A 72089-nucleotide genomic window follows, 5' to 3' on the forward strand; every position below is an offset into this window, starting at 1 on the left:
GTGGAAGAATGAGGCGAGTGAGTCGCAGAGGTCTTGCAAGGGTGTGATGTTGTTGTTTCCGGCACTGGGGTTGGAGAGCTCTTTGACGATGCTGAAGAGTTCCTTGCTGTTGTGGGTGTTGTTGTCCAGTCGTTCTTTGAATGTTGTTCTTTTGGTGGTGCGGATCAGCTGGTGGTGTATGCGGGTGGCGTTCTTGAGGGCTGTCATGTTTTCTGTAGTCTGGTCGTGGCGCCAGGCTTTTTCGAGGGTGCGGCAGTTTTTCTTGGATGTTTTGAGTTCGTTGGTGAACCACGAGGCTTTCTTGCTGCCGGGTCTGCTGGGTGGGTTCTTCAGAGGTGCGAGGTCGTCGGTGCAGTTGGTGAGCCACTGTGTAAAGTTGCGGGCTGCTTTGTTGGGGTCCGTTGCGCTAGCGGGAGGGTTCTGGCTTAGGGAGGTGGCGAGTTGGTCGGCGGTGATCTTGTTCCAGCTCCTGTGGGGAGCCTGTTGCGGTTGGTGGAGGGTCGTGGTTCTCCTGAAGGCATTTAGGAGTCCTAAAGTTAGGAGTCCTAACTATACTACTACTAAACTGAGAAAAATCCTAATTTTAAGACTTTCAGTATTCACAGAAGGCATTTAGGAGTCATAAAGTTAGGACTCCTAACTTCTGTGAATACTGAAATGAGTAAGTGCCTCGTGTGAATACCAAAATGAGTAAGTGCCTTCTGTGAATACCAAAATGGTAGTAAGTTTAGGATTTTGTCTTAAGTTATTTCTGTGAATTGGGCCCTGTGTATTTAAAGTGCAATAAATGATGGACACATTGTAATGATGCCCATTTGCTATTCAAATATCGGTTGCCTAATGAATTACCAAATTCATACCTAATATTTTTGATGCCAAGATTCTAAGAACATCATTCGGCCTATTGGGAAGATGTCAACATGAATTAATGAGATTGTTTTGGATATGTTCAATACAAACAATTTCAGAAACATAATTTGACCTATTGGGAAGACGTCAATATGAATGAAGAAGTTTATTTAGGATATTCTCAATGCGATGATTTCGGAAACATTATTCAGCCTATAGGGAGGATATCAAGAATTGCTGATTCAATTATCGTTTCTGTTCCTTGATATTGTATTTCAAAAATTGTTTTAGAAAGAAGCATTTCATATATTTGATCTTTGTATTATATGCAATGTTATTGAGGGTGTACTCATGCAATGACCCACACACTAACGCATGCACTGCTACAATCCCCTGAACACTACCCATTCAGTGCTCTAACCACCTATACACTACTCATTCGCTCCTTCAATTACCCAGGTAGTACTCATGCAGTCCAGCAATGCCCCTGTCACTCCCTGTGCACTCTTCCAATGACCCAGCCAATACCATGTCCTAATCCAATCACTCTACCAATACCCAAGCACTTAAAAAATCACCAAGCACTCTCCTTGCAGTACTCTAGTCATCCAGTCAGTACCCATGTACTCATGCAATGACCAAGGCACTAACACATGCACTGCTACCATCCCCTGAGCACTACCCATGCAGTCCTCTAACCACCTGCACCCTACTCATTTGCTCCTTCAATTACCCAGGTAGTACCCATGCAGTCCAGCAATCACCCTGTCACTACCCATGCACTCCTCCAATCATGCAGGCATTACCCTTGCACTCATACAAGAACCAATGCAGTACTGATGCAGTTATGCAACCACCCAGGCATTACCCATCCACTCAACCAATCAGACAAAATCTATCCATACACTCATACAAGCACATACGTGTTACGGATGCACTCATGCAATCATCCTGGCACTATCTATGCAGTCTTCCAATCACTCAAACACTACCTATGTACTCATGCAATAACCCAGGTACTACTAATAAAATCACCCAATCACTACTGATACAGTATTCCAATCACCCAAGCACCACTTATATACTTATGCAATAATCCAGGCATTACCCATCGACATGTCCTAATATACAGGCACTACTCATGCACTTATGTCCAGTCACGCAGGCACTACCCATGCACTCATCCAATCACTCAGGCAAAACCAAAGCACTCATGAAATCAGCCAGGCACTACCAATTCACTTATTCAATCATACAGGCACTTGTGATGCACTCATGCTTTCTCTTATGCACTACCCATGCACTCTTTAAATCACTCAAGCTCCACATATGTACTCATGCAATGATCCAGGCATTACCATGCACTTATTGCTCTTTTTTAACAGAGTAGGTGGTTCTAAACAGAACCGTTTTATTTCTTCTTTTTTCAATTTTATAATTCTTTTGCGTATTTTTTACTATTTTGCAATTTTTTTGGTGTTTAAAAAAAAAGGGAAAACAACAAAACAAACTGTCCAACTTTGCAACTAAACCATCATTGCAAGGAAAAATGCAGCAACAAAAAAAATTAACAAGAGTGGTTTCTTGCAGCAGAAACCACAGCATCAACTTACGGCTCGCCATAACAAACTACAGTCTTGCCTTGATTCAGCGCTGTTCTAAGTTTGCGAACTTGGGACGGATGTCGAGTCCACGGTTTGCTGCAGATGTGCTCGGTCCAGTAGTTTGGTCACTATGCTGCTCTGCTTCCTGGGTGCGACCAAGTTGCTTGTGGGCCCGATGATGAGGATGCAGTGTCTGCAGGTGCTTCCTCATACTGGAAGTGCCGCAGGAATACTTCTTTTCACTTCCACATAAAAGGACCCTCGGACATAGCATGAAGCTAACTTTCCTTGCATTAAACTTCTTTTCCCCCTCAGGAATGGTAAAGAAGGTCCATACCACAGACTCCTTCCTCTTCTTCACTGGTTCCTCCAACTCTTCTTCTGTTGCCAAATTGACAGTTTCAGATGAAGAATCAATTTTTTGAGTTGTTAAAAAAACAGCCAAAAAATGTACTACCTAGAAGAAAACACAACAGGTGTGTCTCCTAGGATGCAGTCAAAGGAATGAAAAAAAGGGAAGGGGTGCTTCACATTCTAGAAACAAAACCTTGTAAACCAATGAAATGCATTCTTATGAAATCACATGAGGTTCCTGCACCTGGTGCGCACCCGGCGCGACTTAAGAAAAATGTATTTAACAATAATATAACTTTATCCCAAATAGAAATATATCAATTTTATAATTACTTTAGAAAATCTCTTCCTTTAAAACACATACTTAAGTTATATACATATACTTTTAAAAAATAAACATTTGATGGGAGTCACGCACCTGACCACATACGTAGGTGACGTTACGCGGACCGGACACCGCACACCCATTGCGTACTTCACATGCATCCTTCGCGAAGTTCGGAAAGTATACTTAAAACTAATATACCTTTAATAAAATTATTAATATATGCTTCTTCAAATTTGTTTATATAATCTCTTGGTTTAAAACACATATTAAAGTGATATATATGTATTTTAAAATAAAAACATTTTATGGGAGTCGGGCATCCAGTACCACCTCGTACGTACGTGACGTTACGCAGGGCTGGACACAGCGCACCCGTTTTATATCAAACGCGCATCCTCCACAACTATACAATATGGCAGCTTGAATCCGCTCACACACCGAGGTAGGTACATGATCGGTTCGCGACTCCACTTTTTTGCAACAAAAAAAATGTATATATATTTTAGAAAAGAAAAACATTATATTATTTTTACAACAAATAAAAACTAATGTAACAATATTTTTAACATATAACAGTTACAAAACATAATTTAAAAAACCTTCAAAATTCACTGAAAAAAACCAAAGGTTTCAGAGACGTTCTAGTTAGAAATTTGTATTTTAAAAACCTTTGAAATTCACTCCAGGTTTCAGAGATGTTCTAGTTAGAAATTTGCATTTTAAAAACCTTTGAAATTCACTCAAAAGAACATATGTTTCAGGCACATTATAGTTAGAAATTAGCATTTAAAAAACCTTAGAAATTCACTGAAAAAACACAGGTTTCTGGGACGTTGTAGTTAGTTGGACATTTCATTTATACAAAACCAAAGAAATTCGGCAGTTATAGTTAGTTCGGCTAACTATAACTCACGCCCCCACAATGCTCTGCTGATGACGTCACATATTACATCATTCATGACATAATCTTCTGTACATGGCTGTGTTTTGATGGGCTGCTCTGTGCCCATTGCCTTGAGGCCTCCCTGTAGGGTCGGGGGCTCCTGTACTCGGAGGATGGAACTGGTATTTATATATATATATCTGTACACAGAGTAGAATAGACCTTTTCACACGAAAATTTAAATTAAGAAAATGGTATGCAACTAAAACTAAGGAGTCAGTCCCCAATACCATTGAACCACCTAGTGAAATACAGATAGGGGAAATAGACATGTTACATATGCTGTATGATTTGGCTGGTGACCCTGAAAAAAATCAAGACCCGATTCTTAATTTAATTAATGATAACATTAAATTGGATCTCAACCATGATAGCGGCCTTAGGCCAAAATCAATTTTTTACCACAAATATCTAATGAAGCCATTGACATCTTTGAAAAGGGAGTTGTTAATGAATTAGACAAACTATCCAAACAGAGGAAATTTGTAAAAAATAACCTATCAAAAGAACAAAAAGAGGCAATACAAATGCTTCAAAAAGATACTAACAGTGTGATTAAAAAGTCAGACAAGGGAGGCAATGTTGTCGCTTTGTCTAAAGAAGCATACTTGAAGGAAGGGTTGAATCAGCTACAGGATGTGACCAGATACGAAAAAGGTACAAAGAACAAATATGATGCAGCAAACAAAAGCCATGAAGATAAATTAAATGAGTGGAAAGAGAGGGGCTTATTCGAACAAGAAGAGTTTAATTTTCTCAAATGCAAATACCCCAAATTACTTGCCCTTTATCTCTTACCCAAATTGCATAAAGACAAAATCAACCCCCCTGGAAGACCAATCGTATCTTCTAGGGGGAGTTGTATGGAGAAGACCTCCAGGTATGTTGATTATTACCTGCAGCCATTGGTACAATCGCTTCCATCATACCTAAAAGACTCAGGGCATTTCTTACAAGTAATTGAAACGATTGACTGACACCAGGGTTGGCTACTCATGAGCTTAGATGTCAATAGCTTATATACCAGCATTCCCCATGAATTAGGTCTTAAATCATGCAGACACTTTCTAAGACACAGGTCTTTCTCGTTTTTGTTCCACACAGAAATGTTATTGGAGATGATCCTGACATGCCTAACACAGAATTTCTTTCTCTTTGATGGACAGATATATCGTCAAACACTAGGCACTGCGATGGGTACTTGCTTCGCCCCCAGCTTTGCAGGTTTGTACCTGGGCTGGTGGGAGGAGCAAATAGTCAGCTACCTAGATCAGTATAAAGCGAAGGACAAGGCCTGGGCAAGATATATAGATAACATATTTTGTGTCTGGGATGGCAGTGTGGAAGAAGCTGATGAATTTGTGAAAACATTAAATGTAAACAGATTGAATCTTACATTTACCAGCCATGTGAATGGTGAAAGTATTGAATTTTTGGATCTGACTGTCATGGTAAAAGACAATAAACTTACGACTGCACTCTTTAGAAAAAAGACTGCAGGAAATAGTCTTTTACATGCTGAAAGCTGCCATCCGGGAAGTCTTATCAAAATTATCCCGTTTGGTGAGCTTCTTAGAGCTAAGCGAAACTGTAACAATACAACTGGTTATGAGAAAGAGAAGCGAATCATGTGTGAGTGTTTCAGAGAAAGAGGCTATACTGCAAAATACATTAAAGATGCTTGCTTAGAAGTCGACAAAAGAGAAAGAAGCAAGCTGCTTAATGACAAGAAAACAGAACCTAAGACACAGACGACAGGTGAATCAGTAACTAATGTCAGGTTCATCACAGGTTTCAATACACGATCTAGTGAAGTCAGAACAGCACTTAAGAAATATTGGGAATATTGAAATTAGAGAAAGACTTAGCCAAATGTGTCGAAGATTATTCTCAAATAACCTAACGCAAAGCTAAGTCTCCAAGGACAGTGTCTGCAGAACCCTTACCACCGCCATTTCGAAATCAAATACAGTACAAGGGTTCTACACATGTGGCAAGTGTAAAGCCTGCAAGTACAGTACAAACTGTAAAGAGGACAGACTGTCACACCAAAGTGATGGATTTGGGCCCAGATCTCTGTACTGGGGTGAATGTATGACATTGTTCTGCATTCTGTCCATCAACTGTTGTTTTTGCATTTGTCATCCTGAGTGGGACGGGCATGCTCAGACGTGAGTCCCGTGCTCTCCATGCCACTGGAATCAAGCTATCCTGGCTGAAGAGGGGTGAAACCCCGAAACCGGTCCTAGGATGCTTGATTCCAGTCCAGGGAGGACCTGGATTGGCAGTTCGGGCTGGACTGTTCCAATGAGGAACAGGGTCAAGACTGATTTGCATATTGCTGGGTTCAAAATGGAATGGCATGGTGAGCAAAAAAACGATGGATTTAGGCGCAGATCTCTGAACTGGGGTGAATGTATGACATTGTTCTGCATTCTGTCCATCAACTGTTGTTTTTGCATTTGTCTCCCTGAGTGGGACGGGTATGCTCAGACATGAGGCCTGTGCTATCCATGCCACTGGAATCAAGCTATCCTGTCTGAAGAGGGGTGAAACCCCGAAACCGGTCCTAGGATGCTTGGTTCCCTTCCAGGGAGGACCTGGCTTGGCAGTTCGGGCTGGACTGTTCACATGAGGCACAGGGTCAAGACTGATTTGCATATGGCTGGGTTCAAACTGGAATGGCATTGTGAGCAAAAAAACTATGGATTTAGGCCCAGATCTCTGTACTGGGTTGAATGTATGACATTGTTCTGCACTCTGTCCATCAATTGTTGTTTTTGTATTTGTCACCCCGAGTGGGACGGGTATGCTCAGACGTGAGTCCCGTGCTCTCCATTTCACTGGGATCAAGCTATTGTGGCTGAAGAGGGGTGAAACCCCGAAACCGTTCCTAGGATGCTTGGTTCTAGTCCAGGGAGGACCTGGCTTGGCAGTTCGGGCTGGACTGTTCCCATGAGTCACAGGGTCAAGACTGATTTGCATATGGCTGGGTTCAAACGGGAATGGCATGGTGAGCAAAAAAACTATGGATTTAGGCCCAGATCTCTGTACTGGGGTGAATGTATGACATTGTTCTGCATTCTGTCCATCAACTGTTGTTTTTGCATTTGTCACCCCGAGTGGGACGGGTATGCTCAGACGTGAGTCCCTTGCTCTCCATGAAACTGGAATCAAGCTATCTTAGGTGAAGAGGGGAAAAAAAACTAAATCGGTCCTAATATGCTTGGTTCCAGTCCAGGGAGGACCTGGCTTGGCAGTTCAGACTGGACTGTTCCCATGAGGCACAGGGTCAAGACTGATTTGCATATGGCTGGATTCAAACTGGAATGGCATGGTGATCAAAAAAATGATGGATTTAGGCCCAGATCTCTGTACTGGGGTGAATGTATGACATTGTTCTGCATTCTGTCCATCAACTGTTGTTTTTGCATTTGTCACAACAAATGAAACCTTGTAAAATCCTAAAACACTACATGTGCAACACAGTATGGTTTATGCCGTCAGATGCCCCTGTAACAAATACTACATTCGTAGTACCATACACAAAGCCAAGAAATGTGTATTGGAACATCTGAGGGCCATAAAAAACAATGACAAACAATATCCCATTGCAAGGCACTTTGTGGCCTACCACAACCAGAATAATACTAAATTGTCCTTTTGTGTCCTAGACAATGTCCCCATTAGAGACAGGGGAGGTGATTGAATCCAGGAATTGAGGCGACTCGAATCCAGAATAATTACTAAATATCACACCATGCAACCAGAGGGACACAATGGCGATGAAGGGCTGTCAGTACACTTAGGTTAAGGGCTGTATTTTATGCCTTTAAATATTCTTGAGTAATCCTGACTGTCAAAATGTTGGACGAATGTTTTTATGATCGCTTTTAATCCTCACTTCTTTTATTTAATAATTGTAGCGAATGTAAACAACAAATGTCTATAAGACTAATAATTTCACCTATTTTTATATTTATTATGTTTCCGAGGTCTTTGGTGTGGTTCGAACGGAGAGTGGGATACGACATGATTGAAATTGATAGGGTGTGCAAAGTGGGGACACGAGTGTGGAAGTAAAGACACTGTTTAGTAGAGTGGACAATTGCTATCAACCCACTGGGGTTTGAGTAAGTGTGCTGCGGGCACTATGAAAAGAATGAACTTTGGCACATACAAATGAGGCTTTTACCTAATATAGAACTGACTGATATCTGTTAGGTTCAGTCATAATTCACTACTTGCCCACTGGGGCGTGAGAGACTTTTACGAACGTGATCATTTAAGATATTTGAGCCCGTACAATTCCACGTTAACATATGAAGGGAGATTAATATTGATTGCTTCCACTGAAAATGTTGGGCATAATGAATTGTCAATATGATATGTTTTGTAATTATTAATTTGCAAATTTGAGTCATGAACACTTGCTGTCAATATTTATTTACATTTGTAATAGATGTAATTACAAATACGTATTAAGTTGATCTATCACTGCATGAAAATATAATTGCAATGCTCTTCATTGATTCCCTTAACACCTTGTGAGCTTTTTTTGATTGCCTAGTCTTCCTAGCTCCGAGAACTCTCAAACACAAAGAATCTGTTTTCACTTTCTATGATTTTGGTGTGTCACATGACTTGGTTAAAAGAAGGTGTTGTACACTTCGCTCTTACTCGTGAACAAGTAGGTGTTTTCTCCGAAACGCGTAGGATGATAAGGCTGTAAAGAATAAAATGACGCTGAGAAGGATTTTGAGGCCATGGCATCGTTCTTGTGAAAACGTGTTGACGATTGGTGCTTGATATTGGGAGGCGCTACACCGCGTTGGCCCGCCTCTGAAAGCTGCTCGGGTTTCTAAAGCGAACATTTTGGAGGTGGAGATATATATATATATATATATATATTGCCCCTCCTCACTCGAGTAACTGCCGCCGCACGCCAGACCAGAGGGTGCGTCGTCTTAAGCGAACTACTCCAGCAAAGTCCGCATACTATCCACCAGTCCTCTGCCAGCCGCCAAAGGATGACGACGGAGTGTCTGGGCTCGATAAAGTTTTATTTAATCAGCCGATTTGTACGCGTTTCGCCTGCCCAGCACGCTTGATCACCAACAATTCAACTGAACTCGAGTTCCTTATTTACATAATTTCCTGTGCTCGTGACACGTCACATGATATGACTACAACTCCAGTGCATTAGAAAACAGACTCGTAGTCCAACGGTACGAAGACTCTTGGCTTGCTAGTGCCCAAGTAAACATACAGAACTTAATATTATACAATTAATGCAAAATGCAAAATAATGGCAATTTCATATCGTGCCACCTCAAGGGAATAGGGGCCGGCAGGTGCCCTAATCATTCCAAATTATTACAAGAATAATGGCAGTAATCATCGTAACGACAACATCACGGATACCGCGCATACCCCTGGGATTGTTATTAGCAACACCAGCCTGTCAGTCTTCAATAGTTCGTACATTTACCATTTGCATGTTTAACAAGCTTAACAATTATGCCCAAGTGGGCAGTCATTAATTACAGAATCACACGTTGGACATATCTTGCTATAAACTGAAAACTATAACAAGAATTTTCATAAAAAGAGAAATTGTGTATGTGCACACCATAAAAAACATAACCAAAAAGCAAAAAAAAACAATTTTTAACAAATTTTAAAAACACTGTCGAGGGGGATTGCTGCTGCCATTTCATATGACTATTAGACAAGTCCTATTACAGGTGTGTAATTAGGTCTTCCTCGATATTGAGACCTGTGGGGGTACGGGTATTGAGTGCCAAGATGTAGGTTGACTCAAGTCTCCTCAATTTCCTTTCCCTATTGCCCCCTCTCACATTTAGCGGTACACAATCGATGACAAAGTAAGAAAGTCCTTTCTCATTCTTCTCATGATGAGACTCAAAGTGGCGAGCCACGGGATATGACCTGTCCCCATTCTTGATGGCCCTCAGATGCTGTAAAATCCTCTTATGGGCAGGATGAATTGTGCTGCCCACGTACCGCAAGCCACAAGGGCATTGCAGGACGTAGACAGCATAATCCGTCTTACAGGAAAGACTCCCCTTTATTTTTTTGATTCTTTTAGAGAGGCCTAATGTGTAAGAAGTCGTGTTTTTGCCGTGGCTGCAGGCCTTACATTTGTTGCATTTTATGAAGCCTGCTCTTCTCGCCAGCCAGGCACTGCCCATAGGCATCTGCTTTTTGGATGTAATCATATTAGACACCAGCATCTGTTTGAAAGAGCGTGCCTTCCTAAAGGACAACAATGGTCTTTTCTGTACAAGTTTCCCTAATAAAGGGTCATTGCGGATTAGATGCCAATGTTTAGAGAGAATACCCCTGATCTGTTTATGGCTTTTGTTAAACGTGGTAATCATCCGTATTTCATTATTGTTGCCTCTTTTACGGTTGAGTGCCTGGCTGGCGAGAAGAGCAGGCTTCATAAAATGCAACAAATGTAAGGCCTGCAGCCACGGCAAAAACACGACTTCTTACACATTAGGCCTCTCTAAAAGAATCAAAAAAATAAAGGGGAGTCTTTCCTGTAAGACGGATTATGCTGTCTACGTCCTGCAATGCCCTTGTGGCTTGCGGTACGTGGGCAGCACAATTCATCCTGCCCATAAGAGGATTTTACAGCATCTGAGGGCCATCAAGAATGGGGACAGGTCATATCCCGTGGCTCGCCACTTTGAGTCTCATCATGAGAAGAATGAGAAAGGACTTTCTTACTTTGTCATCGATTGTGTACCGCTAAATGTGAGAGGGGGCAATAGGGAAAGGAAATTGAGGAGACTTGAGTCAACCTACATCTTGGCACTCAATACCCGTACCCCCACAGGTCTCAATATCGAGGAAGACCTAATTACACACCTGTAATAGGACTTGTCTAATAGTCATATGAAATGGCAGCAGCAATCCCCCTCGACAGTGTTTTTAAAATTTGTTAAAAATTGTTTTTTGTTGCTTTTTGGTTATGTTTTTTATGGTGTGCACATACACAATTTCTCTTTTTATGAAAATTCTTGTTATAGTTTTCAGTTTATAGCAAGATATGTCCAACGTGTGATTCTGTAATTAATGACTGCCCACTTGGGCATAATTGTTAAGCTTGTTAAACATGCAAATGATAAATGTACGAACTATTGAAGACTGACAGGCTGGTGTTGCTAATAACAATCCCAGGGGTATGCGCGGTATCCGTGATGTTGTCGTTACGATGATTACTGCCATTATTCTTGTAATAATTTGGAATGATTAGGGCACCTGCCGGCCCCTATTCCCTTGAGGTGGCACGATATGAAATTGCCATTATTTTGTATTTTGCATTAATTGTATAATATTAAGTTCTGTATGTTTACTTGGGCACTAGCAAGCCAAGAGTCTTCGTACCGTTGGACTACGAGTCTGTTTTCTAATGCACTGGAGTTGTAGTCATATCATGTGACGTGTCACGAGCACAGGAAATTATGTAAATAAGGAACTCGAGTTCAGTTGAATTGTTGGTGATCAAGCCTGCTGGGCAGGCGAAACGCGTACAAATCGGCTGATTAAATAAAACTTTATCGAGCCCAGACACGGCGTCGTCATCCTTTGGCTGCTGGCAGAGGACTGGTGGATATATATATATATATATATATATATATATATATATATATATAAAATATATATATATATATATATAATGCGCTGTCCCTGCACCTCCTCCGCGGCGAACAGAGACACCACAAATCCCAAAAATAAGGCACTCTATCCTATCCTCGGAGTTGCTTTTCAAAGGAGCGCACTCTGGAGCCAATATTAGTTTTAAATGAATTTAATCTCGTGTCGGACTGATAAACGCGTATCGGCGTTTCCGCCTTCCTCAGGGTCAGTTTCACATTTCTAATTGTGCATTTAAATAAAGTTTCACTCTTCCTCGGAAGTCAATGACATAGAAAGGGTACCACATCGTATCTATGGAATACATCGTTTTGGCAGACATGTTGGATTCACATTAGTCTGGCATGAATAGTTACACATTTCTCTTCTTAGGTCTCCAAGGCAGGAATAAGTGAATATTTCATTATCACACTATATTCTTAATACAAATCAAATAAACATTTCTATTGTTCAATTATAAGTTGTTTATAAGCTTATTCCTACTCTTTGCCTGACCCATTGAGTCAAAACCCATGTATATTGAGACAAGCCATTTTGAATTTAAATAATATTCTTTACACATGTAAATTAGTATATTGCATGTCTCACATCCTGCATGCCCGTTGTCATTGCCAAAATAACCAAAGTATATACATGTACATATCACCGCAGTCCTTCTTAATGTTATCTTAATCCTGCCCTGAATGGGCTTCATAACATCCTATGAACTTCATTTGCTTGGCTAAAGTGAACTAATCAATGCCTCATGACTATATACATGGACTCATAGAATCTATACCGTCCACATCATGAAAGGAACTAATACATTTTGAGAAAAAAATGTGGGAAAATATTTATAGTAAGGTCGCACCTACTTTTCCATGATAATATCTTTGCAGATCTACACTCTCAATTTTTAAACCTTTACTTACAGAAATCAGTACATCTATCCTATGTGAACCCACATTTCTTCTTCATTATTCAACCCCCTTGGCCTTACTTTGTAATTTGATTATATATTTAGACTCCAAAGTGTGCAGGTGTTTCACCCTGTCTCAACCTCTTTCCCCTCTCTCCGCTTGATCTAAACAGAAAAATCTCAGCAAATTACTGTCACTGTCATGACGGGTTTCAAAGTGGCGGGTGACAGGGTATGTCTGATCTTTATTTCTAATCACCTGAAGGTGTTCTAAAATCCTCTTTTTTGTGGGGTGAATGGTACTCCCTACGTACTGTTTATTGCAAGGGCATTCTAAACAGTACACAGTGTATTCTGAGTTGCAGTTCAGAAACTTCCCAATTTGAACCTTCACTTTTTTTCCTGGTACTGTGTACTCTTTCACCTTTTTACTCTTTCTACAGGCCTTACACTTCATGCAAGGAAAAACTCCCCTAATAGCATATTTTCTTCTTGCTTGTAATGGCTCCTAACTAAATGGTCTTTAAGTGAAGTTTCTCTTCTATAGGTTACTAATGGTGTTACTGGAATTGCTCTTCCTACTATATTATCTGCTCTTAATAACCACCAATTCCTTTTAAGGATCTGCATAATCTCTGGTGATTTCTCTGTGTAGTCAGTGATACATCTCAATTGGATATCTTCCCGAGTCCCTTTGGTACCTGTCTCAACTCTATCTCCTTTGTCTACTAAAAGGAGGTTGCGTTGTAAGTCATCACTTTTTGCTTCAGCTCTGTCCAACACTCCCTTGCCGTATCCTCGTTTAGAGAATCTCTGTCTTGCTTTCTTTTTGGCCATTTCATACTCTATTTGGTTTTAACAATTACTCTTCATCCTTAAAAATTCTCCGAAGGGAATTTTGTTAACTACACTTCTAGGATGATAACTGCCCGAATGCAATATGGAATTCCCAGCGGTAGGCTTATGATAAAGTGCAGTGTGCAGGGTATCCTCCTCTACATACACCCTCAGATCCAAATACATACTTCCTTCTTACTGATAGTACTTGTGAAGCGTAAATTAAAATCATTACAGTTCAGCGCTTCAATGTATCTCTCTGCCTCCCTTTGTGGTCCATGCCAGATGATGAATAAGTCATCAATATAGCACGTCCACAAAACCACGCTGTCAACTCATTTCTCATTGGCACCCACCCAGGCCACGTGCTTCTCCCACCAGCTCACAAAAAGATTTGCGTTACTGGGGGCGAAGCATGCGCTCATCGCGGTGCCCTGTTGTATATACAGCAAGCCTGCAAAGGTGAACACAATATTGGTTAGACAGAAGAACCAAATAAGTTCAGTTAAAAGTTGATTGCGGTCCCGAAATTGCAGTGGTCGTTTCTGTAAAAAGAATGTAATAGCCCCCAGTTACGCGAATGTGTGTGTGTGTGTCCACAATGGCAGTTCAATCAACATCAGCCACAAAACTAGACCACTCACGGAAATTGATGGCAAAGTGCATTTAATGTGCAAGCCTCCTCGCACTGACAGACGTGTTTCGGCACTACGCATCTATCTATGTCAGCTGACGAGTGCTCTTGTTTTATGGCTGATATTGATTGAACTGCCAGTGTGGACAGTGATTCGGTGTTTCTGAAATATATATTTTTTAGAAAATAAGCGAACAGATGGGAATACAAATAACGCGAACACTGTTTTCTCAGTAATATTAGTATGTAAAAAATTATAATCTTTATTGAGGTCTTCAACATATGAACGGAAATTTTTAATACACAATGTTTTAAGATTTTAGAACCTTCAACCATGATCTATAATTCCACCATCATTGAGTTTTTGGATTAGCTATGTACTTTACAGCTATTTCCTTATTGAATATTGAGATTATGAATGCACTAGTCACTTTATAATTATAAGGATTGTTTTAGAACCACATGATTACTTAATGATTGTTGGACTCTTAAAAAAGAGTTGAATAGTACTTCACTATTATAGATTCGATTTAATACAAGATTGTTATACCATCTTGCTCTCTGAGAACATGTGATCACTATTAGACCTCATTTGGTATACTGACAATTACATAGTATTATAAAGTTATAATTCAGTTGATTCTATTTAGAACTGCAATATATCTTTTCCAGAACTCACTCGCACTTTAAAAGTAAACTAACTTAATTTATAGATTGCCTCGAAACACAAATGATGGATGACTGATTTATCAAATATCTTTTTAAAACAGGATTGATTACTTGTCTAGTCTGTCTTCACTTTAGAATATGGGTAATTGCACTAGCACTTTAAAAAGACACTCTGGGCACAGGGACTCTATGGTCCAGTTGTAGGCTGAGTGCCGAAACGCGTAGACCGCCCTCTACCGTTATGTATGCACTTTGGTCTTAGTAAAGCACTAACCTTTGGAATACCGGTGTGGTGCTGTGATCCTTCGCTGAAATTCCAGGACTGGGAAGTAGGTCTTGGAGGAGTATTCAGCATATGTATGCAGCGGCTGCATTGCACATCACGAGCACCTGAGAAGTCAAGTGGAATGGCGAACGTTCGCAGCCAATGGGAACTGAAAGTAACGTGGAAATCAATGATACTTCTGTCTGCAATTACATGGAACAGCGTTTGAAACACACGAACGTAGCGACCAGCGGAGGATCGTGGGTGAGTAGGGAGGCAGGGAGAAGCGAACGACCTGTGACTCAGGATGTCGCGGAGGCAGTTTCTGGGTCACGGGCGCCGCCGTAACCCGGTTCTCGAAAAACTTTTGTGCTCTTGCTATGCCAGGTTTTAAGATCAGGGGAAACATAGGAGTGAATATTATTGTACGCTTGAGATCTGAAATACTGTCAGGAATCCCCACCACGCAAGTCATAGTTTGCCCTGTGTGATTTGTCAACATCCATATGGTGGATGCATTAATAATATTGCAGTATACTTATACAAGTGCTTCAATCAATGTTTATATTTATTTTGGTTGTTTGTTTTCTGTTGCATGTGCCAATGATTTTTGTTTTCATTTGAAGCCTTGCCAATGCTTGTTTGGGCTTCAAGAATCAGAGGACACATGTATTTAAATTAGAACTGCTCTTGGCAGTTGACACGTGAGCACACACCCAAGGTCTGGGCTATAAATAGCTCTGAGCTCTTCCACTCCTTGCTTGGCTTTTTGTTGGCCACTGAAAGGGGATTTCCCAGCTCTTCGTCATCTGAAAAGGATTTCCCCTAGAGAGCTTTGTCAGCTGATCACCTCTCCGTCTTCGAGCTGGTTCAGACTGACTTCAAATGACTTTCCAGGAAGTTGGGACTACGCCTGCAGTCAAGCTAAGTGATTCTACTCACCTTAATCCACTTAGCTCTTTCCGCTTGTTCTGAAAATCTTTTAACTTGCTTTTGAAGGCTTATGAAAAGCATTTGGACTCTAATTGTTTGAACATTGTACTACAACACTTTAACTTCATTTGGAGGCTTATGGAAAGCATTTGGATTCTAATTGTTTTTACATTGTACTAAAACACTTTAACTTGATTTTGGAGACTTATGGAAAGCATTTGGGCTCTAATTGTTTGTTGATTTTGACATTGTCTGATGGTGCTGCTACACTTTGGGCTTATGTTCACTGCTGGTAATTCTTGTTACAATAGGGCAAATAATTCTTTCTGTCATTAGAGAAGCTTGTCACATGCATTTTAGCAGCATGTATGCAATTATGTCTGCCATTGTGTGTATTGTTTAATGCTAGATTCATGTATATTTTTTGAGTGATCACGGACACATTTGCTCATTTAGAACAGGCGCTTGAGGCTATTTTAGAAGCACTTAATTTTGAGTTTGAAGGACAACACAAAAAGACTGGTTCATATTAAGGTGAGATTATTGCAAATTACAATATATTAATATTGCTACGTGAATTTTCATGATCTAGAAAAGAGAAGTCTTATGTAAATTCTGCTTTATGTTTATAGAAAAGAAACCCTATTTCATATTCGCATATTTTTAAGAGACAACTTGTTTGAAGCATCAGAATACCAAGAAAGGTAATTTTGAGCGTTAGAATTTTAATGTGCAGTATTGCAGTTACCTTACATGTTTTTGTGTATTTTAGGAACGCATGAGTGCTTGGCCGTGTTAACGTTACAGAACCTGGCAGGTTCAGACGGCATCCTTATTTCTTGGTGAACACGCAAGGCGTAGCAGTCTTGCTTTCTTCTTGTCTCTTCCCATATTCCCCTTCCCTCTTTAAACATCTGCCAGGGCTTCTGTTTTAGTCAGTAGCACTGAGAGGTGTTCAAGGGGTGTTGAGAAACAAGCATTGTTCCTGCAGACAGACCTGGATTTCAGGTGAGTGGCTGGACTCAAATCTTACAAATACACCTGTCTGCAACCATTTCACGTTAGCACATGCAAGGGATTGAGCCGAAAAACATACAGGCTAGAAAAGATTGCATTTTGCCTTAACAGACATATTCTTGGAATTGATTAAAGTGACTCTTTGATCAAGTAACACTGGTACAAATTACAATTAATAAAGTAAAGAAACAACCAAAGAAACATTAACGGACAGAAAATACAATATCAATCCACTAATAAAAACCCATCATGGCTGAGAGAGGCAAAAACAGAGCGGCAAGAGTGAGTGAATTGATAAATGATGACTCAACGTCACCAGCAAGCACTAAAACTCAGGAAACCATTGGAGAAAGAAAAAAGAGAACAATATCATGTGTCATTTGGGAACTGTAACAAAACCACGCATTGGAAGTTAATAAATGGTGGGAAAAGGCAACTCTAGAAAAATACATTGAGGTTAAAAGAATCCCTAGGGGACTACGTATTCTGATCATGCCCACTCTCAAAGACTTGGATGCAGACTTGATTAAACAGTGGCAAGCAGACACGAATGATTGTTTATTTAGGATAATGAATAATTTGATCTTGCATGCCGAAAGGAAATTAGAGAAATTAACTGTGACCATCAAAGAATTGGAGGATGAATTAAATCAATACACAATGAATGATGACAAAAATTACTTATTGAAACAATGTAAAAGAAAATCAATAAACATGAAGCTGACATTGAGAAACGTAAAGCCAGTAAATTCAATAGAGACAGATTGGACTGCACTAATGGGCGTATATACACTTTAGCTAGCAAGTATGATATGTATCGGAATCGTGTAGGAATGGACAAACATGCCGGATATGAAACAACTGGGACAATAGATAGCTCAGATCTAAGCTCGGCAGATGATGAGCCAAGTACATCGAACCTGGATTTTTCCTGGGAAATGCGTCTGATGTAAATGATAACTCGACAAAGAGGAATGGTACGAGGATCAACGTGGGGAAGGGGACAATCACATTTCCAATTCAAAGACAAAGAAAAGGGGGCAAAAAACAAAAAAGGAAGAGGAAGGACAAAGCCAAAGTAAAGAAAAACCTCCTCAAAAACCATCTAGTAATCAACATCTCAAATAAAATCTTGACCAAAGCACAAATATCATTGCTCAACAAAGGACTGCCATTTTGCCCTAATAAAGACATCAATACACCAAATGTACAAATTGGCCTCTAAAAGTTCTGTCGAAAAATAAAACTCAAGAAACATTTTGAAGAAAAATCGCTTGCAATAAGACAACAAATGAACTTGAATTAGGAGATCTCACATCTGAGCTTAAGAGAGAAACAATAACAGAACCACATCAACCCTCTCAAGAAACCAACCAGGAATTTTGCCAAGCAATGGGGTTTGAAACAAACAAAGGAGGCAAAAGCGGTTAAAAACACAATCGACCTTTTGCCCACAACTTCCACCAGGTAACATGATCGACCTATTTCATGAAATTATGGTGTAAGAAATTAACAAAATGTCAATCAATGATCCTGGCAATAATCAAAAGAAGAAAAATAAAACCAAAAAGAAATCATGGAATTTAACATCAGAAGAACAGAAAGCATTGAAAGACTTGAGAGATGATCATGATATAATAATAAAAGCCTCGGATAAAGGTGGAAACATCGTTATTCAAAATCGAGAGAGCTATATAAAAGAAGCCAATAGACAACTCGGCAATAAAGACCATTATGAAAAATTGAATACAAACCCAATGACAACTTGGATGGAAGAATACCACCAGAAACTCTGCATATGGAAAGATAAGAATCGGAGGATTTGGAAGAATTTCTATACTTAAAAACTGACCATCCTTTTCTTTCCACCATCTACTTTCTTCCGAAAGTACATAAATCTACAGATAATCCACCAGGAAGACCAATAGTGAATTCCATCGGGTCACTACTAGAATCAACATCGCGATTTATTGATATCTTTTCTATGGACTATGTAACAGCACTTCCATCCTACCTAAGGGATACGATGGATTTCCTGAACAAAATCAAAGAGATTTCACGGAAAGAAGGCTATATTATGGCCTCAATCGATGTCTCATCACTTTATACTTCGATCCTCCACTCTGATGGGATAGCATCAGTGAGACAATTTTTTTTATCAAGATCTATATGTCATCTCGAACACTCAGAAATGTTAATAGAAATGCTCACATATTGTTTGACACACATCTTTTTTTTCAGTGGTGACCTTTTTCTGCAAAAGCAGGGAACTGCTATGGGGACATCTTTTGTTCCAACTTACACTAAACTACCGATGGCTTTATGGGAGACAGAAGTATTGAGGAATGACAAATCTGGGAACATCAAATTTTGGTCAAGATTCATAGATGAACTTTTTATTATTTGGAAAGGCAATCATACCGATTTCCAGAAATTCTTAGACTCACACAATACAAATGGACACATCCACAGTAAGTTCAACCAATATCATCTTTATGGATGTGGAAATTTTCATCCAAAGTCACAAAATATGTACGAGAATGCACAGGAAACCCACCTCATGTAAAAGTATTTTACATGCGAACAGTGGGCATCCAAAAAACCTCAAATTGAGCATCCCCTACAGGGAAATGTTGTGAGCCAAAAGAAATTGCTCTGAGACTTCATACTTTACCTCACAATTAAAGGAAATGAGTGAGCGCTTTCAAGAACGAGGATACCCCATTGACGTAATCACCACCGCAAGAAATAGAGTCACCACAACAATGAGAGCAGACCTATTGTAAACAAACAAAGAAAATCCGGAGAGATGCAGACGAAAAAAAGATGAGACTACAACTAGACTCATCCTTGATTTCAATAACCAAAGTAATTAACTAAATAAGATCATCCAAAAGCACTGGAGCATTTTAATGTTAGATGAAACAGTTCAAAGAGTACTGTCACCCCACCCTAACATCACTTATAGAAAAACTGCTTCCTTGGGAGACACACTCACACAGAGTCATTTTGAATCAAAGAAAGAAGTTACATCATCATGGCCATGTAGAAAATTATATGTTGGGAGTACCATCAATAAATTAAAAAAATTTTTTTTACAGAATCTGAGAGCCATAAAAAATAAAGACTTTACATACCCAATGGCTAAGCACTTTCAGGAATTCCACTCTAGTGACTGTAAACAATTGAACTACTCAGGAATAAAGATCGTTAAACAAAAAGAAAGAGGAGGAGAAAGAACCCTCAACTTACGCAGAACTGAGTCCAGACTAATCTTAGCTACTGGCACTGAAAACCCGTCAGGACATAACTTGGATGCTGAACTACATGTTCATTTGTAATGCAGAATAAGTAAAGAAGAAAGTAAAAACTGATGAGGTTCTACATGGCAGAAATAATAGAATGTTGAAACAACATGGGAACTTTGGATATAACCTAAAATAATATCATTTGCTGCTAGAACTATTTTCTGGATAATAAGCGAACAGTTGGTAATCCAAATAATGGGAACACTGTTTTCTCAGTAATATTGGTATATAAAAAATGATAATCTTTATTGAGGTCTTCAAAATATGAACTGAAATTTTCAATGCACAATGTTTTAAGATTTTAGAACCTTCAACCATGATCTATAATTCCACCATCATTGAGTTTTTGGATTAGCTATGTACTTTACAGCTATTTCCTTATTGGATGTTGACATTATGAATGCACTAGTCACTTTATAATTATAAGGATTGTTTTAGAACCACATGATTACTTAATGATTGTTGGACTCTTAAAAATGAGTTGAATAGTACATTACTATTATAGGTTCAGTTTAATACAAGATTGTTATACCATCTTGCGCTATGAGAACATGTGATCACTAAATCAGAACAGCTTCTGCTTAAACCTCATTTGGTATACTGAGAATTACATTGTATTATAAACTTATAATTCAGTTGATTCCATTTAGAACTGCAATATATCTTTTCCAGAACTCACTTGCACTTTAAAAGTAAACTAAATGAATTTATAGATTGCCTCGAAACACAAATGATGGATAACTGTTTTTAAAACAGGAATGATTACTTGTCTAGTCTGTCTTCACTTTAGAATATGGGTAATTGCACTAGCACTTTAAAAAGACAATCTGGGCGCAGGGAATCTATGGTCCAGTAGAATGCTGAGCACCGAAACGAGTAGACCATCCTCTTCCGTTATGTTTGCACTTTGGTCTTAATAAAGCACTAATCTTTGGAAAACCGGTGTGGTGCTGTGATCCTTCGCTGAAATTCCGGGACTGGGAAGGAGGTCTTGGAGGAGTATTTGGTATATATATATATATATATATATATACCATATATTATCTACTGGCGGTCGCCAGTAGATAGTTATAGTTAGGACCGTGTTTCCATAGGAAATCTGCAACATTCTATTTGGAATAACTTTGGCACCGGTTGGCGAATCCTCGTGAACTTTTCAAAATAGGTGGGGCGCTCCGCTCCGCTCCTACACTGAAAGTCTCGGGGGGATTCGTCAAGCGGGGGCTGAGAAAAAAGGGGGGTCCCAAAACGCGTTTTCCCCATGCAATTTTCCATACGGACCTTTAGTCCAAGGTACAGCCCAAACGGCTGAACAGAATAACTTTAAATTTGGCAAAGAGGTAGTCCTCAGGTCAGGGATGTGCCTTTTGCAGGTCTGGTTTCAATCTGTTCAGTAGTTCCTGAGAAAATCAAAAGTAAATTCATATATATATGTGGGCGGAGTCTAACCACACATCTCATCCTGAGATCTGATTGGCTGTCAGCACTTCATCCAAGAAGTGTTGGCAGCCATCTTGGGACCAATATACATGATAGCACCTCATTAAAAAGCATTGCAGTTAATAGAAGGTTTTAAGACTTTAGTTACATTATAAATCATTTGTTGATGGTACCATACTCATTTTAGGAATTGTGGTATGTTCTAAGGTGATTTCACCATGTGAAAAAGCCTTCTGCTGGGATATCATGATTGAGAGAAAAATATTTTCTCATGCTTTTCCCACAGAGGTTTGGAAGGTGCTCTATAAGCTAAACTGAGAGCTTATTTTCTGTAAATTCACATTATCTTTCTCAGTCATGTGAGAATGAAGTCTGACATTCTCAGTAAAACATGTACATCCAACAAGGGCAGAGACTGTCAGTTGATTCCTTTGTGTTCTACTGCAGCTTCCCAGAGTGTTCCAAAGAACAACTAGAGCGCTAACAGTCCTACTTATGATAAACGTATGGCACACCTGAAGCCATCTTGCTTGGATTAAAGTGGTAACTCTTAAAACATTTAATTTAAAAAGGAACAAAATGAGGGGGTTCATTTTTCCATAAAAAGTATGATTAGTGCTGCAGAAAGAAAAATTAGAGCACATTTTGAGTGACTTCTCAAATCCTCTTCTATTTCATTAAAAAATTCTGACATGCAGACTGAAACATGCACTTTCAATACCAGCAGCAGTTTTCCCTGGTGAGCAGTAGCTTTACTACAGTGATCTAATGAGCAAAAAGAGTGCTAACATTCTGAATTTATGGCAAATGTGTGACACATCTGAATGCCTTCTTGATGGAATCAAAGTAAAAAACTGAAAGTATTTCCTACTGAGGAGACTGCAGTAAATGAGGAAATTAGGAAACTTCATAACAAATAAGTCTCTCAAGATGGCCACCGGAGACAAAAGAGCCCAAATGTAGCCCAAAATCACCCAGATGTAGCCCAAATATAGCCCAATAACAGAAGTGTGCAAAACACTTATTATTTTGTGTTTTTGCAGTGTTATATAGTGCAGACTTGTCAGGTATTGCAGTGCTTTACATGAGCATTGGTTACATCACACAAGAACAAATTCATTTTGGTTGTAGACATGGGGAGACTAAGTGATTTGACCAGAATAACAGAATGTCGAGCTGAAGCAGAAACTCCAACCTGGTTCCCCAGTTGCAATGACTGCAGTTCTGGAAGTAACACCACATCCTCTCCCCTAAGTGCAACATTTAATCAAGTGGTCAACTGGATAAAAAAACATAAAGATAACAAATAATTTAAAAGTGCTTTGTCGCTATTTGAAAACTCAGAAAATATGTCCTTATTTTAGTCTTTTAGAGCACTAACCATAATTTTGATGCCAATAAGACCCTCTCATATATGTAATTTCTAAAGGAAATGCTCTAGGTATTACAGTTTTGATTACATCAAGATGACGTCAGGCATTCCACACTTTTGTAATAAATATAGAATGTTAGCAATCTAGTTGTTCATTAGGATACTGTTGAGAGGCAGAGGCCAGGGGCACGGACTCTGAAAATTGAAGGCAAGTAGGAGGGTACAAAGGCAACAATTTTACCACACTGAGCAGGCAGGAAGGGCAGTGGCAGCACAACAGACTATGGAGTGCAGTGGAAAGGGGGGCAGGGGCAACAAACCAACAATACAGGACTTGCAAGAGAGGCTGTGGCAATGTAATAGACCATTGTGGGCAGAAGGAAGAGGCAATGGTAGTACTACCATACATGCCAACAGACCCGATTCAGCCAGGAAACGTCCAATGTTTTTAAGCTCAAATGGGCTTTATTTGAAGAGCAACAGTGAGACTGTGATGGCATACACACAGACCATGGAGGGAAGGTGGGAGGGGGTCAGGGGCAGCTAACTGACCACACAGGGAAGGTGGGAGGGGCCATGGCAGCACAGAAGACCATGCATGGCAAGTGGGAGGGTTAGTGGCAGCACAATGGCTATGATGGGCAAGAAGGAGGGTGCAGGGGCATGCACAAAGGACGATGGAGGATAGAAGGGAGGGTCAGGACTTGTGCACAGACAAGAAAGTTCAGGGGAAGGGGCCTCACAACAGACCGCACGGGGCAGGCAGGAGGAGCAGTTGCAGCACAACAGACCAGGGAGGGCAGAAGGGTGTGGCAGTACAATGGACCATGTAGGACAGGAGGAAGAGGATAGGGGCATGGCATGTGGACAGGCAGGGTGGAGGTGGCAGGGACAGGATACAGTCATCTGACAATGCTAGGCAGGTGGGAGGGGAGTGGCAGCTCAACAGAACACTCAGAGTAGATAGGAGTGGCAGGTCCATGGAACATGGTGGGCAAAAAGGATGGAGCAGGGGCATGCACAAAGACTTCGAAGGGCAGGGGGAAGGAGAATAGGGGCAGCAAGCTAAGCACAGAGTTTAAGCAGGAGGTCAATGATGGGGCATAGAATTGGGCAATGGAGGGCAGGAGGAGTGGACTGGTACATCATACTAAATTGAGGGCAGTGGCAGCACATCAGACCATGCATGGCAGGAGGGAGGAGGCTAGTCCATGGATTCACACAACAGAGGATAGGGAGGAGGGGGATGGGGCAGCAAGCTAACTGTTCAGAGAAGGCGGGTATTAGGAACTTTATTGTTTTTAAAACGTGTGTCTGTGCGAACTACTTAAAATATGAACAAGTATGCAGCAGAATCTCACTTTAATTCAGGAAGAAGAGGGCGTTTGTGACTGTGACTCCGGGCTCACTTGGCAGAAACACCCCCTGACCCTCCACCCCCTATCGCAAAATGTAATGCCCGTGAAAAGGGTAGGTGAACACAGTGTTATATAGAACATACTCCTGAGAGCACGATTGAAAATTAAAACTAGATATAGTGTATGGTATAAACTATGCACCAAAAAGTGTGATATAAGATGAACCGGGCGTGAAATATAATATGCAATACATTGTGCGCAATGACAGATTCATTGGAGAGCGCGAGATAGCACAGGCACTAGCGCGTGCTATGCGATATGCGCCTTGTAGTGTAATATGCACTGGGCAGTGTTGTGTAACCTAACTAGTCTCTAAAGTTGTACTATAAAATATGTGCTGGGGAGTGTAACGTTGCATATGCACTGTGACAAAGATATGGATCCCAGATTGTAATATGTATGGCATAGCACTGTGCGTTATAACATAGACATCGAGGAAGGCACGTTAGATGGGGCAATATAACCTGTGCGAAGAAAAGTGTGGCATGACATATTCACGTGGTGGTGTTACAGTGCACATGGGCTAGAGAGTGTTTTATAGCATATGCACTAGCTGGTGGAATACAACACAGAGGTGTGTGGCACTCAGCAGGCAATGGTGGGTGTAACACAGAATTGGGCTCTGCCAGGAGCGCGCTGTGACTCTCAAGTGATGTTCGTCCCCTTTCCAGAGAGTAAAATAAAAAGTATTACACATCCGGCAGTGGATGTGTGTTTTATTAACCGTGAGGGGGGTTTCTTGCATAGTTTTGGTCGAATTCTTGTCGAATCCCCTTTGAATGGCTTGGTGTGCATGTGTATTAAATGTGCCCGTCAATAGCTACCCATGTTTGTATAAATAAACGACAAGGGTGTCTACCGGGATTAGGCACGGTAGGGCATCAGACATGTCAGAGCTTCACTAGTGGTGTAAATACATTCCACGTGGATTCATTGTATGCATAGTCGCCTTTTAATGAATATCATGCAAATCGTCATGGTGATAGGTACATACGGTTTGTCCAGCATGTCCTAGGTGTGTCTATAAATATATATTTAGAGACAGGCCCTGGGGGATGGGGTCATCAGGGCCAATAAATTAGAATAAGAAGGGGAACCACACAGCCCCCCTTCTTAAAAAATTAAAATAAATAAAAGACTGGCATCGTGCCGGAGGCCACGCCCCCTCCTTGCAGCACTCTGCAAATGCGCCCCCTGGCGAGTTGTAAGTTGGGGAATTAATTCCTCTTCAATACTGAGGGTCCCTGAGGGCCAAATAGCCCAACAGGCGTCTCCAGTATGCGCCAGGGAGCTGCGCTGCAGAGAGGTGTTCTGAGGGCAAGCCCCTTTATACACCTCTCTGCAACGCAGCTCTGTGGCGCTTACTGGAGGTACCTAGTGGTCTAGTTTGACCCTAGGGACCCTTAGGATTCAAGGGGACTTAATCTCTCAACTTAGGACAGCCACAGGGCGCGTTTACACAGTGGTGAAGGGAGGGGACGGGGCCTGAGGTGACGTGTGCAAACACGCACTATGGCACGTTTTAAATTGGGGATATAATTTCCCTTCAATACTGAGGGCCCCTGGGGGCTAACTAGCCCACCAAGTGCTTCCATTAAGCACCACTGAGCTGCATTGCAGAGAGGTGGTCCAGGCCGTGCCACTTTTTACACCTCTCTGCAACGCAGCTCTGTGGCACTTACTGGAGGTACCTAGTGGGCTAGTTGGACCCTAGGGACCCTCAGGATTCAAATGAACTTAATCTCCCAACTAAAAACGGACACAGGGCGTGTTTACACAGTGGTGAAGGGAGGGGACGGGGCCTGAGTTAACGTGGGCAAAAACGCCCTGTGGCCTGTTTTAAGAGGTAGTTTTAACCCCCCTGCCCTATTATATACTAGGGGGTTACAGAGGAGGTCATGCTAATCACAGGGGGACCCCAACGCATAATGTTCCCTGGTGTATGTAGGTGTTTTCACTGTATTCTAAGTGTCTTTTAACATAGCACTGGCTCTAGGACTGGTTAGTCAGACTCAGTTACCACCAGTATCCGTCTGAAAAAGTTGAGGGTACAGGATGATTTTGCAACAAGGATTCTTTCTGCTCTTCTTTTTGTTCTTTCTGCACGTTATCCTTCTTCCTGCACTTTTCTTCATCTTTGAGGACTTCTGTTGCTTCTGTCTGCACTTCTTTTTTTTCTTTCTGTGCATTTTTTCTTCTTTCTTCACATGTCCTATCTCTGTAGGCATAGTTAGAAATTAGCATTTAAAAAACCTTTGAAATTCACAGAAAAAACCATAGGTTTCAGGCACATTATAGTTAGGAATTAGCAGGTATGGGGCGGGCCTGAGGTGATATGTGTGCAAACACGCCCTGTGGCGCGTTTTAAGTAGGGGAATTAATTCCTCTTCAATCCTGAGGGTCCCTGGGGACCAACTAGCCCACCAGGTACCTTCAGTAAGCACCACGGAGCTGTGTTGCAGAATGTTGTAAAAAGGGGCATGGCCTCTGAACACCTCTCTGCAATGCAGCTCCCTGGCGCATACTGGAGGTACCTGGTGGGCTAGTTGGCCCCCAGGGGACCTCAGGATTAAAGAGGAATTAATTCCCCAACTTAAAACACGCCACAGAGCATTTTTGCACACGTCACCTCAGGCCCCGCCCCATACCTTCACCACTGTGCAAACGTGCCCCGTGGGGTGTTTTAAGTTGGGGGATTAAGTCCCCTTGAATCCTGAGGTCCCCTGGCGGCCAACTAGCCCACCAGGTACCTCCAGTATGCGCCAGGGAGCTGCATTATAGAGAGGTTTTCAGAGGCCACGCCCCTTTTTACAACACTGTGCAACGCAGCTCTGTGGTGCTTAGTGGAGGTACCTGGTGGGTTAGTTGGCCCCTAAGGGACCTCTGGATTGAAGAGGAATGAATTCCCCTTCCTTTACCATTGTTCAAATATTCCTCTAAACTCAGCCGAACTATGAATTCCGATTTACTCACCTGTTATGAGGAGAGAACCCAGGGCTGCATCTTTTAGCCCAGCACTGACCCTGAAAAGTAATTCTAAGCGTACTTACAAGTAACTTGTATTTCCTTCCATAGGAATACATTGGGTGGTTTTCAGCAGAAAAGTCTATTTTCACAAACTAAAAATATTCCTAAAAAATCGTCTGTATGACTTAAACACATTCTTTCAACTGTTTACAGGAGGTTGGCCAGTGCTGGATCCAGGATCCACCACTGAGTAAGAAAAAGTAACGATAACACTACTTACCTGCTATGTGAATTTTCTGCCATAAGAAAACATTGGTGATTCTATGTGAAAAAATTTCTAAGTGTCAACTTTTAAAATACAATAATATTCCTTAAAAATAACTACTGTAACCAAAACGCTTTTACTCAACTGTTTACAGGAGATGTCCAAGGACTGAATCTAGGATCCAGTCCTGAGGTTAGAAAAGTAATCCATAAAGTAACTAATTGCATTTAACTACAAATTCACATTGAGCTCAATGTTGCTTTGTGTTTGAAATCGTGTTGCCCATTGCAACAACTGTAACTACTGTACTTAAAAGTCTTTTACCTATTTGCCAAGTATTTAAACTAAAGTAATTCATTCTGAGAAAGTATATTTTGTATTGTATTGTATAATGTAATTACAATGTAATTAAAAAATATATATCTAAAAAGAAATAGTTAAAAAAATGTAGTAAATCAGTATAAAAAAAATCAGTATAACAATTAATACATTAAAAATTGTCATTTACAAAACCTTTTAAATTCACTGAAAAAACATAGGTTTCATGCCTGATATAGTTAGGAATTAGCATTTAAAAAACCTTTGAAATTCAGTGAAAAACCACAGGTTTCAAGCCTCATATAGTTAGGAATTAGCATTTAAAAAACCTTTGAAATTCACAGAAAAAAACATAGGTTTCAGGCCTGATATAGTTAGGAATTAGCATTTAAAAAACCTTAGAAAATCACCGAAAAAACAATAGGTTTTAAGGGTGTTATAGTTAGCTGGACATTTCACTCGAACAAAACCATTGAAATTCCTCCGATATAGTTAGTTGTACTAACTACATCTCACGCGCCCGCAATCCACTGCTGATGATGTCACATATTACATCATTCATGACATGGTCAGTGACATCACTGATGACATCTCAAATGACATCACTGATGACATCACTAATGGTATCATCCACGTGGCAATCAGATACACCTTTTCATACACTAGTATAACCTTTCATCACTCACTGTAAAATACAGAGTGCCAGATTTAAAACCATTGACACACCAATACAAGTTTCTAAACACCCACTCAGTGATTCCTAGATCTATACACACATCTAATCACATATGAAGTCATCCTACTCACTTATGCAAACAATGGATCATACTTACTTTTACTTAGCTATACACTTATATAAACACCACTTCATCTATTCTTATAGATAATAAATAATACTTAGTGTGTTATAAAAACACTATTACCTGTATACAGTTATCCATACAGTCACTCATACAATCACTGAGTCATATATATACTTATTTATATACAACAACTGACACATACACTGGCTTTTATTTTCCTAGTTTGTTGGACATGTACCATTGAGACATATATTGGCTCATCACCACACCCATAAAGATATTCACTCACCCAAACAACTGTTATAACATGTAGTTTTAACTTCATATACCTACTGAATCAATTATTCACACATCTTTGGGCAGTCACACACCCCCCACCGAACCACACACACATTCACTCTCCCATACAAATACTCAGTTAACTAATCAATAAATAATATAGACTTTCACGTAGCTAGTAACCAACTGGTGCAGCAGTTTACACAACAACTTACACAGTGATACAGATATTCACACAGCTTAGTCACTATCCAATATATTTAGTGAGACACTATAAATTAGTTGAGTAAACAGTCAATCACACTGCTACTAAATCCTCCATCCAGATATTTATATTTATATCTCCACCCATTATTCAATGCAAATTGCTATATATACATATATATAATACATATTTAAATAACGAACCAAACCACATTCACTGGATGATTTCATCAGTGATGTCATCAGTGATGTCATTTGAGATGTCATCAGTGATGTCACTGACCATGTCATGAATGATGTAATATGTGACATCATCAGCAGTGGATTGTGGTCGCGCGAGATGTAGTTAGTACAACTAACTATATCGGAGGAATTTCAATGGTTTTGTTCGAGTGAAATGTCCAGCTAACTATAACACCCCTAAAACCTATTGTTTTTTCAGTGAATTTCTAAGGTTTTTTAAATGCTAATTCCTAACTATATCAGGCCTGAAACCTATGTTTTTTTTCTGTGAATATATATATATATATATATAATATATATATATACTATATATATATATATGTACATATATATATATAATATATATATATATATACATCTTCTCTGGCCAAGCTGTCAGGGGTGGGCAAGGGCGATTTACACAATCCACTCCGTAATTTGGCTAAAGCCCAAGCCACTTCAGATGGCGGGCTCGCAGTGGGGTAACCAGCCCCCAATTATTCCACACTCCTCCGGTGACCAAGTTTTTGCCATCCAACAACCAAAGAACCACCAGTACTGCGGCCACTTTCAGGTAAACGTGTTTATTTAGGCAACACAGATCCCGACGCGTTTTGGAGTTAAATCATTCCTTTTTCACGTGCAGGGGTAAGACGTTGTCAGTTTCATTTTTAAAGGTACAACCATTCTTGGTGACGTGCACATAAAATATCATAGACATAAAAAACAGTGTTCCAAATGTCTGTTGTTGTCGTTTTTCAATAAAGTTGTTTGGCAGAGCATACAAACTTTTTAAACTTATTTTTACTGTAAAATAAATGTGACAGCTTTTACTCTTTTTATTTCATATGGTTGAACATTTCATTCATGTTTTATGTGCATATCCCAATCAAACCACATTCGGCATTAATATTTTGTTTCCAAAAATTACTTTACATAGAACTGCACTGATATCTTCACTTAGATAAACAAATGTTGCCCCTGTGGGCTTACTAACAGTCATACAGCAATACTGTTAAGTGAAACTGCATTATGTAATGACCATGTAGCTGCTTGCCATTTCGATCATTGAGCCAATTTTGCCCCAGTGGGCTTCTAAACATATTCGGCTAATTTCAATAGCATCACTAATCATTAAACCATAACTTCCCATCTCATGAAGCACTTCAAAAATACACAGTCTATTTTGCCTTTTGGGTCATCAAGAACGTTCCCCCTTCTCTTATCATTGATAGATAGCTGTCATAACATTCTACAATCAATTAAAGACCAGCCCCAGTGGGCATTATACAACACAATTAATGTATTCAACCAACCATAATCTGATTAACAAAAATAATCTACTACTCACCAGTAGTAAGATATAATACTCTTCTGCCGAATGTTCTTGATACCTGCAACAACAAACAAAGGTAGAAACACTTCTATTAAAATGTGACAAAAACAGCACATCTAAATAATCAAAACAACTAAAACCTTTAAAAACAGTGTATCAGAGAGACATTTACGTTGCACTTTATTTTCCTAAGTATATGGTTAATTCTTTGTCTGAATTTAAACCGTTAGGGTGCAAAGTGTTGTACTTGATGATCATTTTGGATTCAAGTTTTCTAAGTTCAGACATCCTGTTCCCTCCTCTTTCTCTTACAGGTATATTGTCTAGGACATAGAACATCAATAGATCGGCATTTTGATTGAGGCCTTAAAATAATACTATTGTCATTGTTTTTAATGGCTTGTAAGTGATCCAACACTATTTTCTTGGCCTTGTGGATAGTACTCCCTATATAGAATTTGTAACAGGGACATTTTAAGGCATAAATTACATATTCTGTGTAAGCCTGGATGTAGTGGGGCTACGTGGAGCAGCGTGTAGTGTGCCCAAATCTACACACACTTGCGCGCTCCGTGTAGACCCACTACGCGCCGACCGCCTCCCGCCCACCCTCCTTTTAAAATAATATCATGCATGATAAAATTAAATGTAAAGACTTACCTGCAGCGCGGCGTCTCCGGGGCTCCCTCTTCCTCGTTTCCAACTTCTTGTGACAAATGCGCATGTGCGGACACCCGCGCATGCGCATTTCTTGCGAGATATTATTTTAAAAGGAGGGCGGGCGGGAGGCGGGTGGCGGGTGGCAGGCAGCTACGCTTCGCCCTGGCGTGTGCGTAGCGCTGCCTGCTTCGCCAACCTCGAAAACTGCGAAGCAGGCAGTGCTATGTCCACTACGTGGGCGAAGCGTAGTATAACGCCCAGGGTTAATTTTGTGTTACAATTCAAATGTTTGGTAATTCTGTGGGGAGGTTACTCAGCTGAAATCTTAAGTACTTTACAGCTCTCACTGTATTTACAGTCTTTGCACTGATTGCAAATGTAGAAACCTTGAATATAATTGTTCTTTTTGGTCTCTTTTATAAAACATGTACTGAGTGAGTCCTTCAGCGATCTAGCCTTATGGAATATCACTGAAGGATTCACTCCAATGTGTTTACTCAAATCCTTATTTGTTTCCATAATTTCACAAAAATTTCTTTAGACGTCTTTTAACTTCCCATGCTTGACTATGGTAAGTAGTAATGAATCTGATCTGTTCTTTCTCTTGGTCAGTTCTGATTTTTGGGCTCAATAAGTCATTTTGTTTTAATTTTTCTACTTTTTGTGTAGCTTGTTTTATGATGACTCTGTTGTATCCCCTGTCTAAAAACCTTTTGGTCAAGATGTCTTTTTCTTTGCAAAACCCTTCCTCTGTGCTACAGTGTCTTTTGGCATGTAATAATTCGCTAAATGGAATGCTGCAAAATAAGTTACTGGGGTGACAGCTGTATGCGTGTAGTAGGCTGTTTCGTGCTGTAGCTTTCCAAAATAATTGACTCGTTATTTTGTTTTCTTTCACCTCCAGTGTTAGATCAAGAAACTCAATGGTAGTATCACTGACATAACTAGTGAATTGTAAATTCATTGAATTATCGTTCAGTAGAATGATAAATTCCTGTGCTTTGGACTCTGTTCTATTCCAGATACAAAAGATGTCATCAATATACCTGACCCAGAGGACGACGTGGTCTTTAAACCGTTTGATGGTACTCATAACTTGCTTCTCCCACCAGCCCAGGTATAATCCCGCAAAGCTGGGGGCGAAGCAAGTTCCCATCGCTGTCCCCTGGGTTTGCCTGTACAGCTGTTTGTTAAAGAGAAAAAAAATGTTCTTTAAGCAAATTTAAATCATTTCTAAAAGTATTTCAATGTGGGGAAAGAAAGAGAGGGATCTTCCTTCAAGAAAGTACCTGCATGCATCAATACCCAGATCCTGGGCAATGCAAGTATAGAGACTACTCACAATTAGACTCATTAGTAAGTAATTATCATTCCAAGTAACCTCATTGATAATTCTTAAAAAGTCTCCTGAATCTTTTACATATAATGGAAATGCTTTCACAAAAGGTTGTAGAAAATGATCTACGTACTTGGATGTGTTTTCTAGCAAACTTCCCCTGGAGGACAAAATAGGTCTCCCCGGAGGGTTTGACAGGTTTTTATGTAACTTGGGCAGGAGATGTAATGCCGGAATCTTGGGCTATTTACATAATAGAAACAAGTATTCTTCCCATTCCAGGATCCCCTTATCTCGCCAATCCACTAGTTTATACAAATATTCATTGTTGGGCTTCCTCTTACTGTTGTTTGGATGATTTAAGATATTTATCTCTGTCTGCTATTTGCTTGTAAACTTCATTCAAATACATTTCTAATGGCCAGATGACCACATTGCCACCCTTATCTGATTTTTTGATGACAACATCAGTGTCGCTTTCTAACTCTCACAGGGCTTTCCTGTGGGCATTTTTCAAATTATGAATGACATGGGGTGTCTGGTTTTCAATTTTTTTGCATTTCATTGATCATACCTCTTTGAAAACATTCAATTGCATCATTACTAATCTGGGGGACAAATACCGATTTTGGTTTAAAACTGCTTGCACCTCCCATTCCAATATAAATATCAGTATTAATCATATTTAAAAAAGGATCAGCAATAACATTAACATCATTTTCCAATTCATGCATTGTGTGTAAAATCTTAATGTCATTAGTGGTTAGGCTTGTCGGAGGTGCTTTTATCTTCTCACTTTTCTGCGAATTTTTCATAGCATACCATTTCTGTAACTTTATTTTTCGTTTGAAATTAAAGAGATCTATTCATGTCTCTGTACAATTTAATTTAGAGGACGGGCAAAAGTACAGCCCTAATGATAATACCTCTAATTGGTTCATAGACAATACATGTTTCGAAAGATTTACCACCATCATGGTGTCATTCATTTTCTTATTTTTTGACCCCTTGTTAAAACTCCCACTGGGCTGTCCGATTTGTCGTTGCTGTCTGAGTTTGCTCTGTTTCCTCGTCTTCTTCCTCGACCATGACCTCTTTTGGGGGTTCCGGGTTGTGCTTGTGTGACTAACTGTCCATTAGATTGAATTAGTTTAAAATACGGTCTTTTACTCCCAATGGCTCTGACAGAACAGAAACATCGCTCTTGCTCGTGTCACTGTCCACCATCTCAGTTGTGACTTTTCCATCATTTCTTTCTTTTTCTTCAGCTGGGATAGTCTTTTTCGAAGTTGAGGCCTGTTCCTGTTTTTCAGGCTCATTTGTTACCTTCCTTGATTGATCAAACTTTTTCCCAAAGGTCAGAATCTGCCCCATTTCGTATACGTTTTCATCAAGGTCATATTTTCGTTGCTTTTTTGCTTTTATCTCTTATTCGATCTTTTCTAGTCTACTATCAATTTTGGCCACTTCCATGTCAAATTCATTTATACTGTACAGTACTTTTAATTTCTTGATTATTTCTTCACTTAGTGGATCATTCGTGATTGTTTGTCATCCACTCTTCTACCATATCTGGATCAGGTTTGTGAAATGTAGGTGTTATAAAAATCCGAAGACCACGTGGTATCCTACCACATTCTACATATTTTTGCAAAGCGGTGGCCTCCCACCATTTGGACTGCTCCTTTTAAAAAATTTTCCACAGGCTGTCCCAAAATGTTTTTTTATCATGCTCCCCATTCCGGTTTATTTGTGTCACTGTGTTAATATTTTCGGACGCTGTTGATTTAATAAACAGCTTACTAGCTGCTTCTCTCCTTTTTTACTTCCCTTACTGATGCCATAATTCCTTTCCAGTACCATTCAGACTGGAAATCGCAGCTTCCTGCTGCTAACTCGTTAAAGTGATTGCTGTGACTGAAGATGACTCTCCTCAGTCCAGCATGGGTCCGTGTAGCACCCTGAACTTGCTAAACTTGGCCGAATTAACATGCACGCTGCCTTGTTGTGCTCAGCTATGTAGTGCCGGCGTCCAGGAACAGGGGTCCTCTGACTCCTTCTCATGGTCGTTTACACTCCACCAGGCGGCTCTCCAAGGTCACGTGTTCTTCTTCTCTGGCCAAGCTGTCAGGGGAAGGCAAAGGCGATTTACACAATACACTCCATAGTTTGGCTAAAGCCCAAGCCACTTCAGAAGGCGGGCTCGCGGCAGGATAGCCAGCCCCCAATTATTCCACACTTCTCCAGTGACGAAGTTGTTTCCATCCAACAACCAAACAATTACCAGTACAGCGGCCACTTTCAGATAAACGTGTTTATTTAGGCAACACAGATCCCGATGCATTTCAGAGTTAACTCACTCCTTTTTCAGGGGCAGGCGTAAGATGGTGTCATTTTCATTTTTGGTGACTTGCACAAAAATCATAGACATAAAAAACAGTGTTCCAAATGTCTGTTGTTGTAATTTTTCAATAAAGTTGTGTGGCACAGCCTACAAGCTTGGAAAACATGTTTAACTTATTGTTACTGTAAAATAAATGTGACAGCTTATACGCTTTTTATCTCATATGGCTGAACATTTCATTCATGTTTTATGTGCATATCCCAATCAAACCATATTGGGCATTAATATTTTGTTTCAAAAAATTACTTGACATAGAACTGCACTGATATCTTCACTTAGATAAACCAATTCTGCCCCAGTGGGCTTACTAACAGTCATACGGCATTACTGTTAAGAGAAACTAACTGCATTATGCAATGACCGTGTAGCTGCTTGCCATTTCAATCTTTGGTTCAACCATATGAGATAAAAAGCGTAAAAGCTGTCACATTTATTTTACAGTCAAGTCCAGTGGGCTGGCATTCCCAATAGTTTTTCTTAGTAGCAGCTTATCACCTTCCCAACTTCATCAGGGATAGGCAACATATACCTTACGATAAGTAATTCGGGATGTCTTTTGATGTGCTTTAAACTGGGGGTACGGGCAGTTGTATCACAATTAATCAAATCCCTAAGTGTCTCTCTACACCAATGAGTTGCTGTGCGGCAAGTTGAGAAGGCCTTTAATAAATGTATTCTCCTCAATGGTTTACATATATGTATCTGTGAAGCCCCACATTTCTACCCCATAAAGGGCAGTAAACCCTACAGTGGTACAGTGGCATAATACATTTTTAGGGCCTGTGACACAGGCCCACCAGCAGTAGAACTTTGTTCCCTACTAATGAAGAGTGCACCCTGGTGTAATTCAACCTTACTTTTTATCAATTTGCTTCCCCTACTTTAAAGAGCCTGACATACTTATGCCCAGGGGATCAAATTGAGGAGTCTGTTCTATCAACGAGCCTTCAATTCTCATTTTGCCTCTGTATGTTCTGTGTGGGGTTAATCCCCATTCATTTTGATGTGTCTGGATTTATTTCTAGACCTCTGTTTTTGCAGAAGGCTGCAAAAGTGACCAGTTCCTTCTGGAGTCCCAGTGGGGTTTTGGAGATAAGTAAGATGTTATCCAGGAACATTAGGATCAGAACCAGAATACTGGCATGCTTTGAGGCATTATGTTCGATTGCAGAGACCCAAGTCACTGCCCTATTAATAAACATGCTAAATAAAGTTGGGGCAAGCACACAGCCCTGTTTGACGCCCCTTCTAATCGGGATCTCATCTGTGAGGTCGGCGATGTTTTTTCACCATACTTGTACATAGGTGTCAGTATGTAGTACTATGAGAATCCAAAGTAAATCCTTTGGAACCACGTAGTTTCCCAGCACCCTCCATAGCATATCCCTAGGAACTAAATCAAAAGCTGATCGAAGGTCAATTAAGGCAACATTTAGCTGTTCTTTCTTTAAGGTAATATACTTCCAACACAAAGCATTAAAACATAAGGCCTGATCTATGGTACTTATTTTTTGTCTGAACCCTGCCTGGGTTTCTTCAAGGACATGATCACATAATAATATTTTTAACCTGAAATAAATGTCATTTACCTCTGAGTGTGAGCAGCATGCTATTCAGGAAGCAAGTGTTAGTTGTTTTTCTTGCTTTCCTCTTTATTACTCTTCACATTTTTGCATGTTCATTACTCTTTGCCACTTTCAATGTAACTATCTATATTACTCTTTCATTACTCAATTTCTTTTCTTACTTTGCTATTCCTTAATATATCCATCATCACAGTTATACTTGCATTTCTACCTTTACTTCTCATTTTTTCCTTACAGCTTGACAACCTATTTATATAATTGGTTAACTCTTTGGTATGCTTTCCATTGTCTAGTAACTACCCTCGATTGATGCTTTAAATTAACTTTTATGCTAGTCTCATGTTATTAAAACGTATCTCTTGGAATGTCAAGGGCTTACACTCACCTATTAAATGGCAGAGATCGTTGACGCATTTAGCTAAACTAGGAGCAGATATAGCTTGTATACAGGAATCCCATCTATCAGCAGAAGAATCGTTAAAATTAAAGAGAGGCTGGCTGGGGGAGGTTTTTATTCAGCAGGGGATGGCAAACTTAATGGAGTCTTGACTCTTTGTAATAAATCCTTCCCTGTTAAATTGCTTTCACAATGCTCTGATGAAGGTTGTAGATGGTTGTTTACCAAATTGTTGTTGGGGAATGCTCCGATCTCTTTACTTAATATGTCTGCGCCCACTACTGGGGACTCCTCTTTTTGGACATCCCTGGCTCAACAAATTACACTCTGTATAGATGATAACTTCATCCCTACAGGTGACTGTAATCAAGTCTTTGATCCCTTCTTAGAACGCAACTCCCAGGTCTCCTTCGTCCCTCACAAAGCACACAAACTTTTCATTCAAGCTATCAAACAGCACAAACTTAAAGACGCGTGGTGACTTTGTAACCCCATTCTAAGGGAATATACATATTATTCCCAGTCTCATCACACCCAATCTCGTATAGATTAATTTTTTATTTCGTACAACATTTCTCAGTCATTAAAGGCAGCAGATAGTGGATCCATCCTAATTTCCGACTATGCTCCCATCACTATCTAACTTGATGTTTTGCAGAATCCTAATACACCCCGGAAATGGCGTTTCAACAATGCCTTTCTTTTAGACCCTGTATTTGCATCCTCTTTTGTTTCATTTTCTAATGAATAGTTTTTTATTAAATCAGTCTGATACATTACCTTTTCATGTGGTATGGGATGCTTTTAAAGCAGCAGCTAGAGATTTTATTATTGGCTATGTCTCTAAAAAACTCAAAAAATCCAAAGATTTCAAAAACAACCTCCTTGACAAGATAAAGAGATTGGAGCATTCTTATTATTTTTCGAAATCCAAAGCATGTCTATCTGAAATCATGAAAGTTAAATTTCAGTTTAATAAGGCGTCAACAGATAATTCTTCAACATATTTATAAAAATCCAGTGCAAAATTTAATGGGGTTCAGAACAAAGCAGGGAAGGTACTAGCTAACTATTTAAAAGTCAAACACAACAAACCTAATATAGAATCCATTTTGGATGAACATCAAACAATGACATTTAAAGATATTGATATTCAAAATGAATTTTCCAATTTTATAAGGCCTTGTACACATCAGAAATTCCTTCTTTGGAACATCACATTTCTCAAATTTTTCAGACATTCAGCAGCCTTTTGATGTTCCACAAGATCTTACACTTTTGGAATCCGACCTGTCACACAAAGAACTCATTATCGCATTACAAACACTTAAGAGAGACAAGGCCCCCAGGACCAGACGGTTTCAGTGTTGAGTTTTTCTTGCATTTTATTAATTTGCTAATACACAAATTGCATAATCTTTTAAATTCTTTTTTACACTCAGATAAATCTCTTGGCTCTTTTGCAGATGCCCTAATTTGCCTTATTCCTAAGGCAGGTAAAGACCCAAAATATTGTAAAAATAATCGACCTATTTCTCTAGTAATATTGACTATACATTTTTTTCAAAAGCTTTGGCTTTACGCCTAGAGTCTTATCTGCCGGATTTATTAGGAAGGGAACAATCGGGCTTTGTTAAAGGTCGTCTTCCTATAGATAATACCAGTTTATTTTTTTGATGTTTTGTCCAAATGCCCCCAGATCTCACATCTCACAGCAGCAATAGCCCTTGACGCTGAAAACGCGTTTGATGGAGTGGAATGGCCTTACCTTTTTTACGCACTTAAATGGTTTGGTTTTGGCCCCAAAATCATTTCTTTAATATCAATTCTATACTCCAGCCCACGTGCAGCTGTATGTGCAAATGGTAATACATCTTCTTATTTTAATTGAGGTAGGGGCATCAGACAGGTGTGTCCGTTATCTCCTTTTCTTTGCAATTTAGCCTTAGAGCCTTTTCTTTAAAAAATTCATCAAAATAATGATATACATGGATTTGAACTCAAGGACACTAAAGTTAAATTGGCAGCTTATGCTGATGAATTTTTACTATTTATTTCACTACCTCAAACCTCGCTCCCGGCATTCTTGCAAGAGGTTGACTGCTTTACAGCTGTGTCTGGATATAAATTAAATGGAGCTAAATGTGAAATCTTACCTTTAACAAAATACACTTTCAAAGATTTCCTTATCTCTGGTTTTGCTTGATGCACCCTCTGTACTTGTCTTGGTGGGGCCATTTGGATACTATAAAAATGATGATATCCCCCATAGTCCTTTACACAATTTCTAACATTCCAGTATACATTCCCCTAAAAATCTTTATAAAAATTAATTCTATATTATCTTATTTTTTATGGAGCAACAAAAAGTCATGTATGTCTCTATCAAAATAAATTCGTCCAAAGTCATAGGGCGGTGTTAATTTCCCTGATTTTCCTACATACCACAAGTCTTTTTTACTTCGCCAGGCATCCAGGTGGCTAACGGATTCCACCGTACAATTTCCCCTATGGGCTGAACTTGAACAATCTTTTATTTCCCCTTTTTCATTTCAAGAATATTTCTCTTTTACCCGCAAACCACAATCTACATCCACTCTCATACATAAACATACATCAAAAATTTTAAATCCCAAATTTCCTTTGGGACCTGTGGATTGGACTTCCTTTTCTAATTCCACAATATGGCACATTAACATGATCTTGATTCGTGATAAACCTTTAAATTGGAAATCCTGGAGGAAAACAGGTCTATAATGAATACATCAGCTATACCTTCAAAATTAGATTATGTCCTTTTCGCACGCTAGCAGACTTTGTGATCTACCTACATCTTACCTTCCTAAGTATCTCCTTTTGAAACAGGCCATTTTGGATGCTCATGCCAAATATATTGGAGAAGTGTAGCTCACTGGTTAGAGGAGGCATACCCTGAAGCAGAGATCAGACCCGGGACCTGGGTTCGATTCCCGACGCGGCAGGGTCCAGAGCCCAATTGTCCACGGACTCGATAATTCTCGCTTCGGTGCCCACTCTAAGCACGAGTTCACACTATGCAGCTCTGGGCAACAAGCCTGCTTAATCTCCACAACGGCCCCCCGCGGCGGGATGCCTGGCTTTCACCTTGGGGATGCCCAGTACGGGTTATCTTACAGGGAAAAACCAGGACGGGTTCCCAATGCAAGCGCCAAGATGCCCGTAGGGTGATAGCTGCGCTCTATAAGTACATCAATCAATCAATCAATCATATTACTAGACTCTCTCAATGCTCATACACCTTCCTCAAAATATAATAATAACCTACATATTCTCCTACGTCTCAATCCCAAATCTTATGTTATTTATAATTACTTACATGTTCGAATTACACCACAAGATAAAACTAAGGTGGAAATATAATGGGAACATGACTTAGAGGTCTGCTGGCCCACAACACTATGGAATAAGATATGGATTAAACTTAGAAAATCCTCTAGAGCAGCTAACACCACACACACACTTCTCTTTGTTTACAACAGACTTTTATTATCTCCGACTACTCTGAATGCAAGACACGCTGAACTCTCAGATACTTGCTGGACATTTGTTCGCCCTCATGCGGATCTATACCACTTACTTTTTACATGTCCACCTATCCAATATTTTTGGGGAACGTTTTGGACTCAAATCAATGTAATTTTTGGTTCCAAGTATCCTTTCACCATTTTTTGGGGTTGTTTATCCCCTATTTGGGCGGAATCTAACTCTATTACAAACTTTATAGATTTTCTAATAGCAGTGGATTTACAGCAAATAACCAAAAACTGGAAGGACTTTTCGCAATTATCATATAAGGCATGGTGGTATGCTGTGTGCTACAATCATAGATTAGACACACCTTTTGGTTATCCCATCCACATGGCAACGAAGTGTTCAGATTTGTGGTTACCTATCACACTGTTTATTGATGTTAGCACCAAACCAGTGCAACAAGAAGTCTCTAAACCTCCTTGACTTTCCTCAAGTTGATATTACAGCAATTGGTTATGATATACCTTATATTATCATTTATATATGAATTATAATATTCTTTTCTTTACACCGCTTACCTTGCATACCCTTGACATCTTTTCTTCATTTTAGGATAAATTACCTTGTCTTACACATGTAATATTTTTGTCTCTGAATTTTATTCTCATGTATGAAATGCTTTGTTGTTTTTTTATTATCCTTTGTATTGTCATTTTGAATTTTCTCAATAAACTTACTTTTGAACTTGAAAAGGAAGCAAGTGTTACCATTGTAGAATACAAGCACAACAAATGATTAATACTCACCGAGCCCTGCAATCTTAATGCATAACTGGTTGAGCAGGTCCTGTTCCCGGTTAAGAATATCTGCCCAATGGGACATCAACTGCTGGGCAGTGCACTGGTCTTGGCTGGCATGCCACACTCACCTGCACACCATCCCCCAATGCAGCCGAAGCTCCGGCAGGGGGTGCCCACTGCCAGACCTGTTGCCAGTATGGAGGGGAGATGGCACTGCACAAAAAAAAACAGTGCCGCTTCTTCCACCTCACAAAAGATTGGCAGAGGCTGTACCCCTTGGTGGCGCCACCATCACCAGGGTAGGCAGCTGCTGCTATTCACAGTTCAGGGAGGGCATGGCGCCGCCACTCCCCTGTTCGCCCAGCTCTGACATGGACCTGGGTGGATGAAAAAAAATAAAAATGTGAAGAAAGGAATGAAGAAAATGAAATACAAACAAGGAAATAAATGAAAAATAAATAAAAAGTACAACTCATCAAAAAAATTAAAAAACGTAAGACACAAAAACACACAATAATACAATATATAAAAATGAGTGCTAGATTAATTAAGAGGCAGAGAATTGAAAAGATTTATAAGGGATTAAAAAACAGGCCTAGCACCATGAACAGAGTAAGAAAACAGGATTGCCTCGCCCATGCAAACCACATGGCTCGGTTATTGCTTGATTTCCAACACAAGGACGTAGTCTGCGCTGTATTTGGTCTAGGCCTACTCTGAAGCCACCATGCTCCTGGTGACAGATGACAGAGTGGAAGAGGAGTGTAAACCTCTTCCTGACAACATTTCTACCCAGGAACACAATGGTTAGGAAGAAGGCATTAACCTCTCCCCTTCTCTGACCACAGATTAGCAGAGTGATTTTTGCCTGTTTCTTGGGCAGTTTCTTCTCTGTTCTCCCTCACACCTGGGCTCACACATTTGTGTAACTACGACATAGATCCTGGAGATAGGATGCCTATTAAAACCATAATTTACAGGTCGTGGACAAGGTTAGAGCCAGTATCAAGGAGACGGACTCCAAGATACTGGTGTTAGGGGTGATTGAGCCCTCCAGCATGCCCTGGTCTAGCACATGTTATGCTGGTTCCCATGGCTGCCCCAACAGGCACCAGCTTATAACTCAGGTTCTGTGTGGACTAAAGAGTAAGAGTGGGCAGGGAACTCCGCTGGGTTTTGGCAAGTGGAGCGCAGCATTTAGCAAAAAAACTCCATTGGTTAGGAAGCGGAGTTTAGTGGTGTACGGTTCTCCCAAACCGTCTTAAAAGAAGAATCAACATGGTGGTCTTCTTGGGAGAAAAGAGCCCGAAAACACATATGCCACATGACCAGATAGAGAAACACTAGAATGTGTCTCAAGGCATGTGTAAACAAACAATGATGTTTCTTCACAAGGAAAACCACAAGACTGCGTCACTGTGTGAAGACATTTGAGGGTAGCCAAATATGTTAACCCAGCTAGCTGCGAGCAGTGTGCATGTTACAAAACATGCACGGCTAAGGTATGTGGGGATTGACAGAAAAGGCTCCCAGCCAATCCCTGGCTCCCAGCTAGCCCTTGATTGGAATGTCTGCAGAGCAGTGCATGTCAAACGCTACTGCTACTTTTCTGCACTTGGAACATGAAGTGGCCGAAAGTCGAATCTGTTGCCTCATTTTGTCTATGACAAAGGAGCAGTGAGCAAAAGGTAAGAAATGAAATACTGATGTGTCACAAGATGGTGCTTACAGCACCCAGAGCTCACACTGCGTCTGTTCTTATTTGAGGTATTCTCTGCAAAGCTCGATCAGCTGGGCTGAGCTGGGGTTTGTGGAAAAAAAAATGTGGGCTTTCCTTTAGTAATGAGTGAAGGGCATAAGATGGGTGAAGGAGCTGATTACAGCTCTGCTTTTTCTCAGAGTATGTGTTAAAGCAATTTTAACTGTGACAAGGGTCGTCAATCAATCAATCAATCAAGCAGTGGGTCATGTAGAGCACAGATTGTCACCCCAGAGGGTCTCCAGGCACTGGAGGGTAGTTGGAGAGAGATGGAGGTTGAAGCGCCAAGTCTTGAGTTGCTTTCCAAAGTCCTTCAGACATGGGAAAGTGCGCAGGTGGAGGGGGTGGTTGTTCCATGACTTGGCAATGAAGTAGGAGAAGGAGCTTCCTTCACAGTGGCTATGATGGATGCAAGGGGATGTGGACCAAAGTGAGGGTCAGATATCTGTGGTCGAGGCAACAGGAGATGAGGGCCTGGATGACTTTGTCTTCCTTCTTGAGATGGGGATCCATCAAAAGATCTTGTGAAGCATGCAGTCGGTGTGGAAGCATGTAGAGGAGAATGTATTGATCTGATGGGTGTCCAGGATGATTCTGAGGTTGCCTGTGTCATTTGTTGGATATGGACTGGGCCAAGTGTGGAGGCCTATCAGGGGTTGTCCCAGGGGAAGGGCTTGCTCCTGAAGATGATGACCTCAGTTTTGGCAGCTGGTCTTCATCCAGGTGGCAATGTCAGTCATGGTGTTTTGGAAATTTGTTCTTGTGGTTTCGGCATCTTCTGTGAGGGATAGGACAAGCTGGGTGTCATCAGTGTAGGAGACTATGTAGAGTCCGTGGGTTCCGGTGATGTCTGCCAGTGGTGTCATGCAGGTGTTAAAGAGGGTAGGGCTGAGGGAGGAGCCCTATGTGGTGCCGCATATGATGTCCTTGGTTATAGAGGAGAAAGGGTGTAGGTGGATCCTCTGTGTTTGGCTGAAGAGGTAATCCAGTCGAGTACGTTGTCCTGGATGCCAATGTGGTGGAGTCTGGCAACAAAGGTATGATGGTAGAGAGTGTTGAAGGCTGCCAATAGGTTGAGGAGGATGAGGTTGGCTGTTCGCCCTAGGTCGAGGAGGTGTCAGACAGATGTATTCCATTGCTGCAATCAGGGCAGTCTCGGTGCTGTGGTTGTGCCGGAAGTCTGATTGGGATGGGTCGAGCAGGTTGTTTTCCTCGAGGTAGTCCATCAGCAGTAGATTGATGGCTTTTTGCAAGTCTTGAGTTGGGAAGGGGAAAAGCGAGATGGGGCAGTTGTGCTTTAGTTCGTTGGGGCTGGCTGATGGTTTTTTCAGAAGGGGTTTGACCTCAGCGTGCTTCTAGGTATTGGGGACAGTGGCTGTGGTGCTGGATGTGTTAAGAAGTTCTGTGAGGGAACCTCAGACTACTTCTCTCCCTAAGTTGTAGATGTGATGTGGGCAGGGGTCCGAGAGGGCTCCAGAGTGAATGGAGATCATGAAAGAGATGGTGTCTTTGATAGAAAGTTGCTTCCAATTGGAGATCCGGTGTGGGTGAGAGTCGTTGGTTGGGGTGCGGCAGTAGTTGAGGATGGTGGGTTGGGGTCAAAGCTGCTGTAGGTATGAGAGATCTTGCCATACAAATAGTCTGCTAGAGATTCGCAGAAGGCTTGGGAGAGGCTGATCATGTTCTCGGTGCCAGAGGGACAGGAGAATTCTGTGACAATTATGAAAAGTTCCTTGGTGCAGTTGGTGCTCTTGATGTGGGTGGCGAGGGCTTCTTTCTTGGTCTGTGGTGATAGCTGTTGAGGGCAGACCCGAGGGAGTTGAGGTTTAAGGGGGTATTGTTGGAGGGCCAGTGTCGTTCCAGCTTCTTACAGTGGGATTTGAGGATCAGTAGCTCAGGGGTGAACCAACTGGTTAGCTTGGCGGGTCTGCTGTTGCTGGTGTACTTCCAGGGGTCAATGGTGTCGGTGGCAGAGGAGATCCTGTTGGAGACGTTTTGGATGCTAAATTAGAGGGTCTTGAAGGGGAGGGGTCTTGCTTCTTTGAGGGTGGTGGGCCAGAGTGGTCCCAAGACTTTGCATTAGTTGCTGTGAGGGAGGGTGGGGTGTTTCTTCTGGAAGTCTCATGGGCTGTCGATGAAATGGACGATGCTTTGGTCAGTCCAAGTGAGCTCTGTGGTGTGGGTGAATTTGGCTCTGCTGTTGGTGGAGAAGATGAGGTCCAGTGTGTGTCTTGCAATGTGTGTGGGGGCAGTGACAAGTTTAGAGTGTTCAATGATGCCTATGGTTTCAAGAAGCGCTGTGGAGTTGGTGTCCTTGCCAGAGGGGCTGCTCTCCCTCTCAAATACCTCCCTCGGGTCTAGTGGACATGCTGCTCCCTGCATTGGCGGGCTTCTCTCTCCCTCCCAAGTGGGACAGAAAGACTGTTGGGTGTAATTTGGGTGGTTAGGGCTAAAACCAATTCCCTGTGTCTATTGGACTTTCTGCCCCCCACTGGGGACAGATTGTAGATAAACCCCTCCTATCTGCTCCACTCCTACTTAGAATCAGTACTTGCTTAGAGGGCTGTCCAAGCAACATAGATGTAGGGAATACCATATTTCCATACATCAAACCGATTGTGCACAATGTGAGTTTAGCTGTAAAACTGATCATGTTATAATTTACAGCAACAGCGACACGTAAAAACCTATGCTGTGTTACCACCAGTAAAATGCGCAAAACATCAAGTAATGGTGCGAGTGGCATTCTCATTTTTACCTAGAGTAATTCCCCAAATTTCTAGCCTCAGATCTAAATACGGTAGAAACAAGAGTGTTTTCACCATCACTACTGAGTCAGATTGTATTTGGAGCCTTAGAACCATGCGTTCAAAACACTTTTGCAACTGTAAAGCTTTCTAATCCCACAAAACATGCATTGTGACTGCAAAATAGGATTTTGCTATGTACAATTTCCCTTTTATGACCCTGAATGGATGCCTGATTCATACACTGAGTTTTGCGACTCAGTGTGGATCATAAACAGGAGGAAGTGTGAAAGGAGTAGCTATTTCCTTTTCGGGAGATGCAACGGTATGCATCAATAGTTTTAAACCACAGTTGCAAACCATTTAACAGATATTGAGACCCTCATTGAGATGGTATCTTATTTGCAAAGGGGAAACTGGTGAAATAAAAGCTGTACCTACAGGATACCTTACTCTTTCTAAATTGTTTCAGAAGCACTTGGTAGGAAAAGTCTGTTATCCAGGGGACCATTGCATACTTCCCTACATGTCTTCTCAGCATGTCCATATATATATATTTTAAAGCCACACCTGCCCCTTTAAGGAGCACAGACTAGTTTAAAAAAATGTTGACATGCTGGGAATGTGAATAGGCATGCTGTCTCACACTGGCCTCCATAAGTGCATTATTAGACATTGGTACAGAGATGTAATATGTGACCTATCTCATTAGTGTTCATGATACATACACAATCTATACATGTAGTGATGAGACTGATGATTGTATCAGTTGCAAAACTAAATGATGGTCAGGTGATGTTAGACCTGGCACCATTGGCGTGGGTCTCCCTTCCATTTTTTGCTGTTGCCTCCTGTGTTTTTGCTATATGTTTTGCCGGACTAGATGCTTTTGGGAACTGTGCCACTGCTATTCAGTGCCACAATGCAAGTGCTCCATATTGTAAAGTGCTGTATTAGATTAGTGACTCCATGATTAGTTTATTTGATTTACTTGTCAGACCCTAGCACAGTGCGCCATGTGTGCCCAGGGCATGTAAATCAAATGCTGCTGGTGGGATTGCAGCCCTTGGTGAGCCACCCATAGAAGCAGCTTGTAAAGTGTGTCTCAGGCCTGCCATTACAGAGCCTGTGTGCAGTCTAGTACTGCCATGATTACAGGGTAAGTGCACCCACTTACCAGTCCCTAAACCTTCCCTTTTGTTCATATCAGACACCACTAAGGTAGGCCCATGAGCAGGGTGCATTGTAAGTATAAGGTAGGACATGCCCTGATGTGTGTGGCATGTCCTCATATTGAATTATAGCCATTTTCGTTTTTCACTATTGCAAGGCTACCAGTCGCAATAGGCCAGAACGGGCAGTTTGATTATAACACCTTATAATCCTAACTGACCCAGGGAACATGGTAGAAATTTGAGTTTAGTATGCCTGAACTCAGAATGATGAAATGCTTCTTTTAGTGAAGTTGGTTTTAACATTCTGTGTTTGAAAATACCACTTTTAGAAAGCAGATATTTTCTTACCTAACCATCCAGGCTGTCTCTGCTAGCTTGTGTATTGTGTGTCTGGTTTTGTGAGTGATAGGGGCTGGGGCATTCCAAGAGACAGGGTGAGTCAGCACGGGGCTGAATAGACCTATCTGCATGTAGAGTGGTGGGAGGAGTCACACCTGGGTCTGAATAGGGCTGTGCCTGCCTTCCACAATGCTGGCTCCACCTCCTGTGGTGTGTCTGATGTCCCTGGCCCACCTTGTCAAAGGAAAGAAGGAGTCCTGCAAACAAAGTGCTCCAGGACTGCAAAGAACTGGTTTGGACTAGGTACAGGCGCTATCTGCCTTCCAAGAACAAAGGATTTAGTAGTATAAATATGGGGACCCAGATCCCAGAACTTTAGATCACTTCTGGGAAATAAGATGATTCTTTTCCAAGGAGAAGAACCAAGGAAGCTGAAGAAGGAGACTGCCCCTGTGCCGTGCTGTTGGGGTTGGCCTGCAGTGGTTACTTTATTGCCAAGGAAAGGAGAAAAGGAACTTGTGTGTACTTTTGCAATCTTGATGAAGAATCTCCAAGGGCTTGAACTGAGCTTACCTCCTGCCTGAAGTCTCAGGGATACAAGACTTCACCACCAGCTCCCCTGAATTCCCTTGCTGTAGACTTCTGCCCGCAGAGAGGGGCCTACTGTTGTTTGGGCCCACTGAGAAGACTGAGACTCGCTGGGAGCTGGAAGCGCGACACATATGTTCATATGCCGACGATACACAGCTGATAGTGACTATGGACGAAGGGCTGGAAACAACTAAGAAGAAACTACATAGTTGTCTCTCCGAAATGGCAGAATGGATGAGCAACCATTGCCTTAAACTCAATGCCGGAAAATCCGAAATATTACTGTTCGGAAGAGCCAAACTATCATGGAACGATACGTGGTGGCCATCGTCACTGGGAACAGCCCCCACCCCAAAACAGTACGCCAGAAACCTTGGCATCATGATGGACGACGCATTGTCCATGAAAGACCATGTACGCATACTCTGGGGCAAAGGCTTTGCAATCTTGAAACTCCTGGCCAAAATCTTCTCTTGGATCCCATTGGACTGCCGGCGCACAATCACCCAGGCCCTTCTGGTCAGTCGCCTGGATTATGGCAATGCCTTATTCGAAGGGATGAATGAGCAACTGTTCTCCCGCCTACAGGTTTTACAAAATCAGGCAGCCAAATTGGTATGCAACAAAGGCAAACGAGACTCGGCAACCGCATGTCTGAGAAAACTCCACTGGCTACCAATGCGTCAACGAGCCACCTTCAAAATACTTTGTCACGCGCATAAAGCCCTCCACAAAACAGGCCCCACAATCCTGCAAGGTAAAATTGAATTCTATACTCCAAACAGAAACCTAAGGTCCAATAACTCAGCCCTGGCAAAACCTAAGCGCATTTTCAGGGCAAGGACAGGTGGACGAGCCTTTTCATATCTGGCGGCCAAAAGATGGAACGAGCTACCCATGGATCTTAGACATACTACAAACCTTCTACAGTTCCGGCAAAAACTAAAAACCCACCTTTTTCCACAAAACTAACTCCCTCTGCATAAACCTCAATAGTCCCCCTTTTTTCTTATAGCGCCTTGATATCCTATGGGATGAGTGTCGCGCTTTATAAATACCAGAAATAAATAAATAAATAAAGAGAAGTGTGTCGCCACCGCAGCAGTTGCGTCGCATCGCCGAAGAAGCGTGCTGCCGCTGCAGCTGTTCACCATCGCATCATCGACGAAGCGCGTCGCATCACCAGAGAAGCGTGATGCTGTCACAGAGGTCACCTTCGCATAACTGGAGAAGCGTGTCGGAGGGCCTGTCACGGCTCTGTAGTTAGCGAGTTTGCCACACGGCCGTCGGGCATGCACGCATCACACCCAACGTTGTTGCATCGCATACAGACGCCATTTTTTTGCATTGCACCGGATCGTCGCATCGCATTGAGGCGCCATCTTGTCGCATCGCACCGGATCACAGTAAGAAACTGCCATATCACGTCCTCTCCGGTAAGGAACCGACGCCTCACCTCCCCTGTGCTGTAGTAAGGAACCGACGCAGCACCTCCCCCGAAGCAAGGAACTGACGCCTAACCTTCCCTGCGACCCTTTTGTTTGTATTGTGTGACTCATCCAAGGTACTTTGAAAGTAAAGTGTTGCATTTACCATCTACATTGAACTAAGCTATTTTCTACCATTTTAGAGACTATTTTTGATTGCAGTATTGTGGATTTTTGTTGTTTGGGCTTGTGTTATGTCTAGTAAAGATTACTTATTTTTCTAAACTGGTGTGGTGTCCATTTGTGGTTTTTACACTGTATTACTGTATGTGTTCACAAATGCTTTACACGCTGCCTCTGAGATAAGCCTGTCTGCTCGTGCCCAGCTACCAAGGGGGTGAGCGGGGGTTATTTTAGAAGTGCACCCCCTTGTCCTGACTATAGGTCCCTATTTGGTCAAAGGTACCTACCTCTGCCCACTAGAGACCGCCAGTTCTAACAGGTGACAAACAAGCTGATGTGAAATGTGCTACCACTAAATAGTGACATACCTAATAATACATCTGACCCTTAGTTGTGTTCTAAAAATGGGCACTAGTGTACATCTTTTACTCTCGAACATTCCACATACTTTGAGCATATTTTATATTATGTTATTATTTTGCCTGTGCTATTTCCCTCTGTTTCAGATGGTTATAGGGCTATGAGGTCTATACATCATATTTAGTAACAATGCTGCAATTTCAATTTGTGAATGTTGCTAATTTGAAAGTACTGAGTGGGAGAGCTATAGTGTTGTTTGAGTTCACCGCGTTGCTGAAGCGTTAAGAGGTATGTGATACTTTTTTATTTACTAGTTAGGCATACATTTTACTTACTAAGGTTGGATTGAATGTTCATAATTGTTGTCATGTATCTCGTTCATTTGCAGTTTGAATATGTGGCCCTTGTGTGTGTGACCCACGCCCAGGCAGGATAGACGTCTTATTAGCAGCCTGGGACTTGAGAACCACCAGACTGGGTGTGTGTTTTTGTGCTGAGTCAGCTTTGATATAGTCTGAATTCCTCACTTGTGGGTTTCATGGTGATTACATTGGATTCGTCATAGAGTCTATGATTTCTTCATTGGCACTTCCGTAAATGTAAAGCGATCCACAAAGTTAGCTGGCACCAGTTTAGGAGTTGAAAAATGTAAGGCAGACATAACGTACAAATGCCAAGGACAAAATTAATTTAGGCATTTTTGCCTTTGTGAATTGGCCCTTTGTAACTGAAGGGTGAAATGTATCACCGTAGGTTAAATATACCGTGGACCGAGACCTCAATTGACTCTGATTTTTTCCAATAATGGTAATCGTTGTGAAAAACTCTTGAGATACATCGTTATCTGCCTTCTACTTCTTGTTAAGGAAAGGGCTTTCTGGAATATCCCCGAGGAGCACTGAATTTACCCTGCCATCACTGGGTCTGTGGAGTCATTAGTTTATACACTGTTTTAATCGTCCTTTGTTAATGTGCACCCAGAGATTATTTAGAAGTATTCACCACTGATCACTTACTTTAGCTGTCTGTGCCATCTAGTAATATATGCTAAGGCGTTTTATTGGTGCTAAAATGGACATTTCTATTTAATGTAATTTGTTTTACTGTTAGAATTCTCGGCTTTGTAAATACCCTCTTAGCTTGTTTTAACTTGCCTCACAAGGTAATGGTTTAATCAATTGTAAAGTCGTTTTGTAGATATTGCTTAAAATCAGATATTTAAACTAGCAATTAAAAAGTGCTGTCATTTGTTTTAGAACTTTAAAAGCATATGTAAATATGTAAAATCCCTTTCGACATGCACGACTCAGAATTATTTTTCAAACCATAGAGATGTAAAATCTCTGCAATTCCAAATTTTTGTTTATGCTTTCACACTGTGAATACGAATAAGGAAATTAGATGTCTTTGGAATATCCTATGAAGGGCATAGAGTAAACAATACACGGGTATCGAAGCAAAAACATGTTTCTCGTCTGTTAGCGCTGCCTACTTTGCTTTTTGCAAACTAGCTGCATTTGTTTTATGTAACCCTTTGAACCACTAAGAAACAAGAACATGTTTGGAGGAAAATACACAACATTAAGGAAGACACTTTAAAGGGTACAGCAAGGGGGAGGTTACTCGTCCACATTTGTTTACTGTGCACTTGGGACATTTTAAGTGTACCCGGCAAGTCATTTAATTATTCATGAAGAGAATTATACATATGAACTGTTTCAAAGATTCTCTTAATTACAAAATATATATTTTTTTACCACAGTACTTAAATGCACTGAATGCAGCAAACAACACTCTACGCAGATGGTTTTCAAACAAATTCAAGAAGCTCGGCAATAGCCTCAAAAAACCCAAGTCAGATAAACGTTTCATTGGTGCAGCCCAGTTCACCACCGACGTTTGCATGAGCCTTTCATCACAAACATCAACCAGCCGGTCTGAAATGCGCCTTCTTGCAAATGTATCTGTGCGAATACGTATTTTGCCCTGATTTGTGTTTGGGAATGTCGATGCAGGGTTACAAATGGGATAGTAAATGTCTTCATTCCATGTTATTGTTAATATATTATAGTGAGCGTTTAAGACAAAGAACATAGTTTAGTTTCATATGTATTTCACTATTTCTGAAAGCATGGATGGATTTTATGGAAGTGTGCTAAGTGACAAGGTTTTTCTTCCTAATATACCTCCAAATACGTTTTAGGAAACATGTGGGCTATTGCTGATTGATTCAGATTAGGTTTCACATTTGTAGGCATTCACAAACTCCTCTCCCCGACACTTATGCACTGTGGAAATGGTCATTGATTTACTCCAGCAAACAGTTTAACTACATTTTATTCCTTGATCGAAAGAGGAACTGATCATCCCTAAACTCCACAAAAAGAAGTTAAATGTGCAATTTCACAGTTGAACTGCCTTTCCCCAATGCGGAATTGTGCAATCTATATATAGGGGTGGGCGGAATTTGCGAAATTAACTTTCGCAAATTATCGCGAAAATGCTAAAAATCTCCGCAAACACGCCGGAAATATCGCGAAGACGCGGACGTTGTTTTCCCGCATGTTCGCGGTATTTTTCTGCGTGATCGCGGGTTGCCAACTTACCCATGCGGTTGCTCACAGGCGCGGCCATCTTGTTTTCACTTGTCCCGCCCTCTTGCGATGCTTACTTCCTGTTCTGGGTCGCGCAATGCATGTTCGCAGTAGATAATTCCTGTTCGCGACCGCTTTTACTTGATCGCGTTGCTTTTTGCTTGCTCGGGGAGAAAATATTGCGCGAACTTGCGCATGTGGTCGCAATGGGCGCGGCCATCTTGTTTTTCACTCTATTGCATGGTTCTGGGGCCTGATTTTCAATCCTCTCCAAATCTTTTCAATCCTTTGTTTCAACCCACTTTTTTTTGATCTTTCTTACTTATTATTTCTCTTACTATTTTCCAGCTTCTATATTTTTGGTTTTGTCTCCTTTTTTTGTTTTTTAGCTACTTTTTCTCTTTCTATTGCCTGCTACTATATATTTCCTTTACTTCTTTAATTTTATTACCTTTTCTTACCCCAGAACCATGTCTAAGGGTAGGGCTGGTCGCCGTCTCAGCCAGAGCCACGACCGCCTTCCTTGCGGAAGTCGGCGCCCACAAGGGGTAAAGGCACGGGCCTTATTTGGGGAGGTGAAGTTGGCTGCACTAATTTTCTTTGTGCAGTGCCACCTCCCCTCAACGCTGGCAGCAGGTGGCAGGCCTGGGTCCGGGTACGGCCTCCGGTAGCGCCGGCAGCGGTGGGGGAAGGCGCGACGGGCAGTGTCGCGCTTCTCTGGGGTCCGGCGCACCCAGGCGCAGCTGACGCACCGGTGGTCCGACCTCCTGGACCGTGAGCAGGACCTGCTGGACCTGCCAGGAGTGGAGGTCCCGGGGCTTGGTGAGTACTTATTTAATTATTACTACTTTGTGTCTGTTCTTCTGCTCTGTGTTATATATTGCGAATATCTTTTTTTTCTTCCAACCAGCTAGAATGTTGCTGCTTACATTCCAGGTTAATTACGTTTAAAAGTCTGTGATTTTTATGACACAGGTGCTCTTCTTCGCTACTACTAATCTTACTTGTTTGCAACTTTGCGTTTGCGCTCGCTTAGCGTGATTCTGTACGAGTATATTTCAGAGAAATTAAGTTATGTAATGCTACAGTGACTCTAGTCCACTCCTTACTTTGTCCTATCACTAATAGATAGGGGCGGATTGATACCTAGGTTTAGGTACTTTGTAAGTATGAGTTTCTAATTTGTTAGTGGTATGCGTGATGGCCCCTCAGTTACGTGACGTGCTGCTAGTATGGCAGTCTTTATTAGAACCTTTTCTAGTTTGTTCAATGAGTGGTGGTAATTGACTTAGCACTAGCAGAACATCAGTGTTGGAAACGGCCCTTTTTGCAGGGTTATCCCCAAACTTTTTGCTTCTTCCTTCTTTATTTTTTCTGACCCGTGGTTGTTGGCAATAGGACCCTGAGCACTTTACCATTGCTGATCAGTGCTAAAGTGCATATGCTCTCTGTATAAATTGTTATATTGATTGGTTATCCATGATTGGTATATTTGTTTAATCTGTTAGCCCCTAGTAAAGTGCACTGGGTGTGCCAGGGCTGGTGATTCAAATGCTACTAGTGGGCTGCAGCACTGATTGTGCCACCCACAGGAGTAGCCCTAAAATGATGTCTTAGGCCTGCATGCAGTGCCTATGTGCAGTCCAGGACTGCCATGTCGACCTGGCCAGTGCACCCACTGACCAGGCCTTATCCTTCCCTTTCTGTACATGTCAGGCATCCCTACGGTGGCCCTAGGTACCCCCCTGGGCTGGGTGCAGTGTATCTGAAAGGTAGGGCATGTACTGAGGTGTGTAACATGCCCTGGTAGTGAATTACAGCCATTTTCGTTTTTCACTGCTGAGAGGCTATCTTGCCCATAGGATAGAATGGGGAAGGCTGTTTACATGCCTATCTTCCCATAAGGGCAAGATAGAAAATCCAAGTTTGGTATCTTTGTGTTCAGAATTTAATTATACATCTTTTTAGCAAGATGGTTTTTAAATTCACTGTGTGAGAATAGCACTTTTTAGAAAGTAGCTATTCTCCTGTTTAACCTTCCTGTGTGCCTGTGTGCTGGTTGGCTGACTGGTGTCATGTGATGGGCTAGGTGGCTCCAGGAGCCTGGATGAGTCAGCAGCAGGGTGAATAGGGAGATCTGCTTTATATGGGTGGGAGGAGTAGTCCCTGGGTTTGAATAGGGCTGCCCCTGCCAGCACAAAGCTGGCTCCACCCCCTGCTGGCCAGGCTGAGGACTCTGCCTCTGCTGGCACAAAGAAGGCTCCACCTCCTGCTGAGCGTCTAACGACCCTGCCCCTCACTCTGAAAGGAACCAGAAGTTCCAGAGCAGAGCACACCCAGGAACCGGTTTTAGCAGGGGAATCCCCCCACTGGAACAAAGAGAGACAAAGACTTGGAGGGGTATAAGAAGAGGACCCCAGACACCTAAACTTTAGATCACTTTGGAACTAAGAAGAAACCTCTGCCAAGGAGAAAGCTGAAAAGAACTGAAGAGGAGAAGACTGCCTGCTTGCTGTTTTGCTTTGCTGCCAAGGAGAGGGGAAGGACTTTGCTGTGTCCCCTTCTTTTGATTCTGATCTCCAAGGGCCTGAGAAGAGCTGGCTCCCTGTTAAAAAGTCCCAGGAACAAAAGGACTTCACCACCAGCTCCCCTGGAACTCTGCTGAGAGAGTTCTGACCTGCCTTGGAGTGTTTGCCCAGTCTTGGGGCCTCAGGAGGTCGTTTTGCTGTGTTTGGGAGCTGGGAAGCAGAAGCGTGAAAAAGAGTAACTGGTACCCAACGCATCATCCGATTGCGTGTCGCAAGAACGAGAGTGCGAGGAAAATTTCATCGCGGCACCATCGCAACACGCAGGGTCCCCGCATCGCCGAGTGCGTCGAGCATCGTCCCGAAGCGTGAAGATTCCTGACATTGCGAGGGTCGTTGCAGAACCAGTTTGCGAGCCGCACCACGGCCGGTGCGTGAAAGTCTTCAGTCATCGTGTGCGTCGACGCAGAGTCCCGTTCCGTGGCGCATCGACGTTGCGGCGCCGGAAGGCAACGCTGCGCCACGCATCGCACCACATCGAAGAGTGTCGCATCGAACCTGTACGTGAAGCTTTCCCCTAAGAAACCTACGCAACGAAAGCCAAAGTCATCGCATCCTCCCCCTACAGATCCGAGCCGGCGCATCCACCTCTGCTGCGTGAAGCAGGGCTGCTGCAAAGCCTCCCCAGGATCTCAGGAGTATCGCATCGCCTTTGCCATCTTCCTTGTTATAGCTTTTGGGAACCTTATCGCAACTACAGGTACCGTTGGGCACGAGAGTGTCGCATTTTGTGCATTGAGAGTCGCATTGTGCAGGACACTGACTTTTACATCCTGGAGTACTTTCTGCAAGCTCTTGAACTATCTCTAAAGTAACCTTTTGAATTATATGTTGGTTTGTCTGTAGTATTTGGTCTTGTGAAGTTTTTAGTAAAGATACATTATTTTTCTAAAACTGGTGTGGAGTAAATCTGTGGTGTTTTCACTGTGTTACTGTGAGTGTTGGTACAAATACTTTACACATTGCCTTTGATAGCCTAGACTGCTCAGGCCAAGCTACCTAGAGGGTGAGCAGGGGTTATCTTAACAGTGTATCCCTCTTTCCCTGACTAGAAGCAAGGGTCCCTACTTGGACAGTGGTACCTACCCTGCCAACTAGAGACCCCCAGATCTAACATTGGTGGCAGCGGTGGGATTGAACTTGTATTTGTACTTGACCCACAGTAATTGGTGTACATCACTAGTTTAAGTGCAGACCACTACGCAACCACATACTGTATTTTTCTATTTTTGAGTAACTCTTCAAGAGCATCATGTCTCAGGTGACAACAAGTGAGAGGGCAGAATTGGAGATTTCCATTGAGGATCTGTATTCGTACGAAGTTGAGGAGCTCAAGCAATTCTGCAAAGACCTTGGTTGCCCCGTGAAAAGCGGATCTAGAAAGGATGTGCTACAAAGATTCTTGAAGGCCTGTTGGGAGGCCCAAGAGGAAGATGATGCAGATGAAGAGAATGGTTTTGTTCCCCCAGATCTGCCCGTGATCGGACCAGTCTCAAGGGCTGGCAGCTCCCATTCCAGTAGGAGTCTCACTCCAGAGGAGTTGGAGGAGAATCAAAGGGTTAGAGATCATGAGTTAGAAGTCATGAGGCTTGAGTTGAAGCTGATGAAAATAGAAACCCAGAACAAAGTAGAAGAGAGCAAGAAGATGCATGCCTTGGAAGAATTGAAATTGACCTTGGCACATGAATTAAGAATGAGGGAGCTTGATTTGGAGCTCGAGAGGCTTGAGGCCATGAGTGTCTCAGCTGAAGAAGAATGGTTAGCTCAAGAAGTGAGATTTGCTGAGTTGGAGGTGGAGTCCAGCTCAGATGGTGGCAGCAAGATTGTAAGTTCTAGTGCTGAGAGAAAGGTACAAACACCCAGAGATGTGACACCTGACTTGAAGGAGGGGGTTGACATACACCAGGGGGTTCAGGTTTATGATGTAGTTCCAGTGGAGTGCAGTGTCCCTGAAGTGGATTGCGGAACTGGCACAGGGGACCATATTCCTAGTGGTGGGAGGGACACTCTACTGACCCTAGATGAGAGGTACAGGGAGAGGGGTTCCCCCATGGTAGAAACCTTGGTGTGTGAGTGTGAAGACCGCCCAGAAGAGTGTGAGTTGTGTGACAGAGACAGTCAGGTACTGTCTTGCCAATCTCAGGAGAGTGGTGTGGGGTACTTGTGTGAAGCACTGGAGGGTGAGGCAAAGGGTAGCTTGGTTAACAACTGTGGGGGGCTGTGTGATTCATTTGTTGGAGAGCATATTTTAAGTCCCTGTTTTCCAGAGCTATGCCAACACCCGGTGGAGTGTGAGTTCTCTGGTTCCAGAGAGCTTGCTTTGGAGGTAGACCTTTGGTTGGATGCCAAAAGGTCTGGAGAGGCATTGGGGAGTGATCCCAAAAGGAGTGGCCCAGATATCTTCCAGACCTGTGAGGTGGAAGAGGTTCAGTGTAGCCCGGTTAGGTCCCAGTGTAGTGGGAGGGGTGTAGGGGCTCACGTCCTGTCTAAGTGGAGAAGGGGTGAGTGTGGGACTGTGGGTCCCAAGGTGCCCAAAACCCAGTCTCAGGGCCTGGTGGGTTCCTTAAGGGAACACCAGGTTGGGGGCCTAGACAGTGCTAGTAGGCCATTTGAGGAGTATCTTCTAGTGTCAGGAGAACCTGGAGCCTCTGTAAACAGAGCTCCAGTGGTTCTGGTGTCTGGCGGTACCGCTCCAGTTGGGAGTGTGCAGAAGTCCAGACTGAGGGGTGAGAGGGGGATGTGTTCCCCAGTGGGAGAACCAGTGGGTCAGGGACCAGCCAGAAGGGCTGAGTCCCCTAGGAGTGACCATGGTGACACCACTTCTGTCCTGGGGGATCTTCGCGCACTGTCAGGTGGACAGGGGCCGGGAGATCTGCGCCAGGCAGACTGTCACGAGACACATGAGTCATGTGTCACCCTCGGGGAGATACTGTGTGAGTCCCCAGAAGTCCTGGCATGCCAGGCAGGTGTGCAACCGCAGGGTTTAGTCCCTGGGTTGGGAGGCCAGGTTCAGGATCTGCCTGACCTGGGGGAAGGACATCTGTAAGCTGTGTCCTGACCGGTTTGGCTTCCAGGGGTACCCCTCCAGTGGGGAGGGTGCAGCTCTCTGGAAGGGGGTGCAGAGGGAGAGAGTCCTCGCCTCTGACCCCGGTGCAACCTGAGGGTTTAGACCCTAGGTTGGGAGACCAGTTGCTGGAGAGAGGTCCTGAACTGGAGGGAGGGACATCTGTAAGCAGTGTCTCTACCAGTTTGTCTTTGAGATGTACCACTCCGAGTAGGAGGGTGCAGAATTCTGGAAGGGGGTGCAGAGGGAGGGAGTCCTCGCCTCTGACCCCGGTTCACCTGGAGGGTGTAGACCCTAGGTTGGAGGGCCAGGTCCGGGGTGTCCCCCCTGACCTGGGATCCCAGTTGCAGGATAGAACCCCTGAACTGGTGGGCGAATGGTGCAGGACACCTGCCACAGGTGCCCTGACTATTCTAGAAGGGGGTACCGCTCCAGGTGGGAGGGTACAGAGCCCCAAGGAAGAGGAGGACTGGGTATGGAAAAGCCTACCCCAGCCTCCTGTCCAGCCACCGGATACAGGCCCGGGGCTGGTGGGTCAGTGCCAGGTTGTCAGACCCGACCTGACAGGAAAGGAAGTGGACAAAGGTTGCCAAGCACCTGGGGCTACTGCCCCCCACCTTCTGACGCCACAGGGGTTTGAGGGCCCTGAGAGGAATAAGGCCTGGGTCTCATCCATGACCACTGTCAGTGGTCACTGTGGCCGGCTGTCTGTCTGATGGGACACACCTGTGAGCAAGTTAAGGCTAGGTGCTGCACAGGTGGTGTCCACAGGTGAAGAGAAGGGTTCCACATGGGTTGGCGCAGTGGACCCTGAGAGTATGGATGGAGAGATCCAACCGGGTTCAGGAAGGCGTAGAACAGGAATAGTGCCCTGCGGTTTGGGCCAGTTTCCGTGTTCTGTCGCCCTAAGCAGGGAATCCCATCGAGGTATCGCTTGGTCTACCCTGGCTTTAGGCTGGAAGGGGGTTGTGTTGGAAACGGCCCTTTTTGCAGGGTTATCCCCAAACTTTTTGCTTCTTCCTCCTTTATTTTTTCTGACCCGTGGTTGTTGGCAATAGGACCCTGGGCACTTTACCACTGCTGATCAGTGCTAAAGTGCATATGCTCTCTGTATAAATTGTTATATTGATTGGTTATCCATGATTGGTATATTTGTTTCATCTGTTAGCCCCTAGTAAAGTGCACTGGGTGTGCCAGGGCTGGTGATTCAAATGCTACTAGTGGGCTGCAGCACTGATTGTGCCACCCACAGGAGTAGCCCTAAAATGATGTCTTAGGCCTGCATGCAGTGCCTATGTGCAGTCCAGGACTGCCATGTCGACCTGGCCAGTGCACCCACTGACCAGGCCTTATCCTTCCCTTTCTGTACATGTCAGGCATCCCTACGGTGGCCCTAGGTACCCCCCTGGGCTGGGTGCAGTGTATCTGAAAGGTAGGGCATGTACTGAGGTGTGTAACAAGCCCTGGTAGTGAATTACAGCCATTTTCGTTTTTCACTGCTGAGCGGCTATCTTGCCCATAGGATAGAATGGGGAAGGCTGTTTACATGCCTATCTTCCCATAAGGGCAAGATAGAAAATCCAAGTTTGGTATCTTTGTGTTCAGAATTTAATTATACATCTTTTTAGCAAGATGGTTTTTAAATTCACTGGGTGAGAATAGCACTTTTTAGAAAGTAGCTATTCTCCTGTTTAACCTTCCTGTGTGCCTGTGTGCTGGTTGGCTGACTGGTGTCATGTGATGGGCTAGGTGGCTCCAGGAGCCTGGATGAGTCAGCAGCATGGTGAATAGGGAGATCTGCTTTAGATGGGTGGGAGGAGTAGTCCCTGGGTTTGAATAGGGCTGCCCCTGCCAGCACAAAGCTGGCTCCACCCCCTGCTGGCCAGGCTGAGGACTCTGCCTCTGCTGGCACAAAGAAGGCTCCACCTCCTGCTGAGCGTCTAACGACCCTGTCCCTCACTCAGAAAGGAACCAGGTGCTCCAGAGCAGAGCACACCCAGGAACCGGTTTGAGCAGGGGAATCCCCCCACTGGAACAAAGAGAGACAAATACTTGGAGGGGTATAAGAAGAGGACCCCAGACACCTAAACTTTAGATCACTTTGGAACTAAGAAGAAACCTCTGCCAACGAGAAAGCTGAAAAGAACTGAAGAGGAGAAGACTGCCTGCTTGCTGTTTTGCTTTGCTGCCAAGGAGAGGGGAAGGACTTTGCTGTGTCCCCTTATTTTGATTCTGATCTCCAAGGGCCTGAGAAGAGCTGGCTCCCTGTTAAAAAGTCCCAGGAACAAAAGGACTTCACCACCAGCTCCCCTGGAACTCTGCTGAGAGAGTTCTGACCTGCCTTGGAGTGTTTGCCCAGTCTTGGGGCCTCAGGAGGTCGTTTTGCTGTGTTTGGGAGCTGGGAAGCAGAAGCGTGAAAAAGAGTAACTGGTACCCAACGCATCATCCGATTGCGTGTCGCAAGAACGAGAGTGCGAGGAAAATTTCATCGCGGCACCATCGCAACACGCAGGGTCCCCGCATCGCCGAGTGTGTCGAGCATCGTCCCGAAGCGTGAAGATTCCTGACATTGCGAGGGTCGTCGCAGAACCAGTTTGCGAGCCGCACCACGTCTGGTGCGTGAAAGTCTTCAGTCATCGTGTGCGTCGACGCAGAGTCCCGTTCCGTGACGCATCGAGAGTTGCGGCGCCGGAAGGCAACGCTGCGCCACACATCGCACCACATCGAAGAGTGTCGCATCGAACCTGTACGTGAAGCTTCCCCCTAAGAAACCTACGCAACGAAAGCCAAAGTCATCGCATCCTCCCCCTACAGATCGGAGCCGGCGCATCCACCTCTGCTGCGTGAAGCAGGGCTGCTGCAAAGCCTCCCCAGGATCTCAGGAGTATCGCATCACCTTTGCCATCTTCCTTGTTATAGCTTTTGGGAACCTTATCGCAACTACAGGTACCGTTGGGCACCAGAGTGTCGCATTTTGTGCATTGAGAGTCGCATTGTGCAGGACACTGACTTTTACATCCTGGAGTACTTTCTGCAAGCTCTTGAACTATCTCTAAAGTAACCTTTTGAATTATATGTTGGTTTGTCTGTAGTATTTGGTCTTGTGAAGTTTTTAGTAAAGATACATTATTTTTCTAAAACTGGTGTGGAGTAAATCTGTGGTGTTTTCACTGTGTTACTGTGAGTGTTGGTACAAATACTTTACACATTGCCTTTGATAGCCCAGACTGCTCAGGCCAAGCTACCTAGAGGGTGAGCAGGGGTTATCTTAACAGTGTATCCCCCTTTCCCTGACTAGAAGCAAGGGTCCCTACTTGGACAGTGGTACCTACCCTGCCAACTAGAGACCCCCAGATCTAACAATCAGCATCAATCAATCAACCCAAAATTTGGTGTATACAAAAAATGTAGTCATGTGTCCTCCATTTGACCATATGCATTGTTGAGGAGTAAAAGAAGTGGAAATGCATACTTAATGTACAATTGGCATGCCTGGAATAGGTGGGCTAGGTTGGGTGGTACGTCGTACTTAGGCTTAGTTGTAACTTAGTATTCTGGAATCAGAATGGAAGACTGGATTACTGTTGATAAATAGTAACTTAAGTAGTCGATCCGCGAATCCCCCAATACTACTTGTTGACCAGATGAGATCTGTCAATTTAGTTATTGCAATTGTTGTTTACATAAGTGTTTTTTGACCGTTGTTGAAAAATATTGTATTTGTTTGACACCAACCATCAATGTTTGTCTCTTTCTTATATCTTTCCTGTTCATCAGCACCCAGGGGCAGACAGACAGGGAGTGGGGGTTCGGCGGGACAACAGTCCGAACAGCACCAGGAGGACACCAATGAGGGCTCCTCTGCTAGCCCCAGTAAGTCTTCTTGTTTTTAATAATATTTCTTATTCCATAATTTTTACTGCACCATATTTTTCACGAACTATTGTTTCAGTTTCCAAATGCTATTTTTTTACCAACAATTATCCTTCGATCTGTACGGTTTCAAAAATCTTATCCTTGACTCTGCTATGATGACTCTCAGTATTACTACTACTAATACTATCAGTCTGTCTGTACTGTAGTAGCTAGTCTTGCCCAGTTGGCCAGTGGCACTCTTTATGTGAAAGGTTGTAATATAAAACTCATATTCACCAGTAGCTCTAGCCATTGAGTCCAATCCTTTGGGTCATCGTCTTGTACTACTTCTAGTCTTATTGATCTTGAGTCTTTGTTAATCTTGAGGCTTTGAAAATTCACAGCAACAAAAGCCCAACCAGATTTATTACTATTTTGGTATGATAGCCTATAGGACATACTACTACTGTTGTAGGGATTTTGCACATACACAGACCTTTGCACAAGAAAATAGGATGTTGGTGATGGTAAGTTGGACCTTCCTCACACACCTCAATCAGAAATTCAGCACCCACCACAATTCTACTGCTCGACTATAGTACTGTTTTGTCATAACTATTAGGTCTCCGAACCCTCCCCCCAAGATACCCAACAAGTAGACAACCCAGAACATAACACACCCAACCTCTCAGTCGTGGAAGCAATGCACATGCACCCCCTTACTTTAATTTGCTCACTCGTGTAAGTTAGTCCACACCAAATACCACCAAGTCTATGTAAGTTCAAAATGTTTATTTTGAATTGAGAAGCTCTGTACATTGTTTCATTATAAAATGCAGCACCAACCGGAAAATCAATAACATTAAAACAATAAACATTGTTACACTTATACAGTTGGGAATTAAATCATGATAACTGAACAGTGGTGGAAGGCAGCACCACCATCCCCTAGGAATTTAGTTTATATAAATTTATAAATGAAGATGTGAGTGAAGGGACCCCTCACCTTAGAGGAACCTAGTACTGGTAGTTGTTGCATCATTCAGAAGCTCTGCAAAGCTCTGGTTCATAGAAGGGAATCTTCCATCTGTAATGCGAAAAATGAAATGGTGTGCGTTAGTATATTGCAACTTACAAGCATTTCTCAGCTGTGCCAAAAAGTGTAGCATTTATGGATAAGCAATATGGACTAGTAACTAACAGTACACCAGTACTTCCTAAAAAAGTGGCTTGTTAATGTTTTTGTTGACCGCTTGTATGCAGCGCGTAGACTAGACAGTAGCAGTGTGAGGCAGGTCATGTGGCCTCAAAGGTGTCTTATACAAGAAGCTGCAAGGTAACGTCACATGTGCAAAAATAAAAGACACAAAGGTCAAATCAAAATGGTAGCATGGCTCCGGCTAATTAAGCAAAAGCTACAATAATGACCATATATAACTATTAGTGTCTACTCTACTACTACCTGATTTGTACTAGTGATGTATGTTAGTTTTAACTCATTTTTCAACCTTGCTACTGATCAATAGGGGAGAGGTGTATATGACGCCTAATCAATGTATAATGTTTTTTAGGCGCACTACCGACCACCATTGCCGGGGCCAGCGAAGGCGACGCGGAGGGCGAGGATGCAGCAGTTGCTGCAGATAGCAACGGAGCGTTAGGGGGAGTGGCAGCACCAGTGGCGGGCGGTGGTAAGTTAGATTCATAATCCTTAACTATTGTTAAACTTGACATTACACTCACTGCAAGGGTGTACTGTATGTATATGTATACTGTACTGTTGAGAATTAGGGCCCCATTAGGTTGGCGGGCGTATTGCCCCCGCCGGGCCGGCGGAATTCACCGCCGACACCACAGGGGCAAACTTACCGCCATCCCTGTAGAAAAGAGTCAGACCCCCCCCATATGTCGACCAGGCGGAAAGGGGTTCAATATGGCGGTGGTGTCTCTCTGAACACACCGCCAGCCATATAATCTGCATTTTGGAATGCCTTTGCATGGCGGCATTGGCGTCCGCCATGGAAAGGCATGCAGACATTGCAGCGTATGCTTGGGGGCCCCCATGGAGGGTACCTACCTATGCTATGATACCCCCCCTGCCTTTCAAAGCAAAACGTGACAGGCTCCGTGCGGGGCCCATCATGTTGTGCTTGGAAAAGCAGCACAACATGTATTTTTAGCATTGCTTTCGGCACCGCCAACCAGAATGTAAAAAAACCAGGATGCGTCCGCCACTGTGCCGGGTGCATCATCCTAATTAATTGTCCCCACGGGACCCCGACCCTTTTTAGCTTGGCGGGCGGACAAAGTCCGGCCGCCATCCGATGTCGTAAGTAAGTATGAGTTGTTGGGGACGTTTGAAGAGTGAACTAGAAGACTACAATCCCTTTAATTTGCATAGGAGCTGGAGTATTGAGTAACCAATGGCCTCATCTATCTGATTTCAACTCCGTTTTGAAAGTTTTATGGAGAAGAGCACCTGGTGCACTGTTCAACTAAATAGTGAAAGACGGGTGGAAGTAAGAAGGACGGGCGAGATTTAAAATGTTATGTACTACTGTGCTTTATAGTGCTACTCTACCATGCCATTATGTGTATAAATAATTAACTTGTCTTACTGTTTTTCTAAGAGTATATTTTACAATTGTCTTGTTTTTTTCTTTTTGATACACAGCTACTCCTAAACTAAACCGCAAGGAGTTGGCCGCCAAGGCACGGCGCTGGAAGCTGGAGGCATACCGGCGGCTGGTGGTCTTAGCCGAGGAGGAGGAGGAGACTGCGGCAGCAATTCAAGCCTCCTCCAGTGCCCCGGGCCCCAGCCACTGCCCTCCAGCGGTACGGCGCCACCGTCTGGCGGCTGCCCGCCTCGACCGTAGTGCCATCTCCGGTGCCCCCCCCGCACTGTGGCTCTAACTGCCGCGCCCTAAGACGCCGCGTCGTCCGCCTAGAGCACCAAATGCGTGTCCTCCTTGAGTCCCGCCCCACACCTTAGTACCTGTCATTAAGTGCTGCCCCTTTTTTAATTCTTGTTTGGGTGGGTGAGAACTTGTTTGGGCGTTGGGTTTGGGATTTTTTCTTTACGGACTTTCTCCTATGGACAATTGGACATTGGTTGTTGTTAGGGAGGGGGGTTGGTCAGCTTTTGTGGGTTTAGTTTATTTTTGTTAGGGAAAATTTAATATATTTTTCTATGTTACATGCAATGTTATTAATGTTTTGTTGGTGGGGTAACTGTTTTACATCACACTGTTTCCTTGCTGGTGCATGGCCGCCCATAGCCTGTGTTTGATTTAAATAATTGCCTGACTGTGTAAGACACAAACAGATAGATGCGACACACCTCACTGATTGACTTGTCCTTCTAGTACTTTCAGTCTGTCTTCTAGTCTATGCATTCTTTATCTGGACTGGTGTGTGAAAATGAAATCATTGACAACATGTCCATTATTAATTCTGCCTCCCCCAAACTTCTCTCTTACCTGTGCTTGATGTTTATGTCCAACTGTGGCACAGCAATGGCTGCATGGAGAAGATGGTTTCCTTTTTCTAACATGCCATGATTGGGGTGGTGGTGGTGGTAGTATAGTAGTAGTAGTAGTAGACACTGGAAGGGCGGCAGCATTTGCAAAAAAAGAAAATGAGACAGTCAATCCCCTTTGAGAGACTGTTAGAGGAGTAGGAGAATGAAGTACAGTACAGAACTTACAGAGCAACAATAATATGCTCAAATATTAGACAACAAAACATAATGGTGGTTGGGAAAGCCTACTAGACAGAGTTACAAACTATAGTTGTGTCGAGTCACTTGACTAGGCCTACAGCCTAACAGTTAGTGCTGTATATGAGGAATGACAACAAAAAAATCCAATCAATGCCGGCAATTCATGCTGAGGTATATGTTCCTTTGTTAAATAAAATAACGTAAAATATCCTACTCATGGGTGGGCAAGCAGAAGAAGATCATCACTCTGCCTTGAAATTGAAGTACTGTTGCTTTCGCCACATCCGCCCCAGCAAGTGTGTGATTAAGTATTGGTGTACATTTAATTTAGTCACACCTCGACAATAAGTCACACAGCCCGTGGGAAGAGGGTTAGGGTTTGTTGAATGGATGGGAAGGGGATTTTTGGGAAAGGTTTGACATAGAAAAACAGTATGCATGGACAAACAAACGACATTCATTGAAGACTACCATATCCATATGTTAAGGGAGAAAAAGGAAATGCATGCATGATGATGAGAGACCCGGATTACATACACTTCTAGTTCTTGTTCTGTTGTTCTAGCCTTAATACTTTTACAGATAGCAAATAGAAATTTTAAATATTGGTAGGGAAGAATCGTAGACAGAGAGCAAACCTAATGATGATAATAACAACTCCAAGAACACACTGTTGTAAAGATTGTATACAAAATATTAATCAAATTATTTAAAAGAAGATAAAAGTGGATACTGTTACTGTGTTATCCTGTAAAAAATGTGGACTGGATTTGCATCTCAGCATTCCTCTTGGTCCTCCTCTCGTCCATCAATCTTGGGTGTGTCGCCTCGCCACTCGCCACTGCCCGGCTGGAAACAAAAATGTCGATTTATTGGTAAGGTAAGTGTGCATTGTAATGTTTTCCAAAATATAGGGCAAGGCCCGGCATGTAATTGTAGATGGAAAACCAAAGGGGATATTGAGAAACAAAGTTGAAACAAATGCACAAGTTATGGTGTAGTGCAACAAGAACACTTTCCGAGGTGGCATGTATGCATCATCTCTACTCTAGCCTGTTTCCAGCATTGACCTTCAACAAAAACAGGGGAGAGCAGGCCCACAGTGCTTAGCAGTAGCACATCCTACGTTAAGACTTTAGAGTACTTTTTTTTTTCTTTTTTTTTAAGAGTTGGACAAAGGCAAAGCACATTATCCATTCCAAACATAGCATTTTACAGTTTAAGTTAGTAAATCAATGCACCACAGTCATCCCACCGCTACACTCTATTCCACTTCCACAGACATTTGGGTCTGCTGTGGTTGTTGTTGACGTGTTTACCTTTAGGCTTTTAAGTTTATGCCACTCATGAAACGTCCTCCTGACTTCATCATCATCTCCGATACTTTTACTGACTGACTGTGAAGATCGGCCTGCAGTAGAAGTAAAATTGTTATTACACAACAAGAGTAGAAATCTTATTGACTTGAGTCAGTCTTTAGTGTGTACAGAAAGATAGATTACTAGTACACTTTGACTTCACTTTGTGCACAACAAACAAACAACAAAAACACAAAGACCAATCGCTCAGAGTCAGGTGTCCAATGCATGCCATTAATTGTCATTACCTGTTCCTTCTCATCTTAAGTTAACGGGCCGTCTATTTCGCCATCATCATGATGGGCGGTCTTGTTGTGTCATCACACTCATTGCTCAGATATAGTGAGTCCCCTTCCTGTATTGAATTAAAAGCAATTTCTTATTTGCAAGAAGGGGAAAATTGAATTCACCTTGAGTTAAGTTTAGTGTGTTCTGTAGAAAGTTGATTAGTGGCAGTGCACAATTACATAAATTCATGCACAAAAAACACAACAAAATCATTCAGTCTGCGACTCTGCGTCCAATGCATGGCATCAATCATTACCTGTTCCATCTTATTTTCAGTTAATGGCCAGTCTCTCTCGGCTCTTAAAAGGAGGATAGCTATAGTAGTCATTTGATTCATGCTCCACTTCTTTCGGCAGGACTAGGAAAGTTTGATTTTTTTCTTGTAGTATTTTACCATCATCCAATCATCATTCATGAGGGCAATGGATTTGGGTGGGAGATTCAGTATGATGGAGCGGAGGAGCTGGATTCAGAGGACTGTACTGTCAAATTGAAGACACCTGAAAATTGTATATTAAATAAGAAGAGTAGAAGACGGTGGTAATGGATTTGTTGTGATTCACAAGTTTGTAACCGGAACGACAGACACTCAAACAACGGTGGGAAAAAAGGGAGGAAGACAGTAAGTGCAAGCCTAATTGTCAGGGAAGTATAGCCCGTCCTCAAACTCTGGGGGGTCAGCCAGTAGTAGGTAATCATCATGTGACACACTACTTCCATCACCTGAGCCGCTGTCCTCATCTTCCTCCATTGCTTCATGTATTGTGTAATTCGGTGGTATGAAGTGCTGATTCATTTTGATCATTGTTAACCTCTCCACGTTTTTGGGCGAGAGACTGGTCCTTCTCAATGTTACAATGGAACCAGCAGCACTGAAAACTCGTTCGGAAGAGACACTTGCGACAGGGCAAGCCAGATAGCTTATCGCCAGCCTGCTGAGCTGTGGCCATCCAGACCTTTTCCTATACCAATACTGCAATGGGTTTTAATCAATGTACACCTCTGTTGGGTCGTCCAGATAGGCCTGGACCATCCGCTCAATGTTCAGGGTTGCTGCTGGTAAGCTTTCGTGCTGTTTTTTCTGTGCATCAGCACTGTGCTTACTAATGCCTATCTTTACATACCAATCGTGTAATGATTGTACTCGGCCTAATGATCCAGGTATTGTTTCTGTGGTCGATAGTGATGGTGAGTGTTGCAATCCAAACGCACTGCCCTCAGCCGACGAAGTTGCACTTGATCCTGTATGGCCTGCTTCAGTAATTCTTGTGGGTTGATCTTGCGGGCTTTTAATTTTCAGCCGTTCATTTTCCAACTTACTGGCTGCTTCAGCTATACAACTTTTGTTCAATCGCGGAAAAAGCAAAGAATGTCTTCAGTCCAAGTTTTGCACGTGGATCCAGAATTGTGGCACAAATGTAATGTTCTTGTGACAAAATTTTATTTTGTATCCTTACATTTTCAGCTAAGCGCTGGAATAAGCTCTCCACCAAGTCATGGGCTTGCCTTTTGTCGTCTACACCTTTGTATGATTCAGACACATTATTCAGCTGATGCTCTAGCATTTGTAATAATGGGATAGCTTGGCCCATTTTACAGTCCTCCTTGCTGACTTCACGTGTGAAGACCTCAAAAAGACACAGCATCTCAGTCAGGCATTTAATTAGGCTCCATTCATCCATCTCAAGGTTCATGCCTTTAACAGTAGCATCCCCGCTTCTGTTCCAGACATATTCATGGAGTGACCTGTACTGCTCATATAGACGATCAAGCATGTAATACGTTGAGTTCCAGCGTGTTGCCACCTCCTGGATGAGTGCCTTGACTGGCATCCCATGTTCACGTTGGATGATCCTCAGCTGCTTCCAAGCTTTAAAAGAATGGCTGAAATGAGTGCATATTCTTCGGCAGGTGGCCAACAAATTGCTGACTATGGGTTCTTTTTTCAGAAAGTCTTGAAATATAATGTTTATGCAGTGCGCCAAACACGGAACCCTGAAATAGGAACCAAGTTCCATGGCCTTAAGTACATTACTGCCATTGTCTGTGGCAACAAAACCAATACCAAGCCCTGTTGGCCGCAGCCATTCCAAAACCTTGCTGCGAAACTCCTATAAAATGTTTTCAGCCGTATGAGATTTCTCCATGGCGAACATGGCTACAGTTGCATGTTTCCGAGTACCTTCAAAAATCGCAGCTGTGTCAACAGCACCTCGTGCAGATAGCTTATCTCTAACCCCCACAAAAGAGATCCAGTGTGAAGTGATGCACATGTAATCTGTGGCTTGGCAACTGGTCCACATGTTTGTTGTCAGGTGGATATTGTGCACAGCACTCTGCTGCAAAGCTTGTCCAACCAATTCCAGCACATCATGATGTAGTGCTGGTACAGCAATTCTTGCGAAATAGGACCGGCTGGGAACCTTCCATTTAGGGCAGATGGCAGACACGAATTCAAGGAAACCCACCCCTTCCACAAATGAAAAAGGAAGAAGGTCCAGCGCTAACATTTTTTTCAGCTTCGCATTATACAATCGTGCCGTTGGGTGGTTGTGTTGGAACTGCCCCTCCAACCTAAACATGCTCTCAATGGTAGGCTAGATTACTTTCCTTTGTGGTGCTGTTTTCATTAACCCACTAAGGCTCAACGACACAGATTGTCTCATTGCGGTACTCGGTCGCCTTGGTGTCTCAGCCTGACTCTGAGTATGGCTCTTACTGCGGTGCCACTCTGATGTTACTGAGGAGGATGTGGGCGTTCCCACTGCACTACTGGGGACAGGGCTAGAAATGCCTCCCTCTTCTTCACCTGCCACCGCAATAATATCGCTCCCTGATTCATCCTGACCAACTTCAATGGGTTGAGTTTTTCTACTTTCTTTTAACTTAAGTAGGTGATCCTCCCACATGATAGTGTGGTGTATTCTGAGATGACTTGCTTGTCCTCCGGTACCATAGTTTGTACCAAGCTTACCACGCCGAACACCTTGCTAACAAATTGAGCATATAGCAACGTTCTCCTCCTTGGCGCTAACAGAAAAGAAGTCCCAAACTGGGGAGGAGAACTTTCTGGCACTGCTGAATGTGCCACTTTCAATACCAGATGAACTGGAGAGTGTGCTTGAAATGTGACCCTGTGCACCTATACTGTGACTTTTACTACCACTACCTACTGAGATGGTTGAGCTGGATGTAGGTTCCTGCCGGCCTTGGAAAATATGGCAGCTGGAGGTAGTGGTGGTGTAACCTGTGTTGGTGATATCCGTGCTACATCCCGCTCAGTAGCAGCCTTTATGGATAGGGTGAGAATGTTGGTCTCCAATCCCTTTGGGCGGGAGTAATGTGCGTGATGACTGGCTCGTCTTCATCAACATCATCATCACCCCCCTCTTCTACATCTACCTCCATAACTCTAAGTTTTTCTGGGACCTTCCTTTTCAGAAGCATTGTCTTGTGGCGTATATCACTCTCAGACTGAGCTGGTGGGAGCCAAGTGGCATCACGATCATCAGCAGCGGGGCTTGAAGAAGAAGATGATGGTCTAAGCCTCCTTTTCCTTGCTGGTGGTCTGGAAGACAATAGATCTTCTGAAACAGTGGTTTGACTTTGCTCCACTTTGTCTGCAGGAAGCTCGATTTCCTGAAATGCCCCTACATCAGGAGCAACAACTACTATGGTGGGCTGATGCGGCCGCTGCTGTTCTTGTTGCGGCTGCTGCTGTTCTTGTTGCAGCCGCTGCTGTTCTTGTTGCAGCCACTGCTGTTCTTGTTGCGGCTGCTGCTGTTCTTGTTGCGGCTGCTGCTGTTCTTGTTACGGCTGCTGCTGTTCTTGTTACGGCTGCACAGTGATCTGCTGAGTTTGCGCCTGTGTTGAACTTGATTGTGTAATACTTTGCGGTAATGACATTTCTTCAACATCGCTGCTCGTTAGTAGACTGGCTACCTCTGCAACACTAAAGCCCTTGGGCCTAGTTTGGTGGGGTTGGACCACTGTGCTGCTCCCAGCTTGGTTCCCGGACAACGCTGCTGCAGGCGTAACTTGTTTGGTGCCAAAAAAAAACATTGGCCGACACACCACCAGTCGTGGTTAATGGCACTTCCTTTTTCTGTTCCTTCTTCTCACCGGCAACTTTCTTGGTATTGGACCTGGTACCTTTCTTTGGGGGCCATCTTCTTCAGATGTCAGGCAGGATGCAGATGCACACCAAGTTCTGGTCACACGTGGACGTGATGCGCAGCAGGACTTCTGTCTGGCTGTCAGTACAACGGGTTGCCGGGTGATGCTGATGACACCTCCTACTCTGTCTTTTGTGCACCTAAAAGCAAATAAGCCAGGAGAAGAACATCAGTGAAATGTTGCATTTGTTGTTGTGGTTCAGTTACTTAGTACTGTACTAGT

Source organism: Triturus cristatus, chromosome 7 (genome assembly GCF_964204655.1).
Source record: "Triturus cristatus chromosome 7, aTriCri1.1, whole genome shotgun sequence".
NCBI classification, from domain to species: domain Eukaryota; kingdom Metazoa; phylum Chordata; class Amphibia; order Caudata; family Salamandridae; genus Triturus; species Triturus cristatus.